Raw genomic sequence first — 72,089 nt, 5'->3', positions numbered from 1 at the left:
CAAGCGGTGATCGAAGGGGGGAGGGTAAGGTAGCTTACAGGGAAGTAGAGTGAACCTAGGTGTGTGTGGGGGGTTCATCAAGGAGAAACAAACAGAACTTTCACATTGTAGCCTGGCCAGTCATGAAACTGGTTTTCAAAGCTTCTCTGATGCACACCACGCCCTCCTGTGCTCTTCTAACTGCCTTGGTGTCTGGCTGCGCGTAACCAGCGGCCAGGCGATTTGCCTAAACCTCCCACCCCACCATAAACCTCTCCCCCTTACTGTCACAGATATTATGGAGCGCACAGCAAGCAGTAATAACAATGGGAATATTGGTTTTGCTGAGGTCTAAGCAAGTGAGTAAACTGTGCCAGCGTGCTTTTAAACTCCAAATGCACATTCTACCACCATTCTGCACTTGCTCAGCCTCTAGTTGAACAGTTCCTGACTACTCTCCAGGCTGCCTGTGTATGGCTTCATGAGCCATGGCATTAAGGGGTAGTCTGGGTCCGCAAGGATAACGATAGTCATTTCAACATCCCCAATGGTTATTTTCTGGTCTGGGAAGAAAGTCCCTTCTTGCAGCTTTTGAAACAGACCAGAGTTCCTGAAGATGTGAGTGTCATGTACCTTTCCCGGCCATCCCACGTTGATGTTGGTGAAATGTCCCTTGTGATCCACCAGAGCTTGCAGCACTATTGAAAAATACCCCTTGCGGTTTATGTACTCGCTGGCTTGGTGCTCCGGTGCCAAGATTGGTTCCGACTATGGCCCCACCACAGTTAGTGAATCCCATTGCAGCAAAGCCATCCACTATGACCTGCACATTTCCCAGGGTCACTACTCTTGATTTCAGCAGATCTTTGATTGCATTGGCTACTTGCATCACATCAGCCCCCACAGTAGATTTGCCCACTCCAAATTGATTCCCGACTGACAGGTAGCTGTCTGGCGTTGCAAGCTTCCACAGGGCTATTGCCACTTGCTTTTCAACTGTGAGGGCTGCTTTCATCTTGGCATTCTGGTGCTTCAGGGCAGGGAAAAGCAAAGCACAAAGTTCCATGAAAATGCCCTTATGCATGTGAAAGTTTCGCAGCCACTGGGAATCATCCCAGACCTGCAACACTATGCAGTCCCACCAGTCTGTGCTTGTTTCCTGGGCCCAGAATCGGTGTTCCACGGCATGAACCTGCCCCATTAGCACCATGATGCCCACATTGCCAGGGCCCATGCTTCCAGAGAAGTCTGTGTCCATGTCCTCATCACTCTCGTCACCGCGCTGACGTCGCCTACTCGCCCGCTTTCTCTTTGGCAGGTTCTGGTGCTGCATATACTGCTGGATAATGTGCATAGTGTTTAATGTGCTCCTAATTGCCAAAGTGATCTGAGGGGGGTCCATGCTTGCTGTGGTATGGCGTCTGCACAGAAAAAAGGCGCGGAACGATTGTCTGCCATTGCTCTGATGGAGGGAGGGGTGACTGACAACATGGCTTACAGGGTTGGCTTACAGGGAATTAAAATCACCAAAGGGGGTGGCTTTACATCAGGGAGAAATGAAAATAACTGTCACACAGAATGGCCCCCTCAAGAATTGAACTCAAAACCCTGGATTTAGCAGGCCAATACTCAACCCACTGAGCTATCCCTCCCCCCTATGTTCCAAGCATGACTGAATCTCCACTAAAGTTTTCAAGGTGCCCCTGACAGACCTCACCAAAATGATTGTCGGCCATTGATTTCACGGAGGGAGGGAGCGGGGAGCAAATGAATACAAAACAAATCTGGTCTATTTCTTGTTTTGATCCACTCTATCTATCTTTGACATCTTTGGCTGGCAGCAGATGGTGCATTAGGACAGCTAGCCATCCTCATCTCCTGGCTGCTAGCCAGAAGATGGTGCAATACGACTGCCGGCAGGACTAAAAAGAATGACCAGGTCGAGTCACTCCTATTTCAGTCCCTGCACCCATGTCTGCCCAGGCGCTCCTGCCCAACCTTACCAAGGCGGCCAAGAGCACCTTGGACATGATGATGATGGTTATCAGGCCTATTGTACCGCCTGCTGCCACAAGGCAATGAGCTGCTGCTGTGTAGCAATGCAGTACCGCGTCTGCCAGCACCCAGGAGACGTACCATGACAGTGAGCTGAGCAGGCTCCATGCTTGCTGTGGTATGGCATCTGCACAGGTAACCCAGGAAAAAGGCGCAAAACGATTGTCTGCTGTTGCTTTCACGGAGGGAGGGACGGAGGGCCTGACGACATGTACCCAGAACCATCCGGGACAATGTTTTAGCCCCATCAGGCATTGGGATCTCAACCCAGAATTCCAATGGGCAGCGGAGACTGCGGGGGACTAGCTACCCACAGTGCAACGCTCCGGAAGTCGACGCTAGCCTCAGTACTGTGGAAGCACTCCGCCGAGTTAATGCACGTAATGCACTTAGAGCATTTAGTGTGGGGACATTCACAATTGACTATATAAAAACGATTTCTACAAAAACGACTTCTATAAATTCGACCTAATTTCGCAGTGTAGACATACTCTGGCTTCTTAACAATCAATTAAGGCTCAATTAAGGTATAATTTTTTTCTTTCTACTGAAGTATCTTAATAGTATGTTTGGTGTCATTATATTGTATTCTCATATCTTCTCTACTATTTCTCATTATTTGTGGGTAACTCAGCTTTTTCATAACACTGCTATTATGTGTTAAATAGCACTTATAGTAAAGTGGGCTTTGCTAGTTTTAAACCTCACCAATTGAGGAGGCTCTTCTCATGTTGTTTCATGATTTCCCATTGACACAAAGCAAGATGCAGGTACCTTATGATAAAAGACTGTATCCTTATGCAGGGTAGCTGGAAATCATATTCTCATTTCTAAGTGCATGAAAAATCAAATGTAGAGTTAATTACTATGTCTGCAATCTCAGATTGTGTAAATTGACAGTACAGTTTCTAGGCACAGCACTGTAGGGTACATATTGTACATCTCACAATTGGTGGTTGTTAATGTTTGTCTAGACATCTAATACATATGTTTTTTTTCATAGGATCTTTCAAACAGAAATATAAGAAAGCATTTCTTAAAGACACTGTGTCAGGGTTCCTTCCCCACTCTGAACTCTAGGGTACAGATGTAGGGACCCGCATGAAAGACCACCTAAGCTTAGTCTTACCAGCTTAGGTTAAAATCTTCCCCAAGGTACAAACTTTGCCTTGGCATTGAACAGTATGCTGCCACCACCAAGAGTTTTAAACAAAGAACAGGGAAAGAGCCCACTTGGAGACGTCTTCCCCCAAAATATCCCCCAGCCCTACACCCCCTTTCCTGGGGAAGGCTTAATAATAATCTTCAGCAATTTGTACAGGTGAACACAGACCCAAACCCTTGGATCTTAAGAACAATGAAAAATCAATCAGGTCCTTAAAAAAAAAGAATTTTAATTAAAGAAAAGGTAAAAGAATCACCCCTAAAATCAGGATGGAAAATACAGGGTATTCAGATTCAAAACACAGAGGATCCGCCTCTGGGCAAAACCTTACAGTTACAGAAAACAGGAATAAACCTGCCTCTTAACACAGGGAACATTCACATAAAACAAAAGATAAACTGATCTGCCTTGCCTGGCTTACCTATACTGGTTGCAATATTGGAGACTTGGATTAGGATGGGTTGGAGAAGATGGATTTCTGTCTGGCCTCTCTCAGTCCCAAGAGAGAACAACCACATAAACAAAGAGCACAAACAAAAGCCTTTCCCCCCACCACAGATTTGAAAATATCTTGTTCCCTTATTGGTCCTTTTGCCAGCCAGGTTAGCTGAGCTTCTTAACCCTTTACAGGTAACAGGATGTTGCCTCTGGCCAGGAGGGATTTTATAGCACTGTATACAGAAAGGTGGTTACCCTCCCCTTTATATTTATGACACACTATAACAAAAAATTAAGGGAATATTCTATTTAGAAATAATTCTGCATAGCATATTCTGTTTTATGTTTTCTTCCCTTATTTCAGCATGAAATGACTGCCTGACTCATGAAGAGCAACATGAAAAGACTGCTGACGGTTCCTTTGCATTTGTCATAATGCTCTGTTTGTTACATATTTGGCCAAGATTTTTCCAAAAGAGGATCTTACAAGTAGGGATAATCAGGCTGAGAATTTCCAAAGGTGCCTAAAGGAGTTAGGGACTTAGTGGCCTGGTTTTTAAAAGTTATGAGTATCCAACAGCTCCCATTGATTGCATTCAGACCTGTTGGGTACTCAGTACTTTGGAAAATCAGGCCACTTATTTAGGAACCTAAATATAACAGAATCCTAAATTTAGGATCCCATTTTTGAAAATCTTGGTCACTATATTTTCTGCGGACATAGTTAAAATGTCAGACTCTAAGGCTCTTGAGTTCCAAAGAAGAGTAGCAACTAGTAGCACACAAACTGTTCAGTTTTCATGCCAATGTTTCTAGGAATGAAAGAACAAAAACAAAATTGAAATCTCTGGATATATGGGTTTGGGAATCATCTGGCCTTCTGCTAACAATAGAGAATGCCTCATGCTTTTTTTTATAAGAGCCTAATGGCCATTTTAAGCAACAAAAGGGACTTATACAGTTTTTTTTCTCAGGCACTACAAGGACTTAATCAATGCAAAATAGGTAATTTAGGTACCTACAGGATTAGGTGGTAGTTGAGCAGGGAGGTTGAAGATCTAAATTTTGGATTTAGGCTCCTAAAATGGCAGGCACCAAAATTCCTTTGTGGACCTAAACCTTTACATCTAACTCAAGATCAACTATTTCTGTTTCTTTATGCACTCTTCCCTCTCTCACACATTAGTTCCAACAATTTTTTCTTGGTAACAGAGAAGACAAGGGACTGTGTTATGGACCAGGAACTTTTCATACACTGGACAGAGTTGTATGGTAAAAGCCCTTGGTTAAATTTCTGAATCAATACCACAAAAATCAAGTGGACAAGATATGGGACATTTTCAGGCCTGAGTCTCTAAAATCCATTTTATTTTGGAGTATGCTGAGTAACTTCAAGACTTTCAAAAGTAGACTAATTTCTTGCGGTGGTTCCAGGGTTTTTAGCAATAATTATTTTATAGTAACTTACCCATTATATAGTCTACAACTTTCATACTTTCAGTATTTTAAAATCTTTGCTGGCAACCAGGTGGCTGGAACAGTTAAAAATGGCTGTGCTTTTGGGGAAACATTTGAATTTCTGACACGATCACAGAAGTTAAACAAATTTAATGTAATTTCCTATCTTGAAATTTGATGAATCTTTTCAGTGCTTTTTATCCTTTTCATGCAGTCTTTTTTTTTCTTTTTCTTTTTCTTTTTCTTTTTCTTTTTCTTTTTCTTTTTCTTTTTCTTTTTCTTTTTCTTTTTCTTTTTCTTTTTAACTGAGCCCTTTCCTTGTCAAAGCTTGGAGAAAATGAGGGTAAATTTTTTTACTGGCCAGCTAACGTCCTTGCCCCTCACCTAATTTTAAGCCTTCAACTAAAAGTGCAAATTCTGCAGATTATTCATTTTTTGTGGTAGGGGGCACATATATTCATATGCAATCACAAATAAGTTTTGCCACCTATAATACTTTACATTTTTAATCTTAGGCCAGAATGCATAGAATTAAAAATAGCAATTAAGTTAGTAATATAGACTAATAAACCAACTGATTTGTTTTACAACCATTAAGCTCTAATAAATAGAGAATAACCCAGAGACATTTACTTAAATTATGTCAGTTTGGTTCTACATTTAGTTCTGAGCTAGAATCATATACTCCGGGGCCAAATCCTGAGCTGAGTACAGGGGGATCCATTGAAGTCCAGGAGAAAAGGATCCTTCACTGACTAAATGATGTTCCACAGCTATTACTTCAGCCTTGGGGCAGCAGTAGCTTCTGTGGATGTTAAACTTGCCCTCTACAGGGGAAATGGCTTGGACTACATGGAAGCACAACCACCAGTTCCCTTTCCGATGACAGCATAGAAGGAGGATGCTAGGAGAACTTTAGTCTATATAGCCTTGTCTACATTAGGGTAGTCGACCTATAGGGTACTGGGAGTACACAGCCTCTACTGTGGTACCCGGAATCCCTTCTTCAACCACAGTACTTCTGCTGCAGACTCGGCCTTCTGTGACTGTGGCACAGGATTTGGCCCATAGTGTTTCCTGAATTGGAAATATCAAGCCATAAAGCATTAAAAAGTTTAAGGGCCTGAAATAACCATCCTGCCTTTTTTTCTTAATGGCTGGGGAAAAAAATACATCTCTACCTTATCTACAGATGCATTAGGGTATATTGCAAAAATTATGTCATATAACATCAGGGTTAGAAGGGACCTCAGGAGGTCATCTAGTCCAACCCCCTGCAGGGACCAATCCCCCATTTTTGCCCAGATCCCTAAATGACCCCCTCAAGGATTGAACTCACAACCCTGGGTTTAGCAGGCCAATGCTGAAACCACTGAGCTAGCCCTCCCCCATAGGGCCCCCTTGATCTGCAGTTAAACACTCTATCACTGAGCTATACCCCCATGACTCAGTGCCCTGTTTCTGCCTGGTTTCAAACCTGGGCCCTTTCACATGTTAGGTGAATGTGATAACCACTACAGTACAGAAACCCAACTTAAGTCTATGATATACACATAGGAAGCTAAATTTTGTTCCCTACAGACTGATTTCAGGCTGTAAAATTTGCTCCATTATATCTGAAACATTGCATGCATTATTAAATGTGTTTGGCAACATAGTGTACCTTTCTGAAATATCACTAGCTTAACTCATTATGATTGTTGGCTACCTTGTCACATTGCATTATCCCAAAATTAAATACCAACAATTCACAAAGATGTGAGAACCTAAGGGGAGAAGCAGTGTTAAGTAGAAACAATTCCAGCTGACTGACTCTCTATATAAATATTGTTGTAATGTTATTCACCTGAGTATCTAAAGGTAACATGAAAACATGCTGGATTTAAATGGACACAGTAGTGCCACTTGCAAGTTTGATGCCTTAAGTTATCTCTAACTAGACAACAGGCTTCATCTGTTAACAATTTACCATTTGGAGGAGGAGAAGGCAGAAAGTCATTCAACTCTTTCTATATTGTACAACACTGTTTTTGCTTATGTTTGGCAATTAGTGGCATGGGGAAAATCCTGCTATAATGAGTGTTCTACAATGTATATATGCAAATAGGTAATTAATAGATCGTGCTCAAGAACGTGGACTGGTTAATGGGTTTTGTAGGACCAATACAACTTTTATTATTGTTCTGCACTACAAATGGCTTCCTCTGTGCAGATGTTTACAAGGTACTCTTACCACATATCCTTGTTACTCATTAACTCTCAAGATAGAGGAAAGTAGAGGTAGGCAATCTGGCAGTAAGTCTTGGACCCATTCTAATTCTATTCTATACAGCTTTTTATACTATGCTTATCACCATAGTATCTAATTGCCTTCCAGTAATGCATTAAACAGCACAACTAAACATCTGTCACATGTTGTTTGTTCTCTCATCCTCTCTACAGAGGGAGAAGCATGTGCAGTGGACTGTCTTGTTTTGTTAGGGTGTCTTTTTTTTTAAATCTAAATATACCTGTTGCTATGTGTCTATGTTAGAAAAGGGAAGATCAGAGAAATGCACTTTGTACTTGAAGTGGAAAGTTCTGAGGTTTGCAGTGGTCCTTGGTTCCTGGTGGAATTCATTCTATAGTCTCAGAATAGCCCCCAGAGAAAGTTCTGTCTCACTCACAGATGAACTTTACTCTTATTTTTGAGTTCCATTTTTCCAGAGGCATGTAGCTGTCAACCACAGTCTTCATTCCAGAACTTCAGACTATTTTTTAGATATCCTGGGTCCAGATCATAGTGCACTTTCAAACTAAGGGTTGATACTTTGAGCCTGAGTAAAAATTCTATGAGAGACTGGTGTAGAGAATGGAGGACAAGTTTGATATGTTTATGGTAGCTTCTGTTTGAGGAGTTGCACTTCTGTGTTCTGATCTATTTGGAGTTTCCTAAGTGCTGAAGGCTTCAAGAGCAGAGATATTCCATTGCTGTAATCCAGCCAATAGATGACGAAGGCATGAGTAACTGAGGCCAGAATGAGACAGAATTTCCTAGCCAAGAGGAAATAACACAAAAGTGTCACTTGTGGATGCTGCTGTGTGAGAGCTCAGCATCAGTGAAGAATCCAACAGTATTCCTAGACAATGGATTGAATTGAGCAATTGTGGGTGTGGCCCTTTACCCAACTGTGACTTCCAGGGCTTCAAGATCTTCAAAGTACTTTCCTCTGTTCTTCAGCATCACTTCTGTCTTGCTTGGATTCAGCTTAAGAAAGCTGTTCATCCATGAGCTGATCTCATTCAAGCACTGGGCCATCTTGGTGATAATGGTGTGATCTTATGTGGTGAAGGATAGGTCAGGATATCTCAGGGAAACTGGGGGATGAGGATGAGAACATACTCTGGAGCATAATGTTTCTGTTGCTCTGTAATGAAGTACCATATGCCAAATCTAGCTAATGCTACATAGATACAGTCAGTCAAGAAACTATTCTTCCCATACCAGCACCCACACAGGGTCATTGAGCATTGGCAGTTGTGTCTGCCGGACTTCTTATGTCTCTTTAACGCCAAACATACTGGGAGATTATCCTTCCCTGATGGATATTTGATGAAAATGAAAGAAATGCTTAAGGGATGAATGGCAGTGAGTTCTTGAGGTTCGAAGGACTGTATGTTCAGCTATGGTGGACTGCTTGGAATAATGACAGGTTTCAGAGGAACAGCCGTGTTAGTCTGTATTCGCAAAAAGAAAAGGAGTACTTGTGGCACCTTAGAGACTAACCAATTTATTTGAGCATGAGCTTTCGTGAGCTACAGCTCACTTCATCTGATGAAGTGAGCTGTAGCTCACGAAAGCTCATGCTCAAATAAATTGGTTAGTCTCTAAGGTGCCACAAGTACTCCTTTTCTTTTTGCTTGGAATAAGTGTATATTAAAAATCAATCAATCAATGGAGTCTTAAAGGGAGGTACTATGCTTTGTGAAGCCACTGATCAGCTCTGAAATGTAGAAAGTACACTAGCACAGTGGTTCTCAACCAGGGGTATGTGTATGTCTGGGGGAACGCAGAGGTCTTTCAGGTGATACATCAACTTATCTAGCTATTTTCTAGTTTTACAACAGGCTACATAAAAAGCACTAGCGAAGTCGGTAAAAACTAAAATTTCTAAGACAATGACTTGTTTATACTGCTCTGTTTACTGTATACTGAAATGTAAATACATGATGTACATTCCAATTGATTTATTTTATAATGATATGGTAAACATGAGAAAGTAAGCAATTTTTCAGTAATAGTGTGCTGTGACACTGTTGTATTTTTATATTTTATACGTTTTTAAGTGCGGTGAAACTTGGGGGTACACAAGACAAATCAGACTCTTGAAAGGGATACAGTAGTCTGGAAAGGTTGAGACCCACTGCACTAGCAGATGAGCCATTGTAAGTTTCCAGACCTGCCTGCCTTACAAAAACTTCTGCTTTAGGGAAGCCCGGAGTTCTCTTACCTTTCAGAGTGGATGCTACTTGGCTTAACTATGGAAATAAAATGAATGAACTGAAGAGGAAATTATGTCAAAGCAACTTTGCTTCAAACGTATAATTTTTTTTACACTGTTCCTTATAACTGAGGGATAGGTTGTCCACACGACTTAACAACAACAAACGCATAACCTTTAGTTACTCTAAGTCTTCTAAAAGTAAATATAAATAGGTTTTAGCTATGTACACATACAGAAATGTATACAGTATGTGGATTTTACTTTATAATCCACATATTTCATTACATGAAGATAGCCTTAATTGTTTTAATCTTAGATTGCATGGCATTTTAAGGACAGTGAGACACTTGTTAAACAGTTGTAAAAAAAAACTGTTAGCTTTTTTTAAAACACCATGAAGACACAATGTAGGACAAGCCTTTTCTCATTCATGAGTCAATTCTGATTATCTAAGGCTCGGTTATCTGAAATTTGGATTGTCTGAAGTTCAGAAATATTATTGATTTTATGTGTATAAAATAAATCTTCCAGTATTTCGTCAAGGCACGAGGCAGAATCAGGGTACCATTGTGCAAGACACTGTACAAACCATCCATGCCGAATAGCACCTACAGTTCGAATAAACCAGACTGACATTTTGTTTTATGTTGCCTAAAGTACATTCTTAGTTATTTCCCCAACCCACCCATCAAGGCGTGGCTGCTAAAGTACATCACAGTGACCCTATTTATCTATCTTCAACCCTCGCTAACTGGTAGAGTTATTTTGCTCAGACACTTTATTACCATCTCTTTTCATTATACTCCTCATTGTCTTGCTCTTATCTGCATTTCCCACTCTAGGCATTATCTGTAATCAAACTCCTAAAAAAATGAGAATTTATCTTTTCTGAAATTCCGGTGTACTGATGTTTGTACATGTTCCTTGAGGCATATGGATAATAGGGGACAGGTTTTGTAAATTGACATAGAACCATTGAGATCAACAGAGCTAGCCCAATTTAGACTAGTTGAGGATGTTCCTTTAAGGGTTTAGAACAAGGCCTTTTCCATACAGAGAGAATTTTTTTTTTCAATAATTGACTTATCATTTTTACTAGAATCAGTGCTGACACTTTGGTCTGGATGTGGGTTAGGTGACCAGTCAGCACCAGGGAAGGGTAAAAATGGGGGGGAGGGGGAAGGTAACTTTGGTTCAAGAACATTTAGAAGTTGGAATGTTTTAACCCCCCTCTACTACACACACACACATCCTGAAAGCCTTCTCCATTCACAGCAACCAATCTTTCTCTTCCATAACCTCTGTTTCTTGATGCTAGCCGCCAATAGCCTCTCGCTCTGAAGGCTTGCAACATTCCCCTCTCTCTTGTACGACTTATTTGTTGTTGTCATCACGGATCCTAGCAGATCACCATTCTTTGTGCTGTATCAAAGGCTAGTTTCTTCTTTCCTTGTTCACATACTGTGGTAAAGTTATTTATAAATGGCCTCTCTCTCTTTCTCTAAAATAATGAATTATAATTCTCTCATCTTTTACATCAATAAAAGAGGATGCCTAGGAGATACTTGGAAGTTAAAGCTGTGACTTGTTTGGATCATAAAATAAATTAGATGTCTCCGTTGTTGTAAATTGTTACCATACTGAGATGCTTTCCAAATTGCTTTCCTGGCCATTACATAGCATTCACTTCAGCATCATGCTCATTTTTCTCATTTGGCTATTGTAACCAGAAAACATTTTTTCCTAACTGGAAATGACATCTTGCTCTTCCTGAGACAATACTGTGATCACTAAATGACCACTTACTAAAATCACATATAGTCCCAGCCCAAGATAAATGCCTGTCACCATTATACACTGAAGAAAAGCTGGGAAATATCACTATTATGCAAAAATATGGCATGCTATTCAATGATTAAATTAATTTCCCTATATATGAGATCAATATTCAAGACTTAATGGTAAAGGATATGGGAAGAATTTACATATGTTCCACAGGCAAACATCCTTGCTAAATTGTCAAGCAGATTTACCAGCTGAGACTGTGATGTTTCAAAGATTCCTAAGCTTCCAAATCCCCTAGATATCTCTGAAAATCATAGCTTAAATCACAGCCTAAAGCCACTTGGCCACCCTTGGAAGGCTACTTATATGTGTGACTTTCTTGCGAAAGCTATAATGATCTACTCACAATAAAGCCATTGGATGGCTCCTTTCTATGAGGGGAAGTAGTAGTGAAAAATTACAGTGCCAAAGTCCTTGCACTGGGCAAAAGTGCGGAACTGTTCTGTCATTAGAATCAAAGTAGAATATTCGCAACACATTCACACAAAAGCAGGGTGTCAGAATTGGAGACAAATGATTGTTGAATCCTATGATACACTTCCCACCTTTCTTAGCTGTGTTTTAAAAGCATAGCAAATTAAGGTTACCGTAAATACCATTAACATTGGCCGTGCAACATAAATTACAAAATGGATGGGCAAAGCATGCTAATTAACCATTTTCAAATTAGTACCCACCTAGAATGCATGCTACCTAAGGTAAGGGTTTGGGGGGAGGGTTATAGAGGCTGAGGAAATTAGCATGTTTCACTGTCGCTGTATACATTTAGATGACTTTTTAACCTGTGGGAGTTCCAACCACTTTTTACACATGCTAGCTGCTTGGATACCTAGCTGTTTATGACTTCCACTTCTTGGTATAGAGTGTTTGGCACATGGGTTTGATAGCACCATGTAGATCAGATCATGTAGCCATTTTTCATCATCTTTTTTGTGAGACTTCTCATTGGAAGACATAATACAAGCCTTACCAACTAGAAGGAACTTCCAGATGCTATGAATCATTAAAGGCCAAATTCTGCAATCCATATTCAGGAAAATTCCCATTGGCTTCCATGGGGGGTTTGTTTGATTACGGAGGGCAGATAATAAAATATCTTTTACTCAAATCGATGGGAGCTTGAGAATGGCAGGAGTGAAAAGTGATACCAAGTGGGAACTAATAAATTATACTACTGGCTTTTAAGTAGAATTCACCATTGAAATCAATTAAATCTGCCTAAATATTACCTAAAGTACCTCTTCATTGATCCCTTTTATTTTCTCAATGTAATTACCACAGCTCATGGAAACCTGTTTGATTTAAAGTCTGCCAGTCTCGCAAACATCCTTGTCTCCTTTTTTGTCCTCTCTGAAGACATGAAAAACAACACTTGTGGCTGGCCCCGTGACAGCTGACTTGGGCTTGCAGGGCTCAGGCTATGAGACTGTTTAATTGCAGTGTACACATTCAGACTTGGGTATAGGCCCCTGTGTAGTGGGAGGGTCCCAGAGCTCAGCCTGCAGCTTGAGCCCAGACAGCTACATCACAATTAAACAGCCCTGTATCCCAAGTCCTCCAAGTCAGCTGGCATGGGCCAGCTCCTGGTGTATAATTGTAGTGTTGACATACTCTTTGAGGCCTAAACCCAGTCTGCCTTTTCTCATATCTTAATGATGCTCAAGATTTGGGCCACATATGTTCCATCCCCAAACTCATGTGTGAAACAAAAATATGTACAGTACATTTGCTTCTAAATATCATCTCATTTGCTTGCTTGGTTACTGTTCTTAGAGCAGTTAGACATTCACAGATGGCTTAGCCATCACATTCAGTTGTTGCCCGCAGATACTTGAGAGCAGCTTCCACTCAACAGTACTTGCTCATGAGCACCTGAGGGCAGGATCCAGCCCATTCTTTGTTTTATTGTTTGCTTTTTCATTTGTTCTTTTTATATTTCCCAAATTGGTGTAAATGGCACTGAGCTTCTGCACTTTAAATAATGGACTTAATTCTGTAACAGTTATTGTCAGTGCTAGAATTGTTACTAGATGTATGATGATGCAGCAGGACACAGCAGGTGAGTATTTTTATTTCTGCATATTTTTTCAAATGCCCACATGCTTACTGGGGGCTCTTATGTAGTTTGGAATTGTATTTAAATCAGGCTGGTTTTAGAGTTGTAATTGTGGGGATTATGAGGGCCAGATCCAAAAGCCAATGAAAACCTTATTAGTTCTTATTTCATGGGTTCTATCCTCTAGCCAGATGAGTGATTAATGCAAATGCTTGTTGGCTCGTCTCTCTTTCCTTCTAAAGTGGATTGCTTTCCTTGGGGGCCTCTACTCTGCACCTCCCTTCCAGTACAGAATAGCATTGGGTTGATGAGACTATATAGTTCTATTGAAAGACAAGGAGGACTTGTGGCACCTTAGAGACTAACACATTTATTTGAGCATAAGCTTTCGTGAGCTACAGCATCCGATGAAGTGAGCTGCAGCTCACAAAAGCTTATGCTCAAATAAATGTGTTAGTCTCTAAGGTGCCACAAGTCCTCCTTTTCTTTTTATAGTTCTATTGTTACATCATACGAATGCTTTGGAGTTTTGTAGAAGTGTTAATGATGAGAGTTAACAACATGATTAGTTTTTATGGGGGTTATTTATAGTCATACACTAAGTACAGTAGGTGGATTCTACTAACTAATGTTTTATTTGAATTAAAAAAAAACAAGGAGGTTGATGGAAGATATATTAGTGCAAAAGATAAGGATAAGCAACCTGAATGGAAATAAAACTATGCTGTCAGTGATACTTTGGCTAGATTAACGTCAGTTATCTGGTATCAGAAAACACCAAAGGAAATCAAGTTGAGAGCCTATATTTAGTGGCAGGTTTCAGAGTGGTAGCCATGTTAGTCTGTATCAGCAGAAAGAACGAGGAGTACTTGTGGCACCTTAGAAACTAACACATTTATTTGAGCTAAAGCCCATGAAAACTTATGCTCAAATAAATGTGTTAGTCTCTAAGGTGCCACAAATATTCCTCGTTCTTTATATTTAGTGGAACTCCTCGAAACAATGTGGCTGCTTTAGATCTTACTGTCTTGCATGCAGACCTGATCTGTGCACACTATAATTCCCAGGTCTCTCTCTTCTTGGAAAACTCTGCAAACTCTGGACTGTTGAAATTACCTGACATGGAGTCCCTACCTTACCTTTTCCAACATTACACTACAGGTTGGGAAATGACCAAGGGGTAGTCTGCAGCTGCCTGGAGATAGTGGCCACATTAGCTCTAGGCTCATCCCATTTGCATGCCTTCTCAGAGCTGTGTTGATAACAGTCCTCCTGCCCAGGACAAAATAATAGCTGATGTCCTTGAAGCATACAACAGGGAAATGGAGGCAGAACACGTATTTAACACAATGCTACAGTAACTTCCTCTGATTTATGTTACTAGAATATAAGCTTTTTGGGAATTCTGTCTTCATCCCCCTCTTTCCCTCTTTTGGCCTGCCGAGAAGCTCCATGTTGAAATCCCACCTCTATCCCCAAATTCTTTTTGTTTTGAAGGACATGACTATTGACTAAAGGTGTGTTTATTTTTCATGTTTTTTTCTTAATTATCCAAAGTGTTATTATCTGTGACTTTAGCAAAGCAACAAAGCAACATAGAAGCGAGCAACTGAAAGCTCGAGTACTTACTTACTTAAACCGTTAGCTACTGATTCCTCCTCCTCTGTCTGTTCCCTTGGAAACAGAAATTGGATACGCACAAAATAAGGTAAGGGTTTGCAAATACTGACTTTAAAAACTGCTGCTTACTTTATTTTCACAGATGTGACTTCTGTTTCCTCAGCAGTAAGGACGGAAATGTTTTGTAGATTTATATGGTATTGTTGCTCATCTCTGACACTGCCGCAAATGAGGGTGGCAGACATCTGATGCCTCCCTCTATTCTGTTTGCACACGTCTTTTCAAAATAAAACTGTATGATTAAAGAGAGCTAGAGAGAGAAAAGGGGATGAGAGAGCAGCCAAAGCCAACAGCAGGAAGCAACACCTCTCTGTCACATTCAGCTGCTGTGTGTGCAGTAAAATTGCCAATGTGGAAGAATCACCTACAGATATTAGAAAACTAATGTTTGATATGGGATAAACAAACAAAACAATTTAATTGTCCTTGCACTCAAATTTAAAATAAATCAAATAAACATATTTTTTAAAAATAAAATATGACACATTTCAAGTAACGCAGATACACATCAGTTATTGATGAGTAATCAAAGATTTGATGGTTGTGTCAGTGTTTAAAAGCATCTAAACATCTGGATGCTTATCTGAAATTTGTCTGAACCTTGATTCAACAACAGTTATTGCAGATCTTGCAAGAACACGATTTCTTAGAGCTTCTGGTTTCTGTCTGCAATACTGAGACAAAACTTTTTTGACAGGTTTCAGAGTAACAGCTGTGTTAGTCTGTATTCGCAAAAAGAAAAGGAGGACTTGGGGCACCTTTTTTGTTAGCACGTCTGACCTGGGCCAAAATTCAAAAGTGTAGTTGTGCAAAAATGGAGAAAAATCTCATTTGAATATTTCAGTATTTGAAAAATGTTTAATTCTAAAAATAGACGTGAGTTTGGAGCTCAAAGGAGGCAGAAGTGGGCTTCCTGTAGATGTGATGGTATCCACTACATGAAAAAGACTGCTTATGTAACTTGCAATTATGTATTTCCTTAGCAGCGTATCTGTGTTCCATGTTTTCTAGCAAAGGGGGTTGAAATCTCCGATTGCAATGATTTGGCAATCTGGCAGGGCCCTTCATTTAAACTTCTCTAGTGGCAAGTGCAAACCCTATTGCATAATGTTGCTTACATACAATATAAATGCTCTCTATATAAATGCACTTCAATGGCTTCACAGTTCTAAGATAGGTTTCATTTTGTACACAATAGTTTAATGAGCTTTCAGAGATTGTAATTTATTAATCATCTTTCCTTCCACAATTATGGTTTCCTTTGCTACTGCTTTTCACTCCCTTGGTATATGTTATTTAATTTGGGTAACACTAAAAAAAACGGTGAAACCATATAGGGTTTTTTAAAACCTATTGATGGAAAAATATTGACTATTCAGATATTGTTTGTGTAGGATTTTTAAGTTCCAGAAGGAAGTCCTCAGACTTGAGACAACAAGAAAAAGGATGTTTCTGAAAAAGCCTCTCCTCTGTTTCCAGCCCCACATTGTGGACCCTATCTTGAATCTGGATACTACTGTTCTTGACTTTGACTCCAGTGGCTGTATTTCCTTAACGGTTACTAGGTGTCAAGGTTCCTTCCCCACTCTGAACACTAGGGTACAGATGTGGGGACCTGCATGAAAAACCTCCTAAGCTTATCTTTACCAGCTTAGGTCAAAACTTCCCCAAGGTACAAAATATTCCACCCTTTGTCCTTGGATTGGCCGCTACCACCACCAAACTAATACTGGTTACTGGGGAAGAGCTGTTTGGACGCGTCTTTCCCCCCAAAATACTTCCCAAAACCTTGCACCCCACTTCCTGGACAAGGTTTGGTAAAAAGCCTCACCAATTTGCCTAGGTGACTACAGACCCAGACCCTTGGATCTTAAGAACAATGAACAATCCTCCCAACACTTGCACCCCCCCTTTCCTGGGGAATGTTGAATAAAAAGCCTCACCAATTTGCATAGGTGACCACAGACCCAAACCCTTGGATCTGAGAACAATGAAAAAGCATTCAGTTTTCTTACAAGAAGACTTTTAATAGAGATAGAAGTAAATAGAAGTAAAGAAATCCCCCCTGTAACATCAGGATGGTAGATACCTCACAGGCTAATTAGATTCAAAACATAGAGAACCCCTCTAGGCAAAACCTTAAGTTATAAAAAGATACACAGACAGAAATAGTTATTCTATTCAGCACAATTCTTTTCTCAGCCATTTAAAGAAATCATAATCTAACGCATACCTAGCTAGATTACTTACTAAAAGTTCTAAGACTCCATTCCTGGTCTATCCCTGGCAAAGCAGCATATACACAGACACACAGACCCTTTGTTTCTCTCCCTCCTCCCAGCTTTTGAAAGTATCTTGTCTCCTCATTGGTCATTTTGGTCAGGTGCCAGTGAGGTTACCGTTAGCTTCTTAACCCTTTACAGGTGAGAGGATTTTTTTCTCTGGCCAGGAGGGATTTTAAAGGCGTTTACCCTTCCCTTTATATTTATGACACTAGGCAACTCTTACCTTCACTGCCCAATCACAATGCAGCCTACTCTCTTACCTGCCTCTCTCACCTGGGCCAGCTTTCGTCTTTCCGCATTTTTCTGTATGATTCCTCCCTAGATGTAGTCTCTGTTGGTTCTTTTCTTCTTTACAATAACTTCACAGGGAGGACATCCTTGTGACTGTTATACTAGAGGCAGCGTAGTTCCAGACCAAACACAATAATCCTCAATCCATTTAAGGATGAGCAGCTTTTGGGAGAAGCCTTAGCTAAAACTCTGCCTGATGAGAAAGCCAAAGATATCTACCTCCTCTCTTCCTACCACCAGTCTCCCTACACATCCTATTATAAGATGTGGTTCTAGAGATCTCACCAGAAGAGGACACCCTGAAACAGAAATAAGCCACCAAAGTCTCCTATCCCAGCCAAGGAGAGATTTTGACACTGGGAATCAAGTCATGTTCTTCCAGCAGCAGTGCGGGAATATCATGGTTAATCGCTGTGTACTCTTCATGAGCTGATCTGGATACTAATGTGGTCATTGAGACATTCTTGCAGACTGGACAGAATAATCCCATCCCCAACCAGAAAACAGAGGCAATGGATCTAACTCCTGGGGCATTATAGCATTAACAAGGGTTCCAGGTCAGAAATCTGCTCTCTGAAGTGCCAGCATGGGCACGGTTCCTCCACCTACTGTTAGATCTCAAATGGCTCAATTCCTTTGCTGTCTACAGGAAATTTAAGAGAATCTACCTGGATGGTCATTGCAACTCTGGAGCAAGGAGGTCCTTCACATCAATAAACAGGAGAGACATCTATCTGCACACTTCCACTCACATGTAAAATACTTTACCCTGGGCCAACAGTATTTTCAATAGACTGTTTTGCTCTTTGGTCTTTTCTTCATTTCCAGTGTCTTTACATAGATTAAGATGGTGGCAGCAGCAGCCACTGTCTACCTGAGTACTTACTGGGATGTAAACCTCCAGCGTTCTACTGTCTATGTGGACCCTCTTGATGCACACTAAGAGTTCTGTAGTGTGCTTTGATGTACTGCTGTTTCAAACTCTGGTACAGCAAAGTGCACTAGGGAACTTTTAGTGCATAGCACAAGGGTCCACACAGACTCTTAGTGTGTGGCACACTGCGGTGTTGTAGATTTACACCTCAGCTTGCCGCACACAGTAAGAACTCATATAGACATGCCTAGGGTCATAAAAGACACAAGTATCTGGAGTTTGAGAGAGACCCAGAAGTCTGTGTTCCTTCGTCACTCATAGTTTGTTGTAAATTTCAAAAACAGCAAAAGTTCCTTCTCAACTACTTTCCCACTTCATGGCTGTCTTGGGGGAAGAAAAAAAACAGGGCCTGGGCTATCCGTCTCAGGAAAAAAGAGGCCACAACATTTTCCTTACAGGGAATGAGACTGCTCAACACACTGTGAAAATGCTGTGCATGATGTCCCCTTTTCACAGAGGTGGTCCATGGTGTCAGGAAACACATAGGTCACCTTCTGGCAAATGGGATACACATGGGGAGACCTATATTATTTAGTTTCCTATACTGCACACGTCTCTGTGATGTCTGAGCTTGATCTATAGATCAGGTTTCTCCTGGACCAAGCATCCTGTCACAATTATAATGGGAGGTGCCAGATGATCTCTCCAGAGGGATGCCCCACAACCAACAACTTTTGCAGAGACCAGTCATCACTAAGGCTACTATTTTGTCACTGAGGTTGTGGAAGTCACGGATTCCGTCACATGACTTTGGTGGCTGGGAGCTTCAAGGTCCTACCACCTCCCACAGTGGCTGGGAGCTAAGTCTGAGCCACCATGGGCAGCGCGGGTACTCCGCAGCCCATGGGTGGCAGGGGGACCTCTGCAGCTCCCCGCCACCACAAGCAGCAGGTGGATCCTAGCAGTTCCCTGCCACCGCAGGCAGCAGGAGGATCCTCGCAGCCCCTGCCACCATGGGCAGTGGGGGACCCCCAGAGCTCCCAACGCCCAGAGGCAGTAGGGGGATCCCCGCTGCCCCCAGCTCCTCTGGGCAGCAGGAGGACCTCCACAGCTCCCCGCCACCATGGGCGGCAGGCAGACCCCAGCGACTCCAAGCCACGGGTGGAGGGGGATCCTGGAGCTCCCATTAGTGGTAGGGGCCCCCAGTGCTCCAAACTGCCCCCACACTTGCCCAGTGGATTTCCATTTTGTCATGGATATTTTTAATATTTTTCATGAATTTTGCTTTATTGCCTGTGACCTGTCCCTGACTTGTACTAAAATATCATTGACAAAATCTTGGCCTTAGTCATCACTATTGATGAAAATCTCTTGGGGTGGAGAATCTCTGGGGGAGAGAAGTGCTCTTTCATCACACAGCATATGGTCCCGTAGCAAGCCAGTTCTACATGTCCATTTCTCTAAGTTTCAGGCAGTGAGTCTGGCCTTCCTGATGAGGACCGATAATATGGCAAAAGTGTATCATGTCAAAATCAGTGATGATACCAAGAACAAGAGATTGGCCAGAAAGTTATTTTCCTGACTGGCAGGACGGAATGCCATCTAACTTCCCTCAGAGCAATATAATTGTTTGGTATGTTTGATAATCAGACATGCTGACTAAACTGAAGAGGCCTCCTCCCAGGTGAATGAGGGTTGCCTCCAGAAAGTCAATGAAGAATGCTATACTACCAGCTTTTGGGGATCCTGGAAGATTAATAAATTTCATATTCCTTACTCTCTAATATATGCAGTCTCCCCCAAATCTCTATTCCTAGGCTCTTCATGTTCACATTTCCTGGATGACTCTGATCTTGCTAACCATGAACTGGCCCCATCAGTGATGGCTGACCTGATCAGCTGAAGACCACTCTGATTCTTCACCATCAGATTCACAGTACAAGGAAGCATAGATTCCTTCACAACTCAGTGTGAAGGAAATCCCTAAGTCACAGGGTCTATAATAGACAGCAATATTCACTGTGTTAAAATCTCTGAAGCTTTCAGCTAACAGCTATGACTACTTGGGAAAAGCTCCACTTCGGGGGCAAGGAAAAAGATAGAGAACTGGTTCCTGCTTTCTAGTTAGAATGCCTCTAATAGGTTAGAGAAAAGGGTGGCCCCCAAAACCTGAGAGGGCAAACGTCTGTATTTGGAGCAATCTTGCCTTCTATGGGGTTTCCACTGTGCCTCACACAGTAACCTCCAGATCTTTGAGGAAGGCCAAAACACTTCTGCCTGGCTAATCCCAGTCAGCAATCTCTGGAAGCCAAACTTGGTTCCCTCCCTTTGAACTTAAAGCCTAATTTTCTCTGTTCTTGTTATTCATGTAGCATTTATACTGGATATTATTTGGGACAGGAATGTGTAAGATTTCATAGCACTCTCTCTTGTACATACCCTTTCGTGATTTTTCACAATAAAATGTGAGTCCCTGTGTGTAATCCCTGGCTTCACTGAACTTGAATTTTAGTTCCCCTTCTCAATCAGTTCCACTTAGTCTGAACTGTGTACTGCTAAGCATAGCCTCTACTCTAGATAGGAGCAAAAAGAGGATTTCGCTCCTATTTTTTCAATTCACTTTCTGCAGAGGAGACCCTCAGTCTGAAAGTTGCAATAATCCTGTTTTGCAGTTTGTTCCATTGTTTCATTAGCATCTCAGGCTATGGAAGCTTTCAACTAGGGATTCAGTGTGGCACTTCAGAAAAAAAAAAGAAAAAAAAAGGCAGCCCTAAAGAGTGACACTACATGAGCCAGACAGAAAAGGAGCAAACCATGCCAGTTCCTGATGTGGGGGGTTCTTGCAGAAAGTGAATCTACAATGTAAGATCAAAATACTCTGCTGCTAGGATCCTCCTGAATGTAAAAACATTAATCAAGTGTGTGATTGCTATCACTGTGTTAATGTTCTGCCTGAGACCTCACACCTCTATTGATAGTGCACACAATGCAGAGCTGGACATGTTTAACTGAAATAGAATTAAGTTGAAAAGTAAAGGATGATTGATTAAAGAGCACCAAGGCATAATAGCTTAAAGTACACTTGTCGTACTCCAAGCAAATTCTGGAAACAACGAATAGATACTTGTCAAAACTTGTCATTTGTATGCTACTGCATGATGACAAAATGTGAGGTGTTTTAGGTGTCTCTTGTCAAGAGGATGTAATTAATTAGTGCTACATTAAGGTAGGGTTTTTGCTGAGGAGATCAACAACTCTGTTTCTGCAGGGAGTGTGTTTGTTTGGAAAGGTTCTTTGCCTTCCTGAGATTTTGTCATCCAGTTCTCTCCAGGGGTTTCAAAGCAATCATCCCCCTTTTTCCAAGAAACTAGTAACAATATAACCAAAAGTAAAACAAAACAAAAAAATAATGCCCACTAAACTATGTCTGGGGTTCATTCTCTCAAAACGGGTAGAAATATTCTGTAACCCAGAGTTTGCTTCCCAGGCTTTGTTTATAAATGATGACTCTGTAGACTACACTGAAGCAGTATCATTAATCTTAGATGGGACATAACAGCTAATTAGGTGAAAGTTAACAATTTGGAGCAATGCATTTTCTTTTCTCTGTGTAATCCTGATAACATGGTTAATGTATCATAAAATACTTCATATACCACTCTACAGAGCATGCCGATGATTATTAATATATTTCTAAAATAAATCTGCAATCTAGATTTGAAGTTCAGCGATTTTCCATTTGCCAGATCCAGGCCTACTGCAAGTGAATGCAGCTCTATCAAAGACATTACTTTAATTAGGGCTCAATTTGGGGCTATGCATTTAGGTTATCTCAGACTGAAACTCAGATAGATTTTTCCAGTGCACTCAATACCCAACAGCTCCCATTGTTCTTAGCTGGGGTTTTTGGGTGATGAACAATTTGGAAAACTGTTATAATTCTCCATTTCTTACTCCCATGGAACCCATTGCAAATTTTCTCTCAGTGAAAGAGAAATTCCCAAACTTTTTTTAAAATATTGAATTTGAAGTGAAATGAAACACAAGAAAGAATACTATACTTTTAAAATCTATTTTATAGTTGTAAATTAGAAACTGTTATATGAAACAGTGGTTCTCAAACTATGGGTTGGGACCTCGAAGTGGGTCACGACCGCATTTTAATGGGGTCGTCAGGGCTAACGTTAGACTTGCTGGGGCCTGGGGCAAAAGCAGAAACCCAAGACCCACCGTAAGCCAAAGCCCAAGGGTTTCCGCCCTGGGCGATGAAGCTCAGGCTTTGCCTTCGGCCCCTCCGCCCGGTGTCTTGTAGGAATTTTTGTTGTCAGAAGGAGGTCAGAGTGCAATGAAGCCCTGCATTAGAGTTTGTGAAACCCTATTTGGATTGTAATATGATCCCCTTTGAGTTGGTGCTCAGTGAAAACTTTTATTCTGTCACTTTAGTAACTTTATTTTGCCTTATTATGCTAAGCTTTCATTGCTTGATTACACCACATACCAATGAGTTATTGTTTTTACTAAATCTTGGATGAGAGTTAGAAACACACATTTTTATACTTTCAAAAGAGAATCACCTTGGATATTTTTCTAAGAGACAGAATGCAAATGCAACAATCCTTTATCCTGAAACCTTTTAATCATCATCAAAAGAACATATTGTGAGTATGATCATGTTCTGTGTAAGTAGGATATCGTCAAGATAATGGAAGTGCAATTTTTCAGTGATCAGGAACATGCCATAACTATTTCTACGATCCTTCTGGGATAATAATAGCATTCCCTGAAGAAACACTATGAGACTAATTGATACTGTGCAAGTTGCAATCGATCACAGCAATTCAAATCTACCAATATAGTTTACACACACACACACAAAAATACTGGGATGATCTATCTACAATCACTTCATTTTTAATTTCCAACCTACACATCTATCTATTCGAACTCTGAATAAATGATAAAGATTTTTATCACTTTCAATTATTTTGCTATTGTTGCTTAATTTTTATACAAATTGTATCTGCTACAGTGCTGCTAAATTAACACTATATATTATCACAATTTCATTAACATTTAGTATACATGTTAGGAAGTGAGAATTAGCCACTGTTAGTCAGTGCTTTCATGGTTTCAATGGAAATCATTAGAGGAGTATATTTGTTTCATTTCTCCTCCCTCCCCCCTCCATTAATTCAGAGTGGCAATGATAAAAGCCATGTTAGCAATGAATTATGCCATCTTGTCAATGGCATATCATGCATCAGCTCACTGCAGTACCTCCCTTAGAGCATCACACCAATCTAATGATGTCTGCTCTCACAAATGAGACAGATGCAGAAGATGATTACAGGACACGACTACGTCACAGAAGGACAAAAAGTTTGGCCTCAATATGCCAGTTTAGCTCACAATTTATGTCTACAAGTTTATGAATTTAGGACCAACTTTGATCATTGACTGTAAAATACCAGCCTGTTTTATCTGCTCTGAGATTAACATTTTAATTCCTTGGTAAATTTTGTTCTTTTAGACTGAATTAATTTCCCCCCATGAATTGATAGCCATTATGCAATAGTGAATATTCCCTGTTACTCTTTCGGTAGAAAAAAAGAGTGACTCATTAAAATAAGGGGGTATTTCAATAGAAGCTTCTAAGATAGACTGATGCAATTGGAATATATTATATATTAAATAAAGTTAAACATTCTAGAGCAGTGTTTTTTAATGACTCATCCATGGATTGGCTCCGCTGCCTGAGATCTCCCTGACAGTTTAGGAAGGCAGCAAGTGGGGTTTTAGTATCAAAAAGGTGAAGAAACATGGCTCTAGAATGATCTTATTCCATACATGTGCAACAATGAACAATCCTCCCAACACTTGCACCCCCCCTTTCCTGGGAAATGTTGGATAAAAAGCCTCACCAATTTGCATAGGTGACCACAGACCCAAACCCTTGGATCTGAGAACAATGAAAAAAGCATTCAGTTTTTTACAAGAAGACTTTTAATAAAAAATAGAAGTAAATAGAAATAAAGAAATCCCCCCTGTAAAATCAGGATGGTAGATATCTTACAGGGTAGTTAGATTCAAAAACATAGAGAACCCCTCTAGGCAAAATCTTAAGTTACAAAAAAGATACACAGACAGAAATAGTTATTCTATTCAGCACAATTCTTTTCTCAGCCATTCAAAGAAATCATAATCTAACACATACCTAGCTAGATTACTTACTAAAAGTTCTAAGACTCCATTCCTGTTCTGTCTCTGGCAAGAGCAGCATACAGACCGACACAGACCCTTTGTTTCTCTCCCTCCTCCCAGCTTTTGAAAGTATCTTGTCTCCTCATTGGTCATTTTGGTCAGGTGCCAGCGAGGTTACCTTTAGCTTCTTAACCCTTTACAGGTGAGAGGAGCTTTCCCCTGGCCAGGAGGGATTTCAAAGGGGTTTACCCTTCCCTTTATATTTATGACACGCCCCCCAAATCTCAGCTAGGGTGAAACACTGGCTGGGATTTCTTCCTGGAGCTCTAGGAAAACAGAGTTAATAAGACACATGCATCTCTAAATATACTACCAAGTACATAAAGACTAACAATATTTTCCACATCTCAAGGACGATTTTAACCAGTTGATTCTGGGAAACTTTCATGGGAGAGTGCATCAGCCACTTTGTTAGAAGCTCCTGAGATGTGTTGGATGTCGAAATCAAAATCTTGGAGAGCTAAACTCCACCGAAGAAGTTTTTTGTTAGTTTCTTTGACGGTGTGAAGTCACTTTAGTGCAGCATGGTCGGTTTGCAGGTGGAAACGCCGTCCCCAAACATATGGGCGTAGCTTTTCCAGAGCGTAGACAATGCCATAACATTCTTTTTCAGTGACTGACCAGTTGCTTTCCCTCTCAGACAGTTTTTTGCTGAGAAACACTACAGGGTGGAATTCTTGATCAGGTCCTTTCTGCATTAAAACTGCTCCCACACCATGCTCAGATGCATCTGTGGTTACTAGGAACCGTTTGTCAAAGTCTGGGGCCCTTAGTACAGGGTCAGACATGAGTGTCGCTTTAAGCTTGTTAAAGGCCTTCTGACACTTTCCGGTCCACTGAACAGCATTTGGCTGTTTCTTTTTGGTTAGGTCTGTCAGTGGGGCAGCGATTTGGCTGTAGTGCGGTACAAATCGTCTGTAATAACCAGCCAAGCCTAAGAAGGATTGAACCTGTTTCTTTGACTTTGGGACAGGCCACGTTTGGATAGCATCCACTTTGGCCTGTAGGGGGCTGATAGTTCCTTGACCCACCTGGTGTCCAAGGTAAGTCACTCTGTTTAGGCCTATTTGACACTTCTTAGCCTTAACAGTTAGTCCTGCCTCCCTTATGCGCTCAAGGACTTTTTGTAGATGTTCCAGGTGGTCTACCCAGGAATCCGAAAATATGGCCACATCGTCAAGGTAGGCGACTGCATATTCTCCTAATCCCGCTAGGAGACCATCTACAAGTCTTTGGAAAGTGGCGGGTGCATTTCGCAGCCCGAAAGGGAGTACATTAAATTCATACAGCCCGAGATGTGTGATGAAGGCTGACCTTTCCTTGGCAGATTCATCTAGCGGTACCTGCCAGTACCCCTTGGTTAAGTCCAAGGTAGAGATGAACTGGGCCCGTCCCAGTTTCTCTAATAGTTCATCTGTGCGTGGAATTGGATAGTTGTCTGGGCGAGTTACAACATTTAGCTTACGGTAGTCCACGCAAAAACGTATTTCCCCATCTGGTTTGGGAACTAGAACCACTGGAGATGCCCATGCACTTTCAGAGGGGCGGATTACCCCCACCTGTAACATATCCTGGATCTCCCGTTCTATAGCAGTTTTAGCTTGAGGAGACACCCGGTAAGGTTGGACCCTAATTGGGTGAGCATTACCTGTGTCAATGGAGTGGTATGCCCGTTCAGTCAGTCCTGGGGTGGCTGAGAACGTTGGCGCGTAGCTAGTGCACAGCTCCTGGATCTGCTGTCGCTGCATACGCCCAAGGGTCATGGAGAGGTTCACCTCTTCCACACCACCAGCACATTTCCCTTCGTAGTAAACACCTTCAGGCCACTCAGCGTCGTCTCCTCCCTGGGCTGTAAACTGACAAACCTTTAATTCTCTGGAATAAAAGGGCTTTAGAGAATTAATATGGTACACCTTAGGCTTTCGGTTGGAGGTGGGGAATGCTATGAGATACTTAACAGCTCCCAGGCGCTCCTGGACCGTGAATGGCCCTTCCCACGATGCTTCCATTTTATGGGCCTGGAGCACCTTTAAGACCATGACCTGGTCTCCTACTTTGAAGGAACGCTCTCTGGCATGTTTATCATACCAGGCTTTTTGCTCTTTTTGAGCATCCTGTAAGTTTTCTCTAGCAAGGGCTAAAGAGGTTCGGAGGGTGTTTTGTAGGTTGGTTACAAAGTCCAGAATGTTAGTTCCTGGAGAAGGTGTAAATCCCTCCCATTGCTGCTTCACCAACTGCAATGGCCCCTTAACCTCACGGCCATATACAAGTTCAAATGGGGAAAACCCTAAACTGGGATGTGGTACAGCTCTGTAGGCAAAGAACAACTGCTGCAATACTAGGTCCCAATCATTGGAGTGCTCATTTACGAATTTATGTATCATGGCCCCCAAAGTTCCATTAAACTTCTCCACCATGCCATTTGTTTGATGGTGGTAAGGAGTGGCAACCAAGTGATTTACCCCATGAGCTTCCCAAAGGTTTTTCATAGTTCCTGCCAGGAAATTAGTCCCTGCATCTGTGAGGATGTCGGAGGGCCAACCTACCCTGGCAAAAATGTCTGTTAGTGCCTGACACACACTTTTAGCCCTGGTGTTGCTTAGAGCTACTGCTTCCGGCCATCGGGTGGCAAAATCCATGAAAGTCAGTATGTACTGCTTTCCTCTGGGTGTCTTTTTCGGAAAAGGACCCAGAATATCCACAGCTACTCGCTGAAATGGAACTTCAATGATGGGGAGTGGCTGGAGAGGGGCTTTGACCTGGTCTTGGGGTTTTCCCACTCTTTGGCACACCTCACAAGACTGGACATAGGTAGAAACATCCTTGCCCATTCCCTCCCAGTGGAATGACCCCCCCAAACGGTCTTTGGTCCTGTTCACCCCAGCATGGCCACTAGGGTGATCGTGGGCTAAGCTCAAGAGCTTGGCCCGGTATTTAGTTGGAACTACCAACTGTCTCTGAGGATGCCAGTCTTCCTGGTGTCCACCAGAAAGAGTTTCCTTGTATAAAAGTCCTCTTTCTATAACAAACCTGGATCGATTAGAAGAGCTGAGAGGCGGTGGGTTGCTCCGTGCCGCCGTCCAAGCTCTCTGGAGGCTTTCATCTGCTTCCTGTTCAGTCTGGAACTGTTTCCTTGATGCTGGAGACATCAGTTCCTCATGGGATTGTGGACCTAGGCTTGGTCCCTCTGGAAGCGATATAGGGGATGGAGCTGTTTCTGTTGACTGTGAACCGCTCTCCGCTGGTGCACTGTGTTGGGATTCAGGCTCCGGCTGAGCCTCTTGTGTAGGGTTATCGGCTGCTGCCAGTTCAGGTTCGGTGGGGCCCTCTGGTGTTGAGGTTGCAAGTACTGGATTCAGTGCTGACACGGGGTCTGGTGTTGGTTGTTCGGCTGGTTCCGGTTCTAGGACTGGTTCCGTCTGGGTCTCTGGGACTGGATCCACTACTGCTGTTGCAGACATTGGCCTGGGGTCCGGGTCCATCACCTCTGACTGGGTCCTGATAGAAGTTTCCGGAACAGAGCTAGGCCTCACGGCTTGTTTAGCCTGGCTGCGGGTGACCGTTCCCACCCTCTTGGATTGTTTCACATGATTGGCCAAGTCTTCCCCCAACAGCATGGGGATGGGATAATCATCATAGACTGCGAAAGTCCACATTCCTGACCAGCCCTTGTACTGGACAGGCAACTTGGCTGTAGGCAAATTGAAAGAGTTGGACTTGAAGGGTTGAATCGTCACTTGGATCTCTGGGTTGATTAAATTGGGGTCCACTAAGGAAGCATGGATAGCTCATGCTCAAATAAATTGGTTAGTCTCTAAGGTGCCACAAGTACTCCTTTTCTCTTCTCACTAAGGCCCTAATCCAGGACATGCATAAATTTATAACTTGTCACCCCTAGAGACTTTTTTTTATTTATATATGGGGAATTACAGACCATTTGATATTGATCAGTCAGTTGAAACAATATTTAAAATAGAAAAATAAAACATCTGAGGCAGTGAGAGATTTTCAGATAGGTGCCTCTCACATTTTCAACATTTTTTTCAATAAATCAGAACAACTAAAAACTGAAAATTTGTAGTTCAATGGGATGATGGCCACTGTCATGCAAGTTTCAGAGTAACAGCCGTGTTAGTCTGTATTCGCAAAAAGAAAAGGAGTACTTGTGGCGCCTTAGAGACTAATCAATTTATTTGAGCATGAGCTTTCGTGAGCTACAGCTCACTTCATCGGATGCATACCATGGAAACTGCAGCAGACTTTATATACACACAGAGAATATGAAACAATACCTCCTCCCACCCCACTGTCCTGCTGGTAATAGCTTATCTAAAGTGATCATCAAGTTGGGCCATTTCCAGCACAAATCCAGGTTTTCTCACCCTCCACCCCCCCACACACAAATTCACTCTCCTGCTGGTAATAGCCCATCCAAAGTGACCACTCTCTTCATAATGTGTATGATAATCAAGGTGGGCCATTTCCTGCACAAATCCAGGTTCTCTCACCCGCTCACCCCCCTCCAACAAACACACACACAAACTCACTATCCATCACTATCCAACTTGATGATCACTAGATAAGCTATTACCAGCAGGACAGTGGGGTGGGAGGAGGTATTGTTTCATATTCTCTGTGTGTATATAAAGTCTGCTGCAGTTTCCACGGTATGCATCCGATGAAGTGAGCTGTAGCTCACAAAAGCTCATGCTCAAATAAATTGGTTAGTCTCTAAGGTGCCACAAGTACTCCTTTTCTTTTTACTGTCATGCAAGTATCTCAGTGGATTCACTTGAAGGGCTTTATGGTCCTCTGACCATAGTGTGAGAACCACTTTGCTGTCCAATACTTTAAAATCTCTTCGAAGATTAAATCTTTAGAGAATAGTATAGATGGTGAATGTGATAAAGTAGAAGGATTAAATAAAGAATTGAGTGGGTTTTTTGTTTTGTTTTTGCCAAAGTTTGATTTTTATCAAAACATTTGTAAATACAAAGGGTAATAACAATGTTTTTAAAGGTCCTGTAATATCTTTAATAAACATCCATCAACTATGTTTGCTTTAAAACAAATTCAGTGATGTCAAAGGTGGATGGGGGAAGCCAAAAGCAGAAATGTTCTTATTTTAGGTGTGCTTGATAGACAGAAACAGATACTGTAAGCTGAATACTCTAGCTCAAAAGTGATCCTTGCATTTACAATTTTCCACTAGTAATGCTTTGTGACATTTTACAAAGTGAACTAGTCCTGTGAGAACTATGGTTGTTTTATGTCAGGCACCTGCAGCTCTCAAATAAACAGCAAAATGGCACTCCATCTGGAGGAATCCTTCACCAGATAGCCTTTCCCCAGTGTCATGTTACTGAAAGATCACAATTTCAAATATTTGTTAGGAACAGAACCAAAGCACTGATCACAGAAACAAATCAGATTTGTACCCATCAAGGAAACAAACATGTAAACTGACATAATTTGGACTGAGAAGACTATACTGCTTTATTTTTCCTTGTGGGTCACTCTACTAACCTGAACAGAAAATCCTACCAATAAGTCCCTTTCACTATGTCTTGGGTTGAAATAGGAGTTTCACCTGTAACATTAAAACCAACAAGAGCAAACAGCTCCTCGGGTTTTGCAGTACTGATTTTTTCAAAAATTCATGTATGCAATTACATGTGCAAAGTTGCATGTTCAACGGCATGCTTAATTTGGCCACACAATTGCCAGAGTTGTGCAAATAAACTGGCTATTTACAATTCTAAATAACCCATTATACAGACATGCAACTGGTCACTTGCAGGCTTCAATGTGACTTGTATGTGCGATCATATGCAAATTAAGTATATAATTACCCATGCATTTTTACATAGGTATTGTTTTTTAATCAGGCCTTACTGCCCAGATTTTTAAAGCTATTTAGATGTTGCTGTGCTCAGTGTTGCAACATCTAAATGATTTAGGTGCTTAAATCTCATTTTCAAAAGGGATTTAGGCACTTAGGAATCTAAATTCTATTGACAATCAAGCTCAGCAGCATCTGAATAGCAGGGGTGGCCAACCTGTGGTTCCAGAACCACATGTGGCTCTTCAGAAGTTAATATGTGACTCCTTGTATAGGCACCGACTCCGGGGCTGTAGCTAGGGCCCCAACTTTCCAATGTGCCGGAGGGTGCTCACTGCTCAACCACTGGCTCTGCCAAAGGCCCTGCCCTGCTCCGCTCCACCCCTTCCCATCCCCTCCCCGAGCCTGCCATACCCTCGCTCCTCCCCCCCAAGAATCTCCTGCATGCCACAGCTGATCGGGAGGTGTGGGGAGGGAGGGGGAGGCACTGATCGGTGAGGCTGACGGTGGGTGGGAGGCACTGGGAGCCAGGGGAAGCTGATGGGGGCTGCTGACTATTACTGTGACTCTTTGGAAATGTGCATTGGTAAATTCTGGCTCCTTCTCAGGGTCAGGTTGTCCACCCCTGTAAATAGCTTCAAAAACTTGGCCTAGATGTTTAAGTGATATCTAGGTGGTTTCTTGCCAAAGAAAACAACATATGTACTGCAGACTAGTGGATGAAAGGTGTGGTTGTCGACATTCAGAATGAGAGTTCTGTTTCTACTGAGCTACTGCCCTGATAGCTCTGTCAGACAGATACTGTAGCTTGTACTACGGCTGTAGTTGCACTTGCTGCCATCATAGTGACACCAGTGCAAGGGGTTGCTGCAAGTATTGTGGTATACCTGCCTCCCTTAGGTGTCTAGTAGACGTTCTGTGCACCACAGGCTCAGAGGCAAGTGCTGAAGGCAATCCAAGCGCTAGCCTGCTAACTGTAGCTCTCAGTACCTTTCCATAAACACTCACTTTGAGGAACAGAGTCCAGTAGTAAGAGCTCCTACTGAACCATTTTCCTGCCTGTAGCCTGGCATCCAGTATGCTCCCAATGCAATTACAAATGAACCCCTGCAAGCAACAGTGTTTCTCGGACTAGCTTTCAGGCTGCCTGCTGCCCGGTCTTCCCTCCTCAGCAAGTAAGTTACTTGTTTGATATTTAATCAACTGCCTAGACAGCTGTTATTGCATTTTAAGAAGTAAATCACTTTATTTGCTAGTACTTGCATTTGTTCTGGGGAGTTTTATGGTTTTTCTCCTATATAGCCTATGACAATGTAGGTTGTTATAACTGAGTAAATGGCTTTAATTAATATACAAGTTAGATGAGATTGCCTGCCTCTGCCATGGGACAAAGTCTTGGGGGAACAACTCAGCAAAGATCCAGACAGAATTTCAAACACCCATCCCTTCAACCCCCCTGGTTTGGGGTCTACTGCAGGAGCCCAGCTCCTCTTCAGTTGAGCCACTGTTAGCTTTTATACAAAACACCTGACCCCTTCCTAGCAGGAAGGCCACTCTGTTACAGGAAGTTACAATACTTCTTGAGATCTTCACTACATGAGTATATATTTCACCTTCACAGGTGGTAATTAAATGGTATATAATTATATATATATATATATATATATATATAATTAAAAGGTATATAATACACCTTCACAGGTTTATTGGATGTGACCAATACACATTCTGGGTGAAATCCACTTGTCGCATAAACCTCATGTAATTGCAATCTATTTAGGAAACATGTGGTGGGTCTGGAAGGTGAATCTCAGACCTTAAAGCCAGGGAGAATGGCTGCAGAGCAGTACTTCTAATGGTTATGACAATAGCTTAGAGGCTGAAGTAGTAGCTGCAGTCCTTCTACACTACTTGAGTGGGGCACTTGGGTAACTGACTAAATGTGGATCCATGGCCTGCCATAGCTTGCTCCCATCCCTGTTCTGTCTCTGATGAGCTGTCAAAAAGACCCTTTCTGTAGTAACATTAGGGATGCCTACATATCTCTGTTCAGCTCGTGACCTCCCTTCTGTAAGTCAGATGTGGACTCAGAAGCTGTGGCAGATTTCCTGTTGATCTTACTCTCTGGATGAATTTCACCTACAGACAGAAATTCGTCCTAAGGAGAAAAATGAACTCTCCTCCCTGTGGGAGAATCCTTTAGGTGGGGCATTCACTGGTCATAAGCAACAAAAGCAATTCACTGTTGAGTTGTCCTTTTCAAAACAAATTAATTGTAAAAACTGTGTGATGCACTGCCTCAGATGCTGCTTGTCTGTTATTGAAAGGACATAAATAAATAAAAGTATTTTTAAAAATGCATGATGCTTTCATTTGTTATTTTCTAGCCTGATAAGAAGAAAAATGGCATAAATTAGTCATAAAAAGCATTTTGCTCTTGAGCAAAGTGTCACTTTTTTTTTCCACAGTCTCTCCGCCTTTTCCACAGGAAAAAAACAGAGTGAACTATTTTATTTCTATTTGTGGAAGCAAGACAACAACCTTCATGTGGTGCTCCTGTAAAGTGGTGGTGGTTTCTGTGCTTTGTGCAAATTCACTAACATACCAATGTCATCAACCGGCCACTGGATGTCACATTACCAACCTCCCAGTGAAAGTAGCAACAATTATGTTTGAGGCAAACACCTGTATGCAACTGTGGTCACCAGGCACAAATGATAGAGCACATCATATCTGAATGTCCCCTTCATTCTTTGGCCAGGGGCCTGAAGGACATTCACCAGTTCACTGCTGTGGAAAATGTTCTGGCTGTCAAATTTAGATGTAAAGTTGTAATCATTGCTACCTACTCAAGTCATACAAAAGAAGAAGATTCTATTTCTTATTCACTGATGAGTGGTCAGAAGGAAGCATTTGACTTCTGCAGAGGACTCTTCATTTGTTGGGGAAGAAACTCATCAACACTAACAAAGGATGTTTCTAGAAAGTCAGGCAGAGAGTAAAGCAATAATCTTCCCCTAAACAGTTTTTGCACTGCTATCCTGAGGTGGTTGATGACTGAAGCACAGTCCTACCACCCGCTTCACTTGCCATTAGCTTCATCATTGCAGCAGATTTCCCCCCTGCTTGTAGTAGGTGCTGTAGACCCCCTGCAACGGCCCTTTGCTGACTTGGAGCTTGTGTGCAGAAGCTGGGAGAGGCCACCAGTGTAGCAGCCATGCAGTGATATTTAAAATATCTCCCGCCCGCCATTGAAGGGGTCTCTGTACCAGTCACACCTACTGAAGGAATTTATAGCAGAGGACAAATCAGCGTAAGTCATTGTGCAATCCAATTATGCTGACACATGGTCCAAAGACTGTGGATGGGCTGTGACTGCTATTCAAGCCCATAGCCTCAACGAGCAGCTATTGGAGGCTGTGCTGCAGCCCTGCACCTAGTTCCATGCTGGATTTCACCTCCCCAGTTCCCCCCTCCGTCTGCATATCATCTTCATAAAGACAGATTACTTGGCTTTGATGTGGATCATACCAACTGACCATAAGATATAAAATGCAAAGGGGGATCTGCATCCTCAGGGCCAAATTCCCTGCTGGTGTAAATAGTGACTTTAATGGAGTTAGTCCACCAGAGAAAATAACACTCAAATATTGCAAAACACGTAAAAGAAAATATGGAGCCAGATATTCAGAGCCATTATGCACTTTTTGTGCCACTCCTGCCTTGCCAAGGGACTGTAAACCTGCCCTAATTGGGCAGCTGGGGATGCCTCCAGCTTGGGGTCTTCCCAAGAAGCATATGGTTAGCATTGCTGGCTATGTGCCATTTCTTCCTCCTCCTTCCCAACCCCCGCCCCCGCATAGGGATCAGAAGGATTTTTTGCTCACTGTGCGTGGGTGCAAAGGATTACATGTGGTGCAAGTCAGCGGAGGATAAGGCCATTTGCTTCTGGACTCATTTGCCTAGATATTTTTGAACAGGCCATGTAACATGCTCTATGTATGTTAGTACCCTAAAAATGCATTGCCAACACACAGAATTAGAATCATGTATCAGTGCTCGGAAGGTGGTTGGGAGGCATTAGCTCTGAGGAGTAGTGAAGCTTTCCCACTGTTTGACGTCCATCTGAGAGATTTGGATAAACTCCATGATTATCTATTCATCTTGCATGCAGCACATTTTCAATGAGGTACGTTTGGTTGATTGTAAGTTTTCCAATTTTTCTAAAAAGTTTTGCAATTTATTGATATGAGAGGAGCAGAACGGCATGCAAAACGGACTGTAACAACATGAGTCAAGGGAAGTGATACAGATTTGAAATAAGAATTATGAATATTTGAGGTGGGGCTGGTTTAACAAATTAACTTGCCAGTGTGTTAATTTAACTGCTTACAGGAGCCTGAATATCTGATAAGAGCAAGACAAGAGCAAATTCAAATCACTTCTGCTCAGAGTCCTGCACTGGCAGGACTCCACTGAATGATTTTCAGAAGTAAGCAGAGCCACAACAACCCAGCTTCTTCTAAATTACCTCTGATAAACAGTAGAGGTGGAATAAACGGGGAAGAAAAAGGGAATGATGGGCCAGATCTTCAGCTGGTGCAAATGGGAACATACCCATTAACTTCAGTGGAGACAGGCTGATTTACATCAGTTGGGGATCTTGCCCTGAGACAATCCCTTACACTTGCAAGTCCCATGCAAGATTCCTCTCTGGGCTGTCATAGACTTGAATGGCTAGTACAAGGCCCTGTTGTGCCTAAACCAACGAAGAGGCATTTTGGCTTGACTTCAGCCTGCTTCTCCTTATCCCCTTTGCTGCAGGTAATGTCCAGAAACAGGCATTGTGCTCCACTATGCTCCCCGTCCAGCCCCTGTTTAAGGGCACAAAATAGGGATGGTGAAAGTTCCTTTTGTGTATATCATGTACAGCCTGGCCAGAATCTGGTCCTAAGCTTGCCAAAACAGAGTTCATTGTAACTACTTGGCTACATAAAGTTCCTCACATGTTTAAATGTTTACACTGTTACTGCATTTATTTGCCTTTTCTCACACCTGCAGAAGAAAATAGTGAAATAAGATTATTTTTGAAAAATATGTAGCTTACAATTGGAAGAAGGCGATGAGTTTGAAGATGCATAACTGAGGACAACATTTCACCAGTAGATTGATTATTACAAGTGATGATATACAAGCATGAAAAACATTAGGTTGGCTACAACATCATAAACTGCATTTTGAAGGATGGCAACTGAAAAAAAAAATGACAGGATCACCTCATCAGTTGGTATAAATCAAATTAGTTCAATTGACAATCACCTAAGGATCTGAACCCATGTTTTTACTTTTGTGGCAGGGACTGTGTTTTACTATATGTTTCTTTATCACAAACCTCAATAGGATGGATTAACATTATACAAATAAGAAGAAATAATAAAATAAGCAAATTTGATATGTAAATCTTAATACATATGGAACATAAGTCATTTTTGTCTAAGTAGACCCATACTACAGGGACTACATATAACAAAAATGCAGACTGATAGATTTGCAGACTGATAGATTTGCAACTCAAGAGAAATCACATCCATCTATGATGCTAAAAAATATACAGAAAGGATACTCCATGAACCTGTATTTCCAAGCGAAAGAAAGATATCCATAGATTGGGATCTATAACACACATCCTGTAATATACATGGATGGTGAGCTTTAAAAAATGATTGTAGAAGCGCTTCAGCACTAATATATCAAATCTGTAGCTTACTTTTTTCCACTCAGTGACTGTTAGAAGGAAGGCATATAGTTTCCCTCTTTTCTCTCCCTCTGCCATTGAAATAGGTTTTATATTCCATGAAATGACCCATGTCACTTAGAAAACACTGGATCAGAGGACTTGTATCTGAATGACAATGTGTGTTGTCCTTCACATTTAAATGTGGATATGTCCTTTTGTATTAAACTTTATAGCTCATTTTCACAAAGGATTTTTTTTTAAATTCCATATTATGGTGTCCTCTCTCTAGTAATGGAATTACCTGTGGTAGGAAATGAAATTGTGCGAGATATTTCTGCTAGATTTTGATTTATTGATCTATATTTTTAGCAAGACAGGGATTATATAAAACATAGGAATGTAGGGATTGCCAAACTGGATCAGATGCAAGATAGGAAGATTTGTGATAATCTGCCCCCTCCACCCTGTTAGGTTTCATCCTGATATCTGATAGTTAGTGGCTTAAACCATGAAGCATGAGGTTAACATTATAGTATGATATTGGATGGCTCAGATTAACCATATAATTGAGCTTGATCCCAAACTTCCCACAGCTTCAAAGTGGATCATTTTAAACCCAGGTATCACACCTTCCTGTCTTTCACTGCACAACTAGTGGGATTTCAGGTATTGCTAAATGTCTTACCTACTTGCAATGTAAGCATTATTTGCCTTCTCAGTGATCACAATAGACCTGGGAACTGGAATGCTTCCAGAAACATTATCTTAAAATGGGTATAACTTTTATTTTATAGCTTTATAGGGAAGAACAGAGAAGCTACCTGCCTTCCCATTGTCGTTGTGCTATATGTAGGCCACAAAACCAGCTGAGATTGTTATTTCTGCCCCATCAGTTAGAACCTTCAGATGAGAAGGCAGATATGATTTATAGTGGAACAGAGGCTGACAAAGCCCAGCTGGAAACATTTATACTACAGTAGCTGAAATGTAAAAAATTAGGTTAGAGCTGTAATGCAAAATTTAATCTATGGCATACAAATGGAGCTAACTAATTCATTATCATGTGCTGCCAGACAAGTGCCTGAAAATAACAATGTTTGCATCTTCTTTTTTGATTAAAGATGCCAGTAATAGAGTTAAAATATAAATGAATATCCCCCTCCCACACACACACGCTCCATTGCAAATGAAAATCTATTGATAACTGTAGGTGGTTTGATGGCAGTGAGACATGAGTTATCAGTCCTAGACTAGTTAATAGTGGACAGAGGTCCACCACATCACAAGACCTTCACAGGTGGCATTTGTTGTTAACCTTGTTGACCAGCTCAGCAACCATGACATTTGAATTGTCATAAAGTAGGGTGACCAGATAGCAAGTGTGAAAAATCAGGACAGGGGTGGGGGCGGGGGGTAATAGATGGCTTTACTAGAAAAGGCCCCAAATATCGGGACTGTCCCTATAAAATCGGGACATCTGGTCACCCTGTCATAAAGACTGAAAAAGATACGAGACTAATATTTAGTATGCAACTTAAATCCACAAAAATGAGCATTCTGAGTTAATATTACAAATTTAGTCTGAAGTGTTTTTACTAATTGCTATTTTTCATAAAGAGGTTAAAGATCACAGACCAACCGGCATATAGATACAGTGATACCTTATAAAGTTAATTCAACTTTTGTTTTTGTAGTTTATTTTCCATTTCTCTCTCAGAAAAAAACAAACAAAATCAAATAAAAATAATTATCTTCTAAGCCAGTGGAATTTTGCATGAGTAGCGAGAGTTGGATTTCATCCACAGAATGATGTACCACAGCACATCATGAGATTCCATGCAGGAACTCCATTGGAAGATCTCATACTGTCAGATGATAGCTGGAGAGCACAATAACTCTAATGGGGCAATCTGAAAATATGGTGTCATAGACATATTATCATGTGTGTATCATAAAAATTGTTTATGTAATGCAAACAACGAATGCTGATTTGAGTGGTGGACCATTCATCTGCAACCTAGTTTGGGCAAAACTGCTTTGGGGATTTTGTTGGTGGGGAGAAATAACATTTTGGATCCAATTATAGAGCTGATTAGGGAATGGGGTGAAAAAAGTTCCAGTACATTCTTGAATGCAGTGGACATAGAAGGTAACATGTAAATCAGCCACATCATAACAGGTAATTATACCACTTAAGTGCTTGTGCACTGCACACAGTTTATTTCATACATCATTCACACCTTGTTTCATTAATGTCACAAAAATACATAATCAATATAAAGAAGACAGGAAATGATGCTGTTCTGAAAGTTAGGTGTATTGGCCTAGGACTTCACATTCACTTTCACATTCAACACTGTTTATTCACTCTTTAACCTACATTAAAAGTATTAGGTGGTGGGTTTTTTCAGTGTCAGCCCTCAGGTAGTTTGGTTTATTGTTTGTTGTGGACATGGAGGTAAGACCATATTGCTCTAGGGAATGGTAACAAGTTACAGTGACAATCAACTCTAGGTCATTGCATTGCAATATTGCCAACCCCAAGCATTCAAAAATAATTTGAGACACTCCATTTCCCTTTCATGCGCCTCAGTCTCCTGTTCCGACCTACACTATGTATTAACCTGTCTACCATATTTTTTCCTCTCTTCCCAGCTTTCAAGTTCTCCCTCTCTCCCATCACCCATTCCTCTGCACCCCTTCTGAATCCCTCCAGGCACCCCAAGTTTCCCCATTATCTTAGTTTCTCCCCTGCACTTTCCTTTCCCCCGACTGCCTTTCAGTCTCCTTCCTGCACTTCTTATTTTTCCCCTATACTCCCTCACTCTTCCTTCCTGTTCCTCAGTCTCCATTTTCTCACAATTTCCTATGCAGTTTTCTAGCTAGAGGAAGCACTTGGTGAGGGCATTTTCAGTATGGACAATCTGTATTCAGTGCACAAGGCAACAATAGGAGATGGTAGCCATCTTTGCTAGGAGTAGCCATGATTCTACATGCAAATGCTGTAGGGTAGCCATCTTGAATAAAGGTAGCTTGTGATTGCAGTTCTATAAAAAGTAACAAGAAAAAAGTGCCATTTTGTATAAGGGCAAAATGTGCATTTTTATTAATGCTTGTCAGGAAATGGAATTTCCTTGCCATGGGAAATTCTGACACTTCAAATATTTTTTTTAATTACAAATTGGAACAAAGAGCTGATATTTCAAAATGTCCTGCAAAACAAAAATTTAAAAACAATAATAAATTTGGGATGACCAAAACATTTTATTTTAATAGTATCAAATTCATTTGGATTTGAATATATATTAAAATAGTAAATATAATATAAAAAACTCAAACAAAATAAAAATGTTTTGACATAGTTTTGTCTTTGATTTTTTTTTTCAGAAATGATACATTCCAGATGAATATTTCAATTTAAAAGAAACAGCATTTTTGATAGAACATGGATGTGGCAAATCTCAGTTTGAATTCAGCCCAGGTTGATATTCAAGAGTGAAATTGCTTTTGATAGCTAAACACCTCACCATCAAATGAATTGGTGACATTAGTCTAGTTCACAGTAAATTAGTGTTTACACAAAGTACCCCTACATTCAACATCTTCATTAACAGCCTCAGTAGAGAGATGAAAGACTGACTGAACATGGACATAGTTGTTTTTACTTCTAATACTGTTATTGAAAGAGGTTTTGAACAAATGGGGATGGGAGTCTTGTTCTGGAAGTTGGCAGTTGAGGGGTGGAGGTGGGGGAAAGGAAGGAGAGCCCACAATGATATGTTTGACATGTGGTAGGTACAGGTCTCCAACACTGTCAGTCTATTGCCTTCAACATCATTTGCAAGTTCTAAAATGTCTTTTAAAATAAGTTATTTTAAAGTACTTAGAACAAATTTGGGAAATTCAGAGGTGATGTGTGGGTGGTTTAAGTTTCATCCCTTAATATTAACTTATGATCTCTTAAATCAATGTAAGGGATTCTAAATTACAACAGCACTTCTGAATTTGATCTGCTGACTCAGTCTAAACTTAGAGAAAAATTGAGAGATTCAACTTTTTTTTATTCTTCTTGGGGAGGTGATCATGGGGACTAATTTTTCCAGTGCATTCAGAGAACTTGAGTAAAAAGTACCTTTTCTGATAGACAAGTACCTTTTCTAATAGACATCCAATTAAAGATGCTATGAAAAGTTGCTTTGGGCCAATCACATATGGATTTTCTTCTGTATCATTGAAATTAATGGGAGCAGGATCTGGGTCCAAGTCAGTGGTGACTTCCAGTTTAAGAAACTCCAGCCAAAAGACATTGCTATAAAAAAACAAAAAAAAAAACGTTAGTGGCATTGGAAGCCTTTCCCTTTCTTCTTCTCCACTGACAAGTTATTGAAAGACAAAGAAAAGAATTTGAAATGATGAAGAACTTGCAACACATAGTAACCATGATGGAGTAAAAAGAAAAGGAGTACTTGTAGCACCTTAGAGACTAACCAATTTATTTGAGCATGAGCTTTCGTGAGCTACAGCTCACTTCATCAGATGTATACTGTGGAAACTGCAGCAGACTTTATATACACACAGAGATCATGAAACAATACCTCCTCCCACCCCACTGTCCTGCTGGTAATAGCTTATCTAAAGTGATCATCAGGTGGGCCATTTCCAGCACAAATCCAGGTTTTCTCACCCTCCACCCCCCCACACAGATTCACTCTCCTGCTGGTGCTAGCCCATCCAAAGTGACAACTCTTTACATAATCAAGTCGGGCTATTTCCTGCATAAATCCAGGTTTTCTCACATCCCCCCCACCCCCATACACACACAAACTCACTCTCCTGCTGGTAATAGCTCATCTAAACTGACCACTCTCCAAGTTTAAATCCAAGTTAAACCAGAACATCTGGGGGGGGGGGGTAGGAAAAAACAAGAGGAAACAGGCTACCTTGCATAATGACTTAGCCACTCCCAGTCTCTATTTAAGCCTAAATTAATAGTATCCAATTTGCAAATGAATTCCAATTCAGCAGTTTCTCGCTGGAGTCTGGATTTGAAGTTTTTTTGTTTTAAGATAGCGACCTTCATGTCTGTGATTGCATGACCAGAGAGATTGAAGTGTTCTCCGACTGGTTTATGAATGTTATTATTCTTGACATCTGATTTGTGTCCATTTATTCTTTTACGTAGAGACTGTCCAGTTTGACCAATGTACATGGCAGAGGGGCATTGCTGGCACATGATGGCATATATCACATTGGTGGATGTGCAGGTGAACGAGCCTCTGATAGTGTGGCTGATGTTATTAGGCCCTGTGATGGTGTCCCCTGAATAGATATGTGGGCACAATTGGCAACGGGCTTTGTTGCAAGGATAAGTTCCTGGGTTAGTGGTTCTGTTGTGTGGTATGTGGTTGTTGGTGAGTATTTGCTTCAGGTTGCGGGGCTGTCTGTAGGCAAGGACTGGCCTGTCTCCCAAGACTTGTGAGAGTGTTGGGTCATCCTTTAGGATAGGTTGTAGATCCTTAATAATGCGTTGGAGGGGTTTTAGTTGGGGGCTGAAGGTGACCGCTAGTGGCGTTCTGTTATTTTCTTTGTTAGGCCTGTCCTGTAGTAGGTAACTTCTGGGAACTCTTCTGGCTCTATCAATCTGTTTCTTTACTTCTGCAGGTGGGTATTGTAGTTGTAAGAAAGCTTGACAGAGATCTTGTAGGTGTTTGTCTCTGTCTGAGGGGTTGGAGCAAATGCGGTTGTATCGCAGAGCTTGGCTGTAGATGATGGATCGTGTGGTGTGGTCAGGGTGAAAGCTGGAGGCATGCAGGTCCTACCGTTGCCAATTGTGCCCACATATCTATTCAGGGGACACCATCACAGGGCCTAATAACATCAGCCACACTATCAGAGGCTCGTTCACCTGCACATCCACCAATGTGATATATGCCATCATGTGCCAGCAATGCCCCTCTGCCATGTTCATTGGTCAAACTGGACAGTCTCTACGTAAAAGAATAAATGGACACAAATCAGATGTCAAGAATAATAACATTCATAAACCAGTCGGAGAACACTTCAATCTCTCTGGTCATGCAATCACAGACATGAAGGTCGCTATCTTAAAACAAAAAAACTTCAAATCCAGACTCCAGCGAGAAACTGCTGAATTGGAATTCATTTGCAAATTGGATACTATTAATTTAGGCTTAAATAGAGACTGGGAGTGGCTAAGTCATTATGCAAGGTAGCCTGTTTCCTCTTGTTTTTTCCTACCCCCCCCCCCAGATGTTCTGGTTTAACTTGGATTTAAACTTGGAGAGTGGTCAGTTTAGATGAGCTATTACCAGCAGGAGAGTGAGTTTGTGTGTGTATGGGGGTGGGGGGGATGTGAGAAAACCTGGATTTATGCAGGAAATAGCCCGACTTGATTATGTAAAGAGTTGTCACTTTGGATGGGCTAGCACCAGCAGGAGAGTGAATCTGTGTGGGGGGGTGGAGGGTGAGAAAACCTGGATTTGTGCTGGAAATGGCCCACCTGATGATCACTTTAGATAAGCTATTACCAGCAGGACAGTGGGGTGGGAGGAGGTATTGTTTCATGATCTCTGTGTGTATATAAAGTCTGCTGCAGTTTCCACGGTATACATCTGATGAAGTGAGCTGTAGCTCACGAAAGCTCATGCTCAAATAAATTGGTTAGTCTCTAAGGTGCTACAAGTACTCCTTTTCTTTTTGCGAATACAGACTAACACGGCCGTTACTCTGAAACCTGTCATGATGGAGTAGTGTGACATCAATCTCTAAAAGAATAGCCCAGGTTATAGATTAATGTACAGTATAAGGATAATTTGGGAGAGGCTTGTTTTGAAGGACTGCATAGGTGGGAGAAATATGTTTTTAAAATATTTAAAATCAAAGGGCCTAATTCCTCAGTCCTGCCATTTTTGCTGTCGTAAGATTGACTCAACCAGAGTTATTGTTGATTTAAACAACCACACATATGAAGAGAATCAGACTCAAAGCCTACATTGCTATTGTCTCATCAAATGGGCCACTCCTTCAAACAAAAGCTACCAGCAGCATCTGATATACAGAAGATTCCTTAGCTCATTTTTGCGCCTTACTTGAAATGAAATAAAGAGATATGATGTAGAGGTAACAAGACAACTTACTCTCACTGAAGTGATTTACATCAGACATTGTATTCATGCTGCTGGTTTTCTATCCTAAAGCCCACGATGTTGCTGAACAGCATCAAAGCTCCACGATCACTTGTTCATCCCCTTTACTATAGAAGCTCTTAAATTAAGAGCTATTTTGATACCAATACAAAATTAACTTGGAGAATGGGATACTGCTAGAGACTGTAATTCTGGCACAAACTGCTATAGATTACAGATGGAGGGTGCAGTATCTGACAGTTTAGAACACAAGGGGGAAAGATGTATGACATATGGCCATATGGTCATACAAATGTCACTTTGTCAGTAGATTATCAACATAGCAGCAAAGGGATTAGGATGACGTATGCGTGTCTAATCTCTGCTTTCCTTTTCCCCCACAATGTGACCATATCTTACACTGAGAAATTTATGTAAAAGAAAACATCAGTCTTTTTATTTTTTATTTTTGAATTTTTATCTTTGTGATCTGGCAATGCTTCTGCATCTGACCAAATAATATTTTGATGCAACCATAGTGACTCATTTTTTAAGATTGTGATCACCAATATCTACCCTTTTCTTTCTGGATATTTCTGTTTCATATATCTGTTGACCATACCCACTTTTTGGTAAAGGAAAAAATCTAGTGTTTTTTGAAACCTAACCCCAGTAGTGACTCCTAAAAAGTCCTCTAGCTATAGTCCCGTGGAACTTTACAATTCTACCTGTCCTACAGTGTCAGTTCCACTGAATTATATTAAGATACTTATTTACCACAGTACAGGTGAAATTGTAATGCTCCAGGACTCTAATCACATGGCTTGCACTGTGTGAACCTCAGATTCTAATATATGGAGTAGACAGAGCCTGTGGCCATGGGCCTCCATAATTTTTGATAGAAGGAGTATCTCAGCTTTTATTTGTTTTTTTTTTTTAAATGCCCTTAGCCCTTTTCCTTGAACTGATGTTATGACATGGAAATTTCCTGCAATATCCTGAACAAACCTTATTGAATTATATTAAAGCTTACTGAATTAAGTTTAGGTATCTTAAGAGTTCATTGTATTAAAATGCAAATGTTTATGTATTATAGGATTCTATCTAATGACATGATAAATGTAAACCCTGGGAAATGTCATGTGCTTTAAAAGGACAATTTGAAAGAATGAGAACTTTTATAGTTAAGTGGGTTTCCCAGGAAATCTCTAGGGGAAGGTATATGCAAATGTTACCCCCCCCCAGTTAGGTAAGAACTCAGCCTTTTGAAGCTTCACCCTGAAGAGGGAAACTTTGTCCAGTGATCACCTGTTAGATGAAGACAGATCAAAAGCCCATATAGTATCAAGGAATGCTGCATAGATTGGACTTGTTCTGAGCCAAGGCAGTTATTAACTTGTAACCACAGAAAAACCTCTTTGTGGGGTTTGAAGGACCCTTCACCTGCCAGAGCCCATGTTGCCATCAGAGTGGTCTCTGGTAAGCTTATTAACGTGTGTAGGATTTTCTGTTTTTTTTTTTTTATTTTTTTGTCCATAACTCGACTTCTACCTTAAGAATAAATGGGCTTTTTTAGAAAGGGTTGTGAGATAATTGTGAGCAATTACGGTGTGTATAGCCTCTGAGGAGAAGTCAAAGCAGGTCTGTTTAGGCAGTCTGACCTGTTGGGGAATTCACAGTGTAGGCAGGAAACTGGGCAGCCTGGAAATACTCCAGTTAGGAGGGAAAATGATACATCTCTGCCCAAGAGAGGGATGTCCGGAAAACTGGAAGCCTGAGAGTGTGTACCTTTGCGAGACCACAGAGGAGGAATCCAAATTCAGTTGCCTTGAATTGTGACATATGTAAACCATCATAAATTGGGTTTTGGGTTCCAGAAGAACTATAGCTATAAGTCATTTAATTTTGGGGAAGACCTCAGATCATTTCTCTGCTACGGATTACCTGTTGTGTCTCATTTCATGCTTAGATTGTATACTCTTCAGAGAAAGGACAATCTCTTTGTTATATGTTTGTGCAGTGCCTAACACTATGGGTCTGAAACATCTGGATCAGTAGTGGGCACCCTGCAGCCCACGGGCCGCATGTGGCCCATCAGGGTAATCTGATTGAGGGCCATGAGACATTTTGCTGACATTGACTGTCTACAGGCATGGCCCCCTGCAGCTCCCAGTGGCTGCGGTTCACTGTTCCCGGTCAATGGGAGCTGAAGGAAGCGGTGGGCCGCAGGGATGTGATCTTGATAGAAAGTGTGTTATAATTTTGTTTTATATTTAATATTTGTTTCCATTATTCTTACACATTATCTCTTAAATTTTGAATTTTTGATAATAAACTTATTATTGTTTTCACTGCAAATATACTCAGTGCCCTGGTATTAAACAAGCAGCTGATCCTGAGTTGAAATATATAAGTCACTGTGTACACTGTTCCCTTGGGGACAGTGGATCTGCTATTTCTGTAAGTGTTCAGTAGAGAGGGGGTGGACACTAAAAGGGAATTCTTCAAAGGGACCCCAGGGACTGGGGTGCACCCACTATTATCTTGAAAGGAAAGGAAGGTCCCAAAAGAGTGCTTGAGTGGATAATAAGTTGGTGGTTTCAGGGAGATGACACCTAGTTTAGCACAAGCATGTATCCCTCATGCTGGAGGCAGAGGGGTAACAAGGTGACTCATAATCCTGGGTACCCCAAGAAGTGTCTGAGATACCACAATACAAAAATGAATAATAATAATTAATGGCTGGTTGCCTGAAACTGAGCCAGCTTGTCTCCTGAGCAACCTACATGACCACTGGCAACAAGTTGGGGCATCTCAATAGCATGAGAGGCTGCATGATCTAATGAAATGATCCTAGTCCAGACATTAATTCTGTCTGTGGTGTTTGGAGTTGGTCAAGATATAGGGCAATTTCTTTCTAGCTTGGGTGTCCACTGTGCTCCAAAAAAAACATTGTGTAGGCACCATACAAATATATGGCAAATGGTGATCTCTGCCACAAAGAGTTTATAGTCTAAAATCTATTCTACCAGTAGACTACTGTATTTTTTTCACCCTTTCCACTGGGAAACCAGACCCATTTACTGCTTCTCTGGTGCTAGGCAAGAGGCTTATTTCAAGGTAATTTCAGAGGAAATCAAAGAGTGATTTGTTTTTCTAAAGATACCATTTTGTTTTAAAAGTAATAATCTATTTCCTAGTTCCATTAAAAAATTTAAATGATCCACGTTCCCAATAATCTCAGTCATAACTGAGTGAACATATTTTTAAATTTTCTTTTTGTTTTAATGTCCCTGCTTCTCAGTATCGTCATTTCATTTAATTTCAGTTTGAAATTTGCTGTGTTCAGGTAGTTTCCTGGGGACAGAGAACAAAACAAATGACTTTTGGGGGATGGAGGATACCTTACTTTCCAGTGTACAACCTTAAGATGTCACTACCAGTTTTCTAATAATATATTTCAGAGTTATTGAAAATGGCTTGACCTTCTTTTCTTTTTGACATTTTGGGGTTTAATTATGTTACACTTAGTACTAAGAGTTGGCTGTTGCCCCCCATCCTTCACCTACTTAGGAGCTCTTGACATGAAAAGGGAATCAGAACATTTTTGAACAGATTTTATGTATTTGTTTTTGGTATAATATCATAAATAATTACTGATATCTTTCTTTGACAAAATAAATGATTTTTTACACAATGGAAATACAGTAGATCTAATGTATCTGGACTTCAGTAATGTTTCCAGTGTTTTAGCCATGTTGGTCCCAGTATATGGGAGACAAGATGGGTGAGGTAATACCTTTTACTGGACCAATGTGAAGAAGAGCTGTGTTGTATCTCTGTGTAGTCTCTTTCATCAACATAAATTGGTGCAATAAAATATATTATCTCACCTAACTTGTTTCACTGAACTTCAATAAAGCATTTAACGGGGAACTACGTGGGAAAATTAAGATTAATACAGGAATTGGAAGATGGGTAAGAGAATGATTCGTTGTGCTGAAAGGAGAACTATTGGGCTGGATGGACGTTTAGTGGAATTCAAGGATTGGTCTTGGGTCTGATCTTATTTAATATTTTAATTAATGACCATTTCAAAGTTATACCTTGCTTAGGTTTTTGTATCTTTCAATATTTTTTCCTTCTTATGCCACACCATTTCTATACTGCAACAATCATTTAGAAAAAAAAAAAAACAATGTAAAAATAAAATCCCTTATAATGATGTTAAATTTAGGGAATGTAGTCTGTACAATTTTTGATTATACCTAGTACCTAATTTCATATCTTTTACGGTTTGCAGTAGGATCTGGCATTACATTGGAGGAACATGACAGATTATTCACATGCAGAAATGTATCTCTAATTTCTAGGGCAGATGAATGAACAGTTTACAATTTGCACTGACTACATGGTTTGGATCTCTTGGCAGTTTGCCTTATTTGACCTTCAGTGTTCTGGGTCTCACAGCAAGTTAAAGGAATAACAGTTTATTGGAATATAGTTCTATACTCCTCTCTGACTCCTGGTTCACATGTAGGACATAGAACAGTCTACTCAGGAAAAAGGTAGTAGTTATTCTTGTCTGACACCTAACACTCTTAAGCTAGACCAAGGGAAATGTTAGTTTCATTCACAAATAAATTGTGGGAGTCCTTGGTTTGAAAGTCTAATAATAGGTGGAAGATTCCTTTCCTGGGGAACATGTACTTCAACTTTAGCTTAATGGATGGTTCGCAGACAAGATGTGGGATGTGCATATTGACTTTCACTGTCTATAGAGCCAAGATGAAGTGAAAGGTATGGAATATGCATAGGGAAAATTGGTGATGATCTTAGGTGTTGCAGACAGTTAAAAGGACAGAGAGAGAACAATATATTTTCAAGACATATTTAACATCTATACTTCAAGTACAATGAACAGCCTAGTCTTCTTATGTATAGTAACTTACTTTCTCACAAATGCTATCTAAAAAAAGGTAAAATAAATTTAACCAAAGCTAACATTCTTTGTATAGTTCTTTCATCTTGCTATAAATTTCTTTTAGGATCTCTTTCCAAGATTTTTAATTTTCTTGAGCTGATGTGGTTTTTAAAGGATCTTGCTTCCCTTTCTCTTTGCTTCTGGCTTGCAAGAAGTCAAATTGTCCCAATTAATTTGTAGTTGATGTCACTCGACAAATAAAATAAATGAATTTTGCAATCTTCACTGGGGACTTCTAGTTGGAAAAAGGCAAAGAATGGAAAAAGGAGGTGAAAAAAAATAATGAAGCAGAAAACCACCTACAAACCTCACTTTAAGCACATGCTGTGTGGTTGGCTTGAATTCCTACCCTTCACAAGACCCATTTATTTGGAATCCTTGTCTATTTTTCTCTTTTTACCTCTGATTTAATGACTATCTTCACCCTTCCCCTTTAGTTTTTTCACCTGTTCTGTACATTTATCAACTTTAATTTGACTCAGTTATTCTTTCTCCACATCCTTAATTTATTTCCCGTTAGCATGGGCTAGATCATGAAGGATGAGCATTTAATCATATACTTCCATTAAAGCCAGTGGGTCCACTCACATAAGTGCTTCTCAGGGTGAAAAAGGGCTCCGTCATCTGGCCCTATATTTTTATGCCCCTTATTTTTCATTCTCACATTGAATGTGCTTTCTTTCTATTTCTTCGCTAATTATCCTTTTTTACTTTAAAGGTCATAACTGAAAGAGACATCCTAGACCAAATAGGGTTGCCAACTTTATTTTCGCCAAATATACTATTTAATGCATCCTTTTTGTTCCACTTTCAACCTACATGTTGCTGACACAGACAGTCTCCCTCTCAACTTAAGTTCTATACTTAGATTTTAGCTGCCAGTTCTGCTTGTTGTTTATTAGGAGCAGCTTTATACTGCTTAATATAAATGTATGTATCCTTGAACAAGAGCTTTACTAACTGCTCCATAATGAGAAACTCTGAAGACTCATTCATAGTCCACTGTGAAGATTTAATGTTTAGGAAAACAACCATTCAGAAAGACTGAAAGATCTCTCACAGATTGTCTATTCTAGTGTAATTTCATATTAGAGTTTCAGCTGAGATTCTTTTTCCTTAATGTAACTCACCTCAAAATGGCCTCTTGTAATAAATAGGTACTTTTCATTATTGCCATAGCAGCACATGCATCTTCTGATTTTATTTTTTGGTATCAAGCATATATTCTGGGTAGAGTGGGAACCATTAAAAAGTTAACAGCGTGGTACGACATACCTTTTTAAATATAGGAATTACTGTGGTAAGTTAAATCATGCAGTATGGTACTTAACTTTTCACTGACATCCACTGTAAATGGCAGTTATTGGTTTATGATGTTTGATATCCCCAAAATTGATTAAAATGTGCCCATGCTATAAGTGATTTTTGATAAAACATGCTCTTTACTTGCAAATATGAATAAAGTTGGGCATTTTAGTATGTCACTCCCTTCTGATTTCTGATATTTCCCTGATGTTCTGGTTCCCTCTAAATAGAATTAATGAGTTCAGTAATCTTCAAATTTGATTCTTTTATTTCACCATAAAGGTTATTTTCTGGTGGCATAAAGTAATAGGTTGTGAACTTTTCCAACTCTTCCACACACACAAGTCTCACTTACAGCATTTCTTCTGCTTTTCATGTTGAAGAAAGAGTTCAACCTAAAGTGACTTTGATCTGACACAAATGCCATAATACATAATACCTTCCTTTGCATTTGTTTCATTCAAATTAATCTTACACTGCCACAAATCATTAGAATATAAAATTATCTGGAATTACTAAACCATCTGAAAATGGCAGGTATAATTTTAAAAAAAAATGTAGTGACAGACTTTGTTCCAAAGATGATGCAAAATCTTCCCTCATGTAACTCTTCTGCCAGGTCTCGATAGCAACAAAAAGGGCTGAGTTCAATTTTCTGGAGGGTTTCATGAAAGACTTAACTAGTATTGTCTTGACACCCCACCCTTACAGAAACCTAGAAAACTATAAGGAGTACTTGTGGCACCTTAGAGACTAACCAATTTATTTGAGCATAAGCTTTCGTGAGCTACAGCTCACTTCATCGGATGCATACTGTGGAAAGTGTAGAAGATCTTATTATATACTCACAAAGCATGAAAAAATACCTCCTCCCACCCCACTGTCCTGCTGGTAATAGCTTATCTAAAGTGATCACTCTCCTTACAATGTGTATGATAATCAAGGGTGGGCCATTTCCAACACAAATCCAATGGAAATGGAAATGGCCCACCTTGATTATCATACACATTGTAAGGAGAGTGGTCACTTTAGATAAGCTATTACCAGCAGGACAGTGGGGTGGGAGGAGGTATTTTTTCATGCTTTGTGTGTATATAATAAGATCTTCTACACTTTCCACAGTATGCATCCGATGAAGTGAGCTGTAGCTCATGAAAGCTTATGCTCAAATAAATTGGTTAGTCTCTAAGGTGCCACAAGTACTCCTTTTCTTTTTGCGAATACAGACTAACACGGCTGTTACTCTGAAACCTAGAAAACTATAGCTACCATCCTTGGTGTCCCTGATGGGAAATACTTCTCCACTCTCAATCACTGTATCCAGGAATTAAAACAAAGAGAACTGGGGGCAGGGGTGGGGGCAGGGGTGGCAGCAGAATGAATTTGGGAACACCAAAAATTGTTAAACCAACAAATTCTATGAGGTAAGATTCTGATCCCCCAGAGGCCTTAACAATGGCCCCAACCTCTGTTCTCCTGCCAACTGTTAGTGTCTGGTTTTTTCTAGCCACTTCCCTCCTCCACACTCAGTTAGACATTCTGGGTTAGAGAGGCCAAGGATCCTGGCAGGTTAGTACTGTCCAGGCTGCTCTGGAGGCTCTGCCACTTGAACTAGCTGATGTGACTTCAGCATTAATTGATTGGTAAGGAAACCCACACTACAGTCCCACAGATAGGCTGCTGCTCTCTCCCCAGCTTCAGCACAAACCATCTCAGCCCTGCTCCAGGCACCACCATTCTGCAGCATCTGATGTCTTGAAGCTGCCACTGCCTCTCTGCACCAACTGTCGCCACAAACCTGCTGCCATCCTGTGCCATCCATCTCCTGAAAGCTGCCACTCTCAGCCTGCACTGTTTCCAGCAGTCTTGGCTCAGCTTATTAGAGAGAGATCCATGGTATCTAGGACTCTTTGCAGAGTTCTCACCACCAGAAAGATACTCCCATAAAAAAGTAGCAACTTTTTCCCTTCTCTCTCTTCCTTGTTAGCTTTGTCCAGGCTCCCTTACCCAATTGTGCCTGACAGCAGTCTCAGTCGGGGTTTTGGACCCAGGCACATTTGATGTCAACCTCTTGTACTTGTCACCTCTCCAACAGATGCTGGCAGAATGCTCCCTCTCCAATGGAGCTCTCTACCTATCTGCTTTTCTTAAGCAGCTCTGTGCTGCTCTTCTCCCATTTCACCAACAGGTGACAGAGAGCTTCCTTCTCTTTAAGTTGTCAGGCCATGGGGATTACACTTGCTTCCAAATCCCTTCTCCATTATCAGGCGGAGGGAGCATTCAACACAGATCGTCAACATCCCACATAAGTGCTTTAACCACTGACGTACAGTTTATAAGGGAGGTGGTGGACTTTGGACTTTTTTGGATCTAGTCCTTCTTTCCTTTGCTTTTGTCAAAATGCCTGAAGATTAAAAAAAAAAGAAGAATAAGAATAAGAAGAATTGAAGAACAAAATAAAACGTTTCATTTGGACAATACCAAAACATTTAGACTTTTTCCAGTTCAGTCTAAACTATTCCTCAAACTCGACATGAAATCATGAATAGTTTGGGTTACCACAAAAACTGCATTTTTGTCCAATAAATTATTTATCTGTAAAATTTCATCCAGCTCTATTTGGGAGCACAAGTTTCAATGACTTTTAATACTCATGGAACCTGTGCTGTTAAGTCACTTAAGCACTTCTGGACATGTTTGGGGACATCTTATAAAATTTAATACAAAAGTATACCCCATTGCAGAATTTTATAAGATTAGGAAAAAAAACCTATAAATTATTTCATGGTCTACTATATTCCTTAGGTTTTTAGCATAATTTCTATAAAACTCTCTACAATATTCTATACAATAAAATGTTTCAATAAAGGATAAAATGAAGAGAAACTCAAAAAATTCTCCTTTCTTTAAGTTTGGTTGACTATTTTGTTCCCAAGATTTTGAAAGTTTCTTATAGTTGTTCAGCCACTTGGGAGCCTGAGTGAATACCACAACTAAACTGAAAAACACTTCTCATCCTTCCTGGCAGGAATGAAAACAAAGAAATTCCCAGGTTGCTCCTTTCCATTGGCATATATTCTTTTTAAAAAAATGATAATCCTCCAGGGAGAAAGCAAACCTTGCAATCCACAGATCAAATAGTTTCTTAGTTTCAGTGAGACAAATCTGCTCCTTGGAAAGGCACAGGACAACTGGGGAGCTTTATCTGAAATGACCTCCCCCACCAATTCCACCTTTCCCCAACATTCTTGAGTCTGCTATTTTTCTAAAAATAGCACTATATCCATCGGCTGTGAAATCCTCACTGTATATGGCTTTACACCCATGCACCTGCCTGAAGTCACACTTCTCATAATGTAAATCCTGCCTTCCACCACAGTGATGTGGTGGAAGGAATGCTAGAGAGCTCTCAGTGTCCTCTTGTTAAACCTTCACAACCAAAGGAAAGTAAGGGTTAGTTCTCTGCTTCTGGTGGCATTCACCACTTTTCTGGTTATGCTCTGACTCACTCTCCCAATAAGAAGTTTACTACTCAGCTACTTCAGCAAGTCTGCCACACCAGCAGAGGGATTTTTCAGAGGGGAAACTTTTCAGTGCCTCTCAGCATAGCATATGCACGGAATGGGGAGGACTGGGTGAGAGATTCCATTACAGGAGGCCTGTGCTTTAAGCACCTAAAATAGCAGATAGTGGGAGAAGGTAAAGCCTCTGGATCCCTGCTTTTCTTTGAAGGGGAGACACTTGGTTTTCAGATATCAAGCCCACATGTAGGGCCCAGGCTGCCAAAAGCTCCTTTGCCTAGCCAACCACTATCCTCTGCCAAGCTCATCCTCTCCACAGGGTTTACTTTCACTCCCAAACCTTATTATACTTATCTGACATGTTGGTGCCTCTTTCAATAGCCTTATCTATTACCCATAAAATCAACTTTTCTCATGGTTCCTAAAAAGGTTTCTAAAATGTCCTCCTATGCTAAAAAAATAATTAAAAAAAATAGTGGCTGTCATTCTACTGAAGGAGGCAGCTGCCCCGAAAGATTCTGTGGATAAAAGAATTGAGCCATAGAATAAATCAGAAACAACTTGCTGAAGTGGAGTTACAGCTGAGTAAAACTAGAGCAAGTGAGGGGAAAAGCAGGCCCTGAGTAGTTATACATTTAGAAGTCAGAAATGGGATGCTTTATTGATATCTAAAAATCTAAGCCTATTTCCTACACCAATTTAGCTTTTTGATATCAGATTAGATATTTATTTTCAGTGATGCAGTTAAACAAATTTGAAAGCAAGTCTGATGTATCCTAAATAAACAGGCTATTATTAAATATTATTTTAACTAGTATTGTTTTATTTTCAAATAAAAGTCATTTATGCCCAAAGTATACTGGCACTTCTTAATTCTGAGGTTTTATTCTGTACAGCTACTAAGCAATATATATATTGCAAATCACAACACAATTATTCTAAACAGAAAACAAAAGAGAACTTAAAATGCTGTTTTTTTTTCCAAAGAAGAGTCCAACATCTTAAGCCTACAGTTATTCCTTTGTTTTAGTTTTATAGGCATCTTTATTTCTTTTTAATCTTTTAACATAGCATGTGCAGTAATTTTTCATTTGCAGGAAGAGACCTTGTATTTTATGATGGTGTCTTCTTTTTATAGCATCCACTTTTGTAAACATATTTTTGGCAAGTAAGATGAGCCAATTGTTTGAACTTTCACATGAAATATGCAACGTTTTCAGAATTTACAAGTACTAAAGTTTCATTTTTAATGTCTACATTGCTTCTTCTAAGAGAGAATTGAAATACCCTACTATGAGCCTTACTGCTTGAAACCTGTCTCTTCCTAAAACTGTCACAAGCTAGTGAATCACTGTCTATTTTTAAGGAGGACAAGCCATGAAGAAATGTGTACTTGGGTAACATGGTCAGACCTAAAAATCTTTGTTCCTAAACCAGGCTATGATGGAATGTATAAACCACACTCTGGTTAACCATGGATTTTAACAGGAGCCTGAGCCTAATTAGGCCACTGAGTAGCACCTGGAAGTGTGTAAGTAGTGATCAAACCCACCTGAGTGGGAAAGGGGGAAGCTGGCTCTTCAAAAAGGAAGGAGCACAGGGCAGTGGAAAGAAGACTAGGATGGTGATCCTGTTGAAAGGTATTTGGGAGTTTTCACTCTTGAGCTAAAGTCAGAGTGAAGTCTGGGAGGCCTGGATCGAGAACCAGAAGGCACTGAGCTAAGAGGTGGCCTGGGAGGATGGGGACAATGAAGCCTGGTTCCAGAGGTGGGTTGGCCTGAGCAAGGAGGAACCCAGAGGCAGTGAATCCCAAGAAGCAGGGATGGTAAGTCCTCAGAGGCATTTGGATTGAAGTGTGACGGGCTACAGTGGGAGAGGGAAGAACTTTTCAGTCAGTCCCTTGGTAGTAGGAGTGGAGAGGCCTGAGGGGTTCAGAAAGGCTCCTGTGGGATAAGGAGGAAGCCTGTGATGGGGAGAAGATACCTTGGAAGACACAGGATTGGAGCAAGCTCCTGTGGCTTACCCTGATACAAGGGCAGGAACCAAACATCTGGGGTAAAGCCCTGGGAGGTACTGATCATTACAAAGAGCCCAGGCAAGGGGCTGGGGAAAATCCTTGAAACAAGACAAGTGGTAGAAATGAGTTCAGGGAGGTAGCAGCAAGATGTCTGACAAACCAGGTCTTGGCTTCTCATCCCAGTACCCCTGGACTGGAACACAACAAAGACTGTGGGCCTAGGTTCCTTTACCTGCCACTGCGATGGTGGCTTGAATTCCTCTGACATAAGGGATTAAGAACTTTTGAGACCCCTGAGAGAACAGTGTGAGGTCCATTGGTCCAAACGTAAAGATACTGGATTTTCTGTCAGACTTCTTGTTACACTTGAAGGGTGGGGACTAAAACATGCCCTGGCTGGTGGGCTGAATCATACAAAAAGACAGATCACCACAGAACTGGCGAAATTGTCGGCAGGGAGCGTTAGAGAGAAAAGAGCTCCAATATAATGCTCAGCCACAAAGAGCGTGCCAGTGGTGAGTGCACTCTACAACACATGCTAAGAATTCAGTGGTTCCTCTAACCCAGAACCTAGCTCCAAAATTCCTATTCCCTTAGACTTTGTAACACCAAACCTCTTAGGATTTCAAAACTAACCTCTAAATATGGCCTCTTCAACTCAACACTAGTATGCACTGCAGTATCACTGGTGCATTTTAAATATCATGGATTGCACTTAAAGCTGGGCCAACTTTTTGAGACAACTTTTTTCAACAAAAATGCAGATTTGCATCAATCAAAACGTAGCAAATTTGTGTTGAATTTGTCAAATGACTTCAGTCAAAAACAAAACAAATTCCAAAAGTCAAATTTTTATCTCTTCACATTGTCAAAATGTAACATTTCAACTTAGATTCTATTTTTTTAAATTTCTTCAATTTTCTTTTTTAAATAAAAGGATCCTGAAAACCAAATAGTTGTTTTGGGTCAAACAAAATATGATTTTTATTTTATTTTTTATTTCAGCCATTGAACTGAAAAAAATTGTAGTGCAGCTCTCATTAAATACACAAAAGCATTTTATAAACATATAATTGCTTAGTTCCAAAAGAATGTAGTATGTAAGGAATCTCTCCATTTCTCTTTTTATTTGTTTGCATCTCCTCTTAATGTTGATTTAATATGTTTTAATATGCTGCAATGCATTTATTCTTTATGACAAAGTATGAAATATCTGGATGACTGGAAAAAGGCTAATGTAGTGCCCACCTTTTAAAAAGGGAAGGAGGAGGATCTGGGGAACTACAGGACAGTCATTCTCACCTCAGTCCCTGGAAAAAATCATGGAGCAGGTCCTCAAGGAATCAATTCTGAAGCACTTAGAGGAGAGGAAAGTGATCAGGAACAGTCAGCATGGATTCACCAAGGGTAAGTCATGCCTTACTAACCTAATTGCCTTCTATGATGAGATAACTAGTTCTGTGGATGAGGGGAAAGCAGTGGACATGTTATTCCTTGACTTAGCAAAGCTTTTACTTCGGTCTCCCACAGTATTCTGGCCAGCAAGTTAAAGAAGTATGGGCTGGATGAAAGGACTATAAGGTGGATAGAAAGCTGGCTAGATCATTGTGCTCAACGGGTAGTGATCAATGGATCCATGTTTAGATGGCAGCCGGTATCAAGCAGAGTGCCCCAAGGTCCTGGGGCCAGTTTTGTTCAATAACTTCATTAATGATCTGGAGGATGGCATGGATTGCATCCTCAGCAAGTTTGCAGATGACACTAAACTGGGATGAGTGGTAGATACGCTGGAAGGTAGGAATAGGATACAGAAAGACCCAGACAAATTAGAGGATTGGGCCAAAAGAAATCTGATGAGGTTCAACAAGGACAAGTGCAGAGTCCTGCACTTAAAAGGACGGAAGAATCCGATGCACTGCTGCAGACTAGGGACCGAGCGGCTAGGCAGCAGTTCTGCAAAAAAGGACCTAGGGGTTACAGTGGACGAGAAGCTGGATATGAGTCAACAGTGTGCCCTTGTTGACAAGAAGTCTAACAGCATTTTTGGCTGTATAAGTAGGAGCATTGCCTGCAGATCGAGGGACGTGATCATTCCCCTCTATTTGGCATTGCTGAGGCCTCATCTGGAGTACTGTGTTCCGTTTTGGGCCCCACACTACAAGAAGGATTTGGAAAGAGTCCAGCGAAGGGCAACAAAAATGATGAGGGGGCTTGAGCACATGACTTATGAGGAGAGGCTGAGGGAACTGGGATTGTTTAGTCTGCAGAAGAGAAGAACGAGGGAGGATTTGATAGTTGCTTTCAGCTACCTGAAAGGGGGTTCCAAAGAGGATGGATCTAGACTGTTCTCCGTGGTACCAGGTGATAGAACAAGGAGTAATGGTCTCAAGTTGCAGTGGGGGAGGTTTAGTTTGGATATTAGGAAAAACTTTTTCACTAGGAGAGTGGTGAAGCACTGGAATGGGTTACCTAGGGAGGTGGTGGAATCTTCTTCCTTAGAGGTTTATAAAGTCAGTCTTGACAAAGCTGGGATGATTTGGTTGGGGATTGGTCCTGCATTGAGCAGGGGGTTGGACTAGCTGACCTCCTGAGATCCCTTCCAACTCTGATATTTTATGATCCAATCTATAAATAACTAGTACAAACTTCAATTAAATAATTGATTTACTAAGTCAGGGGTGGGCAAATTTTTTGGCCCGAGGGTCACATTGGGGTTGCAAAACGGTATGGAGGGCTGGGTAGGGAAGGCTGTGCCTCTGCAAACAGCCTGGCCCACACCCCCATCTGCTCCCTCCCACTTCCCACCCCTTGACTGCCCCCCTCAGAACTCCCGACCCATCCAACCCCTCCTGCTCCTTGTTCCCTGACTTCTCCCTCCCGGGACCCCCCTGCCCCAACCTCTCCACCGGGACCCCACCTCCTATCCAACACCCCCTGCTCCCTGTCTCCTGACCACCCCCGCACCGAACCTCCTCTTCATCCAACCACCCCGTGACTACCCCCCAAGACCTCCTGCCCCTTATCCAACCCGCCTTCCCGTGCTCCCTTACCAAGCCACTCAGCAGCAGGACAGGCTTATTGGAAAGCCTGGGAGGTGTGCGGGCGCAAGCCACACTGCCTGCCTGGCTGCAGAGGAGGAGGAACAACAGGGGAGGGGCCAGTGGCTAGCCTCCCTGCCAGGAGCTCAGGACCCTGGCAGGACAGTCCCAGGGGCCACTGGAGTTTGCCCACCTGTGTACTAGGTACTACTTTGTCTCCTACTCCAACCTATTTGTAATATAGTATAACAAAAAATACTGTATTATCTCCATGAAAAATAAAACTTCTTGGAAAAGAGAGAAAGGAGTGCACACTTTTAGAAGTTATTCAACTTCTTTCATTTAACTTAAGACTTGGAGTGGAGTCCTAGCCCCAATGAAGTCAATGGGAGTTTTGCCACTGACTTGAGTAAAGTGCAGCTTTCACCCAGGTTCTGAACACATTTAAACTCAGTTAATGAAAATATCTGTTTAAAAGAAGAGGTACTTTCAAGCTTTGAGAGTGTAACTAGATAGGCTGCACAGTCCCCCCCCCCCTTTTGTATGTCTTATGGGGAAAACATAACTTATAAATGAACAGCTGAAGGATGTTCTTGTCATACTAGAGTTCAGCATGATAAACACTCATTTTGCAACAAAATTCATTATAATTTTCACCCTGAATAAAACAGAGGCCTTATATTATGTTACCCACTAAAAACTTAGGTTTGTACTGAGCTCCAGCCCTTGACAATCCAATTACATATAAAAATCGATCCAAGCTCTCTGCAAACCTCATCAAGGAAAGCAAGACTTTTCCACTCAAGGTCCATTAGGACAGAGTATTATGCCTGAATCCTTGCAATCCAAGTTTATTAATGTGGGCTTAAAGCTAGTGTTTAAATTTTAGTTTGTCTTTAATCTTACTTGCTATTGTCTCCCATAAAGTGTCACTTGAGTGAACAGTTCTAAAAAAAGAGCTCTAGACATGTATGATGTCAACTGGCCCTTTCTTAGTGTCTTGAACTTCGAGGATGAAGTTATGATCAAAGGTGATTAAAGTACCATGTGATGGGGAAAATTTTTCAACAGTGTTGCGCTACTTCTAGATTTAGCAAGTTAAGGTTATCCACATTAACAGACTTTGCAGGTCTTTTTCACTATTTGGTCACAGTCCTTTTGCATTAATTTCATAGTGGCCTGTTTGTGTAATCGGAAATTTCCTTCACAGTGATGCAGGGATAGACACAAATATCTAATTATACAGTTTTTAAAAAGTGGATGCTCAGCATTTCTTTGAAAGTGTTATTTTCCATCGCATCAGGGGGTAATGTGTTCCCATTCATGCTGACGAGCATAAATTATTGCTAAGATTCTGAAAATGGGTTTTGCATAAACTTTGAAAGTACTATAGGAGTAGGCCCCATTGGCCTAAGAAAGATTTCTTATTTCAAGGACGTAGCTGGGGAGTGACCAAAGCACTGCTTGAAATGGGCTCAGACAGGGCATTTGGTGTGCATTCATTGGGAATCAGGTATATAACTGTCCAAGTTTTTCATGAACTTGTAATGTCTGCATGTGATACCACTCAGACTTTCGCATGGTGCATGTGGCATCCACAGAACTAAAGGGCTCCATGTGAAGCTGCTTCTACCTTTGACCACCCAGAAGCAGGAGAGGAGTTCCATGTGCCAGTCATTGTCACTAGCCTCAAAAGGAGATGAACAGGAGAGTCCCATCACTATCCTCAGTCACCAGGATAGAGAAAGGATTGTTCCACTGACTCCCAGCCACCCAGTGCCCCGTACAGAAGAAGGCAGGAACAGTACACAAGGCTGAAGATTCTGTGGTGTCTCCCCTACCCTGGGTTTGTGGAGAAGGTGAAGAGGATGGGATATATATGAGGAGCCTGCAAAAGGGCTGGGGTTGGAAGCAGGGAACTGAACTGATTTAGCAGGAGTTTTTTATCAGATTGAAATGGTTCAGGAGGCCAACCTGGTGGAGCTCAGGATCAAACCCTAAGGTTGGAACAGGTGTACTAGGCTGACATCCATGTGTCATATGTGTTACTTTCCTGAAAATAGCCTTGTTTGAGCTATAGGACTCTGATTCCCTTCCTGTTCCTTGTTGTATTGGTTAATGTCCAAACGTAAGAGTTTCATGTCTATTCAGCTATGATCCCAGCATGCTACCCCTCAAAATAAGAGCTTGATAGTCTTCTGGACTTCAGTAAGTAATGCAACAATCTTGCAAGTAGTTCTCAAAACTAGCACTGGGACTGGTAAAATAATGTGAGTCTGCAAATTCACAGTAAAAATGACAAACTAGTAGTAAATTCATAAAATATAAAGAAATGTATAGAATTGTGAACTGAACTTTTAATGTATTAGCAATATGCTGTATCCTTGAATGTGAATGTGGCAAAAACTAGAAAACAATATTATAAAGGATCAGGGACATTTGTAGCAAAATTAGAGTACCTTTGGTAATACGTTTCTTTATCACCATTTTATGTTCTCATCAGATAAAGTCTCAGGGACTAAAAATATCATGTTTAGACTTATGTCTGGGTTTCATCAGGAAAGTGGATTTTGAATTTGAGCTAGAGTACTTTCCTATAGAATGTGGTTCTACCTTGCATTTTATATCTTGATGATTTCATCCATGAGAGTGTATTGTAGCTATGAATATAGCTATAGTACCTTATGTGGCATCTTATAATCAAATAATTTTTAGTGTGGATTTTATGTTGTCAGGGTGATGAAAGCCCTAATCAAAATTAAAATTTAATTAAATTTAATGCAGCTGTTCTACTTGTAAGACTCAAACTGAAATTTGCAAGTCTGAATAACTTTTCTGCAAGTATGACATATATGCACAGGTCAGAAGGGGCACACCAATGTTTGATGGACAGATTTATCTTAGCTAGCTTTTATTTCATTTTCTTAGCAGTCTCTCTAAAAATGTTGGTTTTGCTCATAGAGCACTCTGTCTCCCACCTGTTTATGGATGAGTCCCCTTTGAGAGAGAGTGCTGATAACAGGAACTTGATTCCAATTAGGAAACCATATATTTAAAAATATATATATTTTATCAAAACAATTTATCTAAAGAACTCTTCAAGGCCACATTTGCATCATGCAGAAAAGATTACTTGACACTCTGAAATCTATATGCATACTGTGGAATTTGGAACTTTAAGAACTGTGGTGATTGAAGGATGGTATGGCAAATTCTGGGCTGCCAGAGTTCCAAAGGCTTGTCAGTTGGAAACAGTTTCAAGCTGGAGCTAGATAGGACACTGAAATGAAATGAGGCTGTATGTAACTTGTACACAAGGATTCTCTCATTGTGCTAACTCAACTATTTTGTGTTTATTTTCTAATTGTTCCGATCCAATTAAAATGTTTATATTTTAATTAAAAGGTGTGATTGGCTGATTAGATATTTGGAAGATATTTCCACTTGTAAAGCAATGGTCATTTTTTAGAACTTTCATGGTTACAGTTCTAAGTTCCAAAAATGTATTATTGGGAAGATTTCAATAGTTCATACATCTTTGTTTTTTAGAGTCTTCAGAAAATATATTTTGGACATATCCTTGTTTTTCCCCAAAGGCTTAGCCTTTAGGGAGGTTTTTGTGGAATAGTGTTTCCATTCTCCACAAAAATCTACCTTCTTGGGAGTGTAATGTGTTTAGAGATTCCAACATGTCAGTACAGTTCTGGCTGTGAATCAAATAAATGTTTCTTTCTTCATCTTTAGATTGCCTTACTGAGGTGTTGATTAAACGATGAGGAGGACTGCTGTTGCAATTAACACTAAACAAGAATTGTTAATTGGCTTTTTGAGGCAAATCAGGACTTTTCTTCTGCTATCCTATGTGTTTGATATGAGTTCATAGGTGGAGCAGGACTAGTGAAAATTAACTGTGGAGGGCCTGACACTTTAAAATTCAATCTGTTTAATTTATGTACCTACAACACAAATTAGAATTTAAATAGAGTTAAAGGAAATTATAAATGTGTTTATAATGTCAGCTGTATAATTTGCTCATTTTCTAATTAGATTAATTGAATTTGGCATCTTACATTTGAACAACAACAACAAAAAATCTCACCACCCAACAGCCTAGCAATAATGACAGATACATGAACCCTTAGGAGACTAATTCAGAATGCATGTCTGAAAATTCTTCTAGTCCATTCTGTTTGTGTTTGGCATTGTTGGCTTTATTGAACTGGTATGCTGAAAAAGGAAGCTTGTCAAACTGCAGGGAGGTGGGGAAGTCACAACATTTATGTCTAGATGAGGGGAATCTTTTTTTAAAGGGGAAAAACTGTGTTTATTATATGGTGTCTGTGCACAATTCTGGGCACCAATCTTGCAAAGACTTAAGCATATGCTTAACTTTGTGGAAAGCTAATTGTGTCTGTTTTTCCAGGATCAGAGACCTGGGCCTGGATCCACAAAGGGGCTTAGGCCTTGCAATGCTGAGCTTTTGGGTATATAGAAAATCACAGGAGCAACCATGTGATCCACAAAGCATGAGTTAGGCACCTAAACTTCCTGCACAATAAATGAGAAGAGACAGGAGCTTGAGACTGGGATCCACAAAAGCCAGCATGCTATCTGGGGAGCTGCCTAAACTGTCTAATAGGAGATGCAAATGAGAGGGGAGTGTCCTACACCTTGTACCTCTCACAGATTTGGGGGCCTCAATCTGGGATGCAGGAGGCACTGCTCCCTGCTTCCCATCCACAACTGGGAATCCCTTTTCTGGAGTCAGGCAGCTTAATTTCCCGAGGCTAATACATTGTGAGAATGTATTAGGTCAGTGGTGGGCAACCTGCCCTCCGCAGCCAAGGTTCGCCATTCCTGGCCAATGGGAGCCGTGGGAAGCAGCTATCCCTGTGGCCCACGCTGCTTTCCCCAGCTCCCATTGGCCGGGAACAGCAAACTGCAGCCACTGGAAGCTGCAAGTGGCCATGCAAGCAGAAGGTCAATGTGAACACTGTCTCACGTTTTCCCCCAGTGGATTACTCTGATGGGCTGCGTGTAGCCTGTGGGCCGCAGGTTGTTCCCACTGTGTTAGGAGCCTGCCACACTGCACAAAATGGCCAGAGGAGGAATACAGGTGCCCACCTCACAATCTTTTAGCCCAGTGGTTACAGTACTCACCTTGGATGTAGGAGAACAGGTTCAATTCCCCTGGGAATAGGGGGTAAGAAGATTTGAACAGGTTTCTCCCACCTCTCAGAAAAGTGCTCTAACTATTGAGCTATGGGATATTTGGGGGGAGGAGGCTTTTTCAATTTCTCCTGTTCAACCTGAGGTAAATTGATCTTGTCTGTCTGAAAGTGGTGCATCTTCCTGTTTAGCACAGCATTTGTAACCTATGATGGTCTGTGGTGTTTAAGGCCTATTTGAATCTTGTTTGATTAATTACAGTGTCTTGCACTGAACTACAGATCTTACAGTTGCAAGTCTGTCAAAAGAACATATTGTGGCCAATGCACTGATCTATTTCATTCTTGGTCAATGTACATGAATTATTGATTTTTAAAAAGTGCTAGTTATGCATGTGATAAAATACCCATTTCCACATGTGTTTACCCAGTACATAATCACTAAAAGCTTGAGTCTATAAGGTGCTGAATGCCCTGACCTCCCATTAAAGACAGATGGGAGCTGACGGTGATCATACCTCTTCAAAACATTCAGTACTTTGAAGCAGCATCGGACCTTTAGAGCTGTGACAGGATTCCCGGGGTGCAACATGGACTGTGGGACTACTGAGCCCTCTGTCCCACCAACCTTTGGGCTGCCTCTCACACTGTGATGCTGTGACAAGCTACAAACCTCTGGCAGGTACTGCACATACACAGTCATCCGTAGGCAGGGACACACCCAACTGAGTTACATGAATACTTCTACCAGCCACTCATGAACAAACAATACAGAGGCTCCAGCCAATTCTCCGCAGATCCCCAGCCTTGCACCTGTAAGGTGTTGCATTGGTCAGAAGCCTGGCCAGTGTAAATTCATTACCCGGACTGCCCCTCCCTTGATGTGGAGAGGTCGCACACTAGCCTTTGTAAACTGAGCTGAGATTTCCTAAGCACTTCAACCACAAAACACTGTTTTTAGGTAAAATATAAAACAGATTTATTAACTACAGAGAGATTCTTTTAAAGTGATTATAAGTAGCAAGCGTAGAGACGAAACTGGTTGCCTAAGAAATAAAAGTAACTTCTCAGTCGGAGTTCTGTAAATTAAGCAGGATTTGAATCAAGCTGTCTTGCATCCTGATAGATGGTATAGTTCCTCAATGCACAGGCTGGAACCCTTTTTCCACCCTGGGACCACCCTCCCCAGTTCTAAGTCTTTGTCCTCCAGGCATGTTTCCAGGTGTTGAGTTGTGTGGGCAGTGAGGCCCAAGTCATGATGTCACTACCTCTCTTTTATAGTTTCTTCCAGCTTGCTGGAAAGATCTTTTGCTATGACCTGGGTCAAGCAATCTCCATTGTACATGTGCTCTCTCTGAGATGTTTGTTGGGAGAGTGGATTCACTTCAATGGGTCATCTGCACGTCTGGCTACTCCATTGAAGTACCTGAAAGGTTGGTTATAGATGTTCCCAACCTCACAACATATTTCCATAACACATACACAGCAAAACTTCATAACTTCCCATACAATGATAGCATATATAATCCAACAGGATATTAATGTTCATCACATAAAGACTTTTAAAATTATACCTCATAAAGCATAATTTGTACAAAACAATCCTAATTATGACAGTTGTCAATATGAGGGTTCCAGAGTGCTGCGTTGAGGTACAGAGTGCCACAAGAGTGCTTGCTAATTAATGTCCTAACTACTCAGAATCCTGGATAATACAACACTTAATTATCCTTAATTTCAATGATATTACATGGAATTAGCTTTAGAATGCCTTCCAACTCCAGAGACTGACACAATGATTTATCTTCGATTCTTGAATCATGTCAACTACTCAATGGCCTCACGTGAAATATCTGATTCTTAGAACTGTAATAAGCAACAAAATGCAATCTAATAAAAGTAAACAGGGACAAACAAATTCAGATGTAGAAAAGTTGCTAGCCAACGATAACGGAGAAACTATATTAGCACTGATAGATAGCAAGCATTTTTTCATATGCTCATTTCTTTCACTGTTAATGAGGTCTACTTTGGGATTGTGTTCTTTAAAATCACTGCTCTCTCCTCCTCCCAAATCTGTATGTACTCAAAGTTGATGGACCTGATTTCCTTTTGAATAAAACAGAAGTCAGTGGAGCTATTCAGAAGTAAAACTAGTTAGAGGAGAATCACACTTCATCTTTGAACCTTTACATATGCTAAACTTGCATAATTCCCCCCCCAGTCTTTATATTTTGTCTCCTGTCACCACGCTCTGACCCATCCATGCTAGTTCTGTTCCTCTTCTCCTCTTGGAATCCTGACCAGGGGTATTCTATCTGCTACCCAAGATCCATAAACCTGGAAATCCTGGATGCCCCATCATCTCAGGCATTGGCACCCTGACAGCAAGATTATCTGGCTATGTAGACTCCCTTCTCAGGCCTTACGCTACCAGCACTCCCAGCTATCTTCAAGACACCACTGACTTCCTGAGGAAACTACAATCCATCAGTGATCTTCCTGAAAACACCATCCTGGCCACTGTGGATGTAGAAGCCCTCTACACCAACATTCCACACAAAAATGGATTACAAGCCATCAGGAACAGTATCCCTGATAATGTCACAGCAAACCTGGTGGCTGAACTTTGTGACTTTGTCCTCACCCATAACTATTTCACATTTGGGGACAATGTATACCTTCAAATCAGCAGCACTGCTATGGGTACCTTCATGGCCCCACAGTATGCCAACATTTTTTATGGCTGACTTAGAACAATGCTTCCTCAGCTCTTGTCCCCTAATGCCCCTACCCTATTTGAGCTACTTTGATGACATCTTCATCATCTGGACCCATGGAAAAGAAGCCCTTGAAGAATTCTACCATGATTTCAACAATTTCCATCCCACAATCAACCTCAGCCTGGACCAGTCCACACAAGAGATCCACTTCCTGGACACTACAGTGCTAATAAGCGATGATCATGTAAACACCACCCTATACTGGAAACCTACTGACCGCTATGCCTCCAGCTTTCATCCAGACCGCACCGCACGATCCATTGTCTACAGCCAAGCTCTGATACAACTGCATTTGCTCCAACCCCTCGGACAGAGACAAACACCTACAAGATCTCTATCAAGCATTCTTACAACTACAATACCTACCTCCTGAAGTGAAGAAACAGATGGACAGAGCCAGAAGAGTACCCAGAAGTTACCTACTACAGGACAGGCCCAACAAAGAAAATAACAGAACGCCACTAGCCATCACCTTCAGCTCCCAACTAAATCCTCTCCAACACATCATCAAGGATCTACAACCTATCCTGAAGGATGACCCAACACTCTCACAAATCTTGGGAGACAGGCCAGTCCTTGCCTACAGACAGCCCCCCAACCTGAAGCAAATACTCACCAGCAACCACACAACAGAACCACTAGCCCAGGAACCTATTCTTGCAACAAAGCCCGTTGCCAACTGTGCCCACATATTTATTCAGGGGACACCATCACAGGGCCTAATAACATCAGCCACACTATCAGAGGCTCGTTCACCTGCACATCTACCAATGTGATATATGCCATCGTGTGCCAGCAATGCCCCTCTGCCATGTACATTGGCCAAACTGGACAGTCTCTACATAAAAGAATAAATGGACACAAATCAGACATCAGGAATTATAACATTCAAAAACCAGTTGGACAACACTTCAATCTCTTTAGTCACTTGATTACGGACCTAAAAGTGGCAATTCTTTAACAAAAAACTTCAAAAACAGACTCCAACGAGAGACTGCTGAATTGGAATTAATTTGCAAACTGGATACAATTAACTTAAGCTTGAATAAAGATTGGGAGTGGATGTGTCATTACACAAAGTAAAACTATTTCCCCATATTTATTCCCCATTCCCCATATTTATTCCCCACACACACACTCCCCACTGTTCCTCAGATGTTCTTGTCAACTGCTGGAAATAGCCCACTTTAATTATCACTACAAAAAGTCCCCTTCTCCCCCCCAGCTCTCCTGCTAGTAATAGCTCACCTTAAGTGATCACTCTCCTTATAGTGTGTATGGTGACACCCATTGTTTCATGTTCTCTATGTATCTAAATCTCCCCACTGTATTTTATACTGAATGCATCCGATGAAGTGAGCTGTAGCTCACGAAAGCTTACGCTCAAATATATTTGTTAGTCTCTAAGGTGCCACAAGTACTCCTTTTCTTCTCCTCTTTTGATTCTCAGATTCTCTCTTTTATTTCAGTCTGTCACACTGCCTTCTCTCAATTGACTCTTTCAGCAGTAAAATTCTAGATGCAGTTTTAAAGTGGATAAAAGAATAGAGATATTTGTGAGAACTTGATAAATAAGCACATGAGGCTGGCATTATGGAGGAGAGTTGAGAAAGGGATGATGTGGTGATATTGTCATTGTTCCCAAGATAACTGCACCTCTATCCCCTCTATGGTGTAGTTGAGGGTGCCCCCTCAATGTCCTCTGTCACCTTTTTCCATCTGTTTCTCTCCCTCTAGAGTAGGGATTCAGGCTTCAATTTGCTCCTGTAAATTGTGATAACCTTAGCCAGTCTTAGTTTAGTTCAGCATCTACTGTCCTGTTCTCTCCCAGGGTTCGACAGGGTTTACCAGTGACCACCCAGCATTTGTAAAGCAAAGTATTTATTCAGAATCAATAGCATTAGAGAGAAGATATATTGAAAAGAATATGCAGCTTAAATGCATGCCTCTCTTACCAGGTACCAGCCATCTGGAAACCCTGACAGGTTTCAAAGTCTTTCAGACTGGAGCTGGGTGCATAACTGATTTTTTTTTTTTTTTTTTTTTTTAAGGTCAATGGCACTTCTGGGTGAAGAAGAAGAATAACCGTAACTAATAATTTCGACCTGAAGCAAAACCAAATTTTTGCATGTTTCAACTAATTGTTAAAGTTTACAAAAAATTCATTTTAGATCAAACAAAGCATTTTAATTCAACTCAAAATTAAATGTTTTTGTTACCAGTATTTTTAATGTTCTTTTTTTAAATAAAAGCAAATTAAACAAATGACTAGATCCACCATCAGAGGAGGTGACTTTCCATATTCATAACTGGTGGGCTATTGGGTAAGACTCTCAACTTGGATGAGAGAAACTCAGGTTTGAATCCCCACTCTGGAGCACAGGCTTGAACCCAGTTCTCCCATCTCCCCAGTTTGGTCCCCAACCACTGTACTATCAAGCGTATTTTTCTCAAGCTCTGTTGCTGAAGCTTTTCCACTTTGTGGAACTAGACATTGGAGCAGGACTCAAACTTGGGTCTCCCATAATCCAGGTGAGTGGCCTAATTACCAGCCTATAGAACTACTCTCTCTAGCCTACAGATTATTCAAGTATTTCATACAACGTGCAACACACCTGCCTGGGCATGTACTCAGGCTGCTAGCTTGTACTGCCAGGCAGGGCATCCCTAGCAGGGTGCGGGGCCTGGGGCAGAAGTGATGTCACTTCTGGGACCAACTGCGCCAAGGATGGGTAGGGGAAGCTGGGGGAGGCGGTGCCTCCCCAAACCGCCAGGCTTGGCCCTGCCCATACTCCCCTCTTTCCCTCCCCCCCTGCCCCGAGCCCTGCTTCGGTGGTGGCGCTTAGCTCCAGGGAGCTGGGGCCATGCTGCCCGCCTTCCCGGGGCTGGGGAGGCGGCAGCAGCAGCAGCAGCACTTCTGCGTGCTCTCCCAGCGCGCTCTCCCTCGGATGGAAGCAGCAGGCCTGGGGGTAGCTTCCCCCAGCCAGCAGTTCACCCACTGCCCATGCAGCACCGGCCAATCGTGCTGGCCCACAGGGCCCCCCAAAGCACAGGGCCAGGAGCTGTCACCCCAATTCACCATCCCCTAAGGACGGCTCTGATGCCAGTTCATCACTGCAATCGTTTTTCAAGACAGCTAGATCTAAGCTAGCTTGGATATATCTACATACTGCTGTCACACCTCTCATTGCAGTGTAGACATAATTTTAAGAGCATTCTTCTAAATAAGAAACAATAGTGGATATATGTAAAGAGAAGTGTTGTGAAAGCCCTTAAATATGGGGGCAAGGAGCTTGAATTTGATACTATTCCTGGAGGAATCAGTGGAGGGATTCTAAGAAGCGGTGACATGCAATCCCTTTTGAACAAAAACTAAGATCTTTCAGGCAAAGATACTGGAAATCAGGAACAGAAGCTAAAAGCTCTGACTCATACTGTAGCTTAAAATAGAAATAGTTGGGGAAGTAGGGAAAAATTAATTGTGAAAATGTCAGTGAATATTTTCATTACTTTTTTTAAATATCAAAATTCCAAAAGGGCCCATCTCTATGGAAAACAAATGAAGCTGTCAAATATGACTACACATGTTTTGTGCATTCCTGATACAAAGTGATACACAATATTTAAAATTTACTATATGGAGAAGAAAATCCAATCCCTCCAAAACTGAAGAATTACAATTAACCAACATTTTCAGAAACAGACACAGAAGCCTACTGTATTATAGATAACACAATAACTGAACAAAAAAAGGCCCAGTGCTGTGACAAAAAAGACAGAACTCAGGGCTAACTAGTTTCCTACTAATTTCCAAAATGTATCCCAAAGCTCTTCAAATTGTAACCAAATAATTTAACGGCTCATTTTGAAAAAGCGTAACTACACCATATTCTCTCTCCCCATTGAATCACTGCATCCTAGAAGTATTTCGAAAGTATTAAATAGATAACTCACATCAATTTTTTATACTTTTTGTTCCCTACTGATTTTGATTCTGAAATGATTCAGGATACAGAGCCTGGTTCTCCTCTTACAACAGTTTTTTTTTTTACATTTCTGCAGCACCAATACTTTTACGGGGGTTACTTTGGATTGAAACTAGTGTTAAGTATGCCATTGACTGGTCTACACTTAACTATTTCAAAGTCTTCAAATGCTGCTGTCTGGACTGGCTCACCATTGTGAGTGCCTCCCTCAGGGCAGACTGTCAGAAAACAAGGGCAGACACCCCAAACTAGTGGTGTATTCTATAGTTAGATTTCACCAAGCCAGTAACAAATGTTGCAACAGTTTTACCATAGAGTCACAGAAATCCATTAGGCCCTCCAGCCTATCTTGCCACCCGCACAAACTGGACTGAGTGATAATGATCACATAAATGAAAAATCACATTACATGAGGTTGCTCCCAATCCCAAGAGACTAGTCACTTACCCTAGATCAATTGGTATTCCAGATCTTACACCTAAGACTACGCTGGCAGCCAATTCTATAATAAACTAAATATAGGTTTATTAGCTAAGAAAAAGAAATGAGTTGGCTTGTTTAGCCTAACCAAAAGAAGGCTGAGGGCAGATATGATTGTTCTCTGTAAATACAGCAGAGGAATAAATACCAAGGAGGGAGAAGAGTAATTTATGTTAAGCACCAATGTGGACACAAGAACAAGTAGATATAAACTGGCCATCAACAAGATTAGGCTAAAAAATTAGCAAAGGGAGCAGTGGGGGCAAAAAACTGAACTGGCTCAAGACTGAACTTGAGAAGTTTATGGAGGGGATGATATAACAAGGCTGCCTATGATGGTATGTGGCCCTTCGGTGACTGCCGGTAGCAAAAATCCCCAGTCGCTGGAGATGGGTCACTAGTCGGGGAGGGCTCTGAGTTCTACAGAGAATTCTTTCCCAGGTGTCTACCTGCTGGGTCTTGCTCACATGCTCAGGGTCTAACTGATCACCATATTTGGGGTCAGGAAGGAATTTTCCTCCAGGTCAGACTTTTTTTCCCCTTCCTCTGCAGCTTGGGCAGAGGTCACTTGCAGATTTAAACTAGTGTAATTGATTAATTCTCCGTAGGTGGAAGTCTTTAAACCATGATTTGAGGACTTCAGTAACTCAATCAGAGGTTATAGATGTCATAATATAGTATTCACACCCATTACTCTATTTGCTCATACACCTAATTCCTCTCATGTACCTTGTGCCATTGCAGAACACGAAGCTGCATGAACTGACTACAGATTCCAATTCAATAAGATCAGAAGAGATAGCAAGGTGAAAAGTACAAGAGTACTAGAGTGAATTTTCTTTCCAGACAAGAAGATGGCCATATCAGTTTTATTATCAATTGACAGTTCTGTACGCTACTGTCAGTGATTAGGAAACTAAACACTGCTCTGACTTCAATGAAGCTATGACATTCTACACCTTCTGTGGACCTGTCCTGTGATATTTAGGAGAATTACCTTTAGTAATAAAGACCTACAACAATTATCAGTTTAAACAAGGAATAGCTGTTCCATGTTCCAGATAAAATATTTGTTTGAGCAGCTCTTAATATGTCTGATATGAAGGATATGCTATATGATTACGTTAATCATTATTTTGTCTTTAAATTCTCATTGAACCATGATTCTGTATAATAGTAAAATGTTATTTAAACCAGAGTGACTAACACTGC

General features: G+C 41.0%; 1 long non-coding RNA gene across 2 annotated transcripts; it reads left to right on the top strand.

Annotated features, from left to right (window-relative positions):
- Window positions 1–14,962: 14,962 nt before the first annotated feature.
- LOC142070311 (uncharacterized) lies at window positions 14,963–68,597 on the top strand. 2 transcript variants are annotated; one of them, XR_012666283.1, is made up of 3 exons: window positions 14,963–15,188; window positions 56,682–56,829; window positions 68,463–68,597. It is a non-coding gene; the product is annotated as an uncharacterized LOC142070311 (long non-coding RNA). The 2 variants fall into 2 exon arrangements; XR_012666285.1 differs by lacking the exon at window positions 14,963–15,188 and adding an exon at window positions 31,550–31,888.
- The last annotated feature ends 3,492 nt before the right edge of the window (window positions 68,598–72,089 follow it).

The sequence above is a fragment of the Caretta caretta genome, chromosome 1 (genome assembly GCF_965140235.1).
Source record: "Caretta caretta isolate rCarCar2 chromosome 1, rCarCar1.hap1, whole genome shotgun sequence".
NCBI lineage: Eukaryota > Metazoa > Chordata > Testudines > Cheloniidae > Caretta > Caretta caretta.
The sequence above is the reverse complement of the archived record's forward strand: the minus strand, read 5'-3'. Positions and strand labels throughout refer to the sequence as shown.